Raw genomic sequence first — 70,501 nt, 5'->3', positions numbered from 1 at the left:
AATTCATTCTGAATCCTTAGCGGTCTGGTATTCAAGTGAAACCGTTTGGACATTTGTGCTGTTTATGAATTTAACCTTGGGCTGTATTAAATATTATGGCAGAGAGATATGATTTGGATGTCAGCTCACTTATAAGCATGTTGGTCAGCAAGCCATAGTAGACGCTAGTCCCGTGTTATGTGAAAGTTACTGAGAAAACATTGTGTAAGCACTAAGCAGCAGATTGATCTACACTGTTTCACTTAAACAGTCAGAGCATCTTTTGTAAGCCAGCAGAAGTCATTTTAAAAAAATCTTCAGAAATAATTAGTTACTCTTGTACAATCGAATAATTTATCTATATTGGATAAAGAATATTAACGATTTGGTGGGTAGAAAGCAAATCTTTTGATAACGAATACTTGGAATGTTAGTAATGACAGTTCTCTGATTCTCCCACTTGGTGAAGGAACTTCCCTTGGCATGACTTCATGAAAACTTGAATGAGGTGCTCCCACATGAGAACTGGACTAGATCAAGTAAAAATTGAGCCTTTCTGGCTGAATCAACATGTGGAAAGTGGAAACTATATTGATGCTTTTGCCTGCATTCACAACATAAGCAACATGTACTTGCACATGCATGCATGTGTTGATCCGAACATAAGTATGCAAATCGTCACGGACATGATATATTCCTTCTGTCATCTATTTGAAGGGTGTCTGCATCTATTCTGCTAGCTTCGTCAGTTTCTCAGTTTGCATTTCAAAATTCAAACTGGGAATTGTGCAATAGCATATTGTATTTTCTGTCTCTGAGACCCCTTGGTTGATTATGCTGGAAACTTACTGTGTTGTCATATTGTCCTACACATTGGAACTTTTCCTGTGCAAATTCTCTGTTTTGCAATCCATGCCTGTCGTTCTTACTTGCTGAATGGAATTTGTTATTTTCATTTTTGCTAACAGATAAGGATATAGCTCCAAAAACTGTTAATGATTTGAAGCTTATTAATGCTGGAAGGATATTGGAGAATAACCGGACACTTGCAGAGTCCCATGTTCCAGTAGGAGAGATTCCAGGAGGTGTAATTACAATGCATGTGGTAGTGCGACCTCCACAAGTTGACAAAAACAGTGGTATTGCCGACAATTTCAGCCCTTTGTTCATACCATTTTCTTAGTTCCTATGACAAATAACTTGAATTATATTTCCATTTATTTAATCGAAGTGTTCGCCATGATCAACTCTTGTGCTGGAAACATACTGTTCCCATTCTTGTGGCAGTGAATGCATCTAGGGATGGATCTCTGTTATCCAAATACCACAGCCTGAAAGATATTTCCAGTTACTCCATGGGAATTTAAACCTTTAGTTTCAGTAATTTTTTCACAATACATTGCAGGTCAAATACCTGTATTCGAGTTATGAGCTGAGCTGCTTATATACGGGAGTAGTTTTCTCATGTGTACCTACAATGTGTGTGTGTGTGCGCGCACTATCACCGCCACTAATGATGCCCAGAGATGCAAACTTTCGAACACGCAAACCATGACACAACCTTCTAATAGTTTTCAATGCAGCAAGTCTTGAGGTGCTTAGGTTTCTTAAGATAGAACTTGTGCCTACATGAGCATTTAGTTAATGTGGTGGAATGTCTGGGTGGTGATAGTGCGATACGTGGCCACAAGCATACTAAGTAACTTCTATTTGTGGTTTAATATGATTTTGACTATGATGCTGAAAGCTATTGTGATTTTCTTTTGGCACTTGTGAACGTACCTCTAACATGTCGTTCACCTATACTTTTCCAGAGAAGCAGCTTGCCAATTCCCCCAAGCAGAACAGATGTGGATGCACCATTCTCTGATAAGACGCCTGCTTGTTGCTGTACAATCTGTGTAGCCCTAGGATTTTGTATCTGCTTTGCTGTGTTCACACAAGCGTGAATTCATTTTGATATCCAATTCTTGAAGCCATTCGAATCCCAGAAACATACACACTGAAAATCCATCAAATACGAAGATTTCTGGAGGCTGAATTTGGATCGCCTTGTTCTAGAGTGGAGGATTGGATGCTTCCTGCTGTATAAATTGTGTTGTCAAAACTGAAAAAAGCTTTTTTTTTTCTTTTTTTTCTTTTCTGCTATGTTGACTTTATATCGATTCTTTTTAGCTCGGTTGCTTTGTCTCGTGTAACAGAAATATTGTACTCAGATATATGTAACTTGCAAAAGGAGTAATGTATGGTGTTGTGGTAAAGGGGAAACAAAGAGGTGAAAAGAGCATGGCTGTGCAATGGTTTTACATTTGATTATTTGGTGAACCTGAGCTGACCGTGCATGCAGTAGATGAAGGAGCAGTGATGACCGTGCATACACAATATGTAACTTGCATCTGCACACAATTTTTAGTGTTTGCTTGCCATATCTTATTAGTCTTTGCATAGCCGTGCTTCGACAAGCATATATCTTAATTACTTCTAATATTTATAGTAATTATGGCATTTTCAATGTTTCTACCTTAAAATAAAAGATACACACAAAATTAGGAAATTGTTGTAACTTTAGGGGAAAAGAATGTGCTAACTTAAAACAATATCTTTCAACTTAAGATGATTTTTTTCTTATAAATTTAAAACATGTTGTAGCTTCCTGAGGAAATATTCTAGTTTTATTGCCAAAGTGTTCCATATTTAGGAAATTTATTGCAACATCCTGAGAAATTATGTTCTAACATCACGAGACCAAAATTCCACCATTACATGAAAAGAAGTTATAAATTTGTGATAAAAATTCTATAACATATTTATGTGAAATAAAAAAATTATAAAATTAATTATAACACAAATTTAAAAAGACCAGTAAGAATTTTTGCCCTAGACCAGTGGCAAAAAATGAAAAAAAATGCTTCAGTAGTGGATCTGCAAAAGGTAGAAATGATTATTAATACATAAGATTAAGATACTCCCTCAAGCAGAAACAAATTGGAGGCCTCCCATTGCCTCTGTCACTGTTCACCATGACAACAAACATTGTATGTCATTGTAGCATACACTGTTCAACAATATTTAGTACTTGTTGTTAACGTGAAAAAAAAGGCACGGCAGAGCGCGCCACCCGTGCTAGGATACCTAGTCACTAATTGATATGTTGGTATTGCCTTACCGCCAAATAAACTGCCAGAACTATCTTTGACGTTTGAATCAACAATCGCTCTGTTCGTTTGGGCTGGTTTGGCTTATAAGCGATGACTGAAAGTACCGTTGGCTGATAAGCCATGGCTTATAAGCCAAATACGACTAAGTGAACAAGCTGAATGTTCGTATTGTGAAACGACGCCACCAACAGGCGTCCTTCTACAAACAATTTCATCCGTACGGCGTCCGTACAAGCAGTTAGGATTAGACATTAAATTAGTAGTTAACAGTGTCACCGAAGGAGCATGTCTCTTTGTGACGAGATATAATTTCTCCAACTAGTTGTGTCATTTGGACATACCCCTTCACATGTATATATTCTACGTGATCAATAAAACACAACAGTTGTTCTCAAATATTTGTTCATTTGCATTCACATTCAACAAGTTAGTAGACACGTTGCTCTCAGAAACGGGAGGAGAACGACAAAACGACAACAGAGGCACGTATGCCTCTGCACCACCATCGGTAAGCATGGCAAAGATCAACTTACCGTCACATCTTGTTCTTGGTTTGCTCTTCGCCCTTCGCCGTGTCGGTGGAATTCGGCATGGCCTGATCCGCCACCACGGCCACCATGGACAGCGCCGCAGCATCTTCGAGCGCCTTGGGCCTTGTGTTCACCGCAACGCTGGCAATGGAGGCCATGGTTCTTTCGGTTGCCTCTTCGACTCTACTGTTCGTGGCCTCCTTGCAGATGTTGTTCCTCGCCGTCAATAGAGTCCGATTCGTCGTGGCCGCCATGCTTCTCCGCGCATCCTCCGTCTGCAGAGCCAGCCACCGTCCCCTCGCCTTGGCGTGGACGGTGCTGGCCCAAGGAACGCTGCGCCACCAGTCGATGAAGGCCCGACGCTGTCCATTGATGAAGTGGTTGCTGAGCCCGTCGCTGTACCCGCGTACGTCCGCATGGAGCCAATGTTGCCAGCACCGGCACCGCCTCACTACTGGTGTGACTTCTGCAAAGAGTACACGCTGATGCCGCACACGCTGGAGTACAACTAATCACTGCCATCGCCCATGCCGGTCCCTGAGACTCAAGTGGCGGCTGGCAGAAGCATCCCCGGCAACGCCCTCGATCCCTGGTACTTCAACACCGTCGCCACGCCGATGCTCCAGCAAGTGAAGACCGAGGACGAGGACGAGGAGATGGTGGCTGCCCCTAGCGTCGACAGCCTCTTCAGTCCTGGCGGCACACTCGCAGCTAGGTCCGATGTCCCACCTACACCTTCCTCGACGTGGCTGGCCTTCGATGTCTCCTCCGACAGCGGCGCTGCCCCTTCCTGATGTAGACTAGGCCCGATCTTTCGAAAGGTATGATAGTGTCGATTGGTGGAGACTCGACGTTCACGATCTAGGCTTCGAACCAAGATTGATTCGGACCCCCGCAACCGTTACACCACTGCTCCATTGATTATCAACCACGCGAACGCGATTGACCTCGCCAATAAGACTTTCCTGCAAGCGAATCGAGAACACAAGCAAAAACGGGATGAACGCAATCTGAAATTGCAAATAAATATGAGGCTTATGAAATCAAGAAGGAGTTCAAGTCTTTATTCGAAAGGACTAATCGCCACAGGCGAACAAGATCAAGAACTGGGGCTCTGGTTCATAGCAAGCAGCCTTGGCGGCACAGTTGCAGCAAACGATGTCTGTTTCACGAGGAAATAAAAAACTAAACAAAATCCAAACCCTAAGGAGAGCGACGACTAGTATTTATATAGTCTTGGGCGTCACCCCCCTGGACGTGGCCCCTAATGGGTCCAAACACGATACACGGTCCAACGGACCAAAAGACGGTGTCGCAGCACCCTGATAGATTCTAGACACTAACTTGTTTCGACGATTCCCGTTAATTCAGAAGGCCTTTTGATGTGAAACCAATTGGGTTGGTTTTCTTATCCAATTAGCTTTCCATCCATATGTGGATCGTCGAAAACGGAGTCTGGATACGTCCTAGGTGGCCAGTTTAAGGCAGACTGGTCCTGGAGCCTGAACCAGACTCGAACTTGAGTTGGACTCGGCTTACACCACGAAAAAGATGAATTGGACGCCCATGCTGGACCTCCTCCTCTACTTGGCTTGTATGCGATGAAGTAGTGATGTCCTCATCATCCTCCCTTTCTTGAATTGAAGTCGTCCCCGACTAAAGTAGATCGTCTCCTCCATTGGATGACAGCAACGATGGTTCCGGAAGAAGACGTTTATCTTGGCGCCCCATCCTTTGCAAAGGCGGCTGCCATGGTGGCTTTCCTGTTGGGAATTCATCCTCCTTCTCCTGTAAAAGGTTAGTACCAACAAGAGGCATAGCACTAGGAGTAGGACTAAGTGGACATATCGGTGATGTACAAGTTAGAGCATAACATGGTTCATCATGATCAACAAGAACAGATTTAAGAGCAAATAAAACTTTTTTCATGTTACTTGATGGTTCATTTGTTGGTTTGCTAAAGTCTTTATCATGGCCTTTCTTTTTCTTTTCAGCAAGTTCCTTTTCATATTGCATAATTTCAGCAGGTGATAAAGGAAGTAAAGCAATGGTCTTTCCTTTAAATATAAAAGTATATCTATTTTGCCTACCATAATGTACAACATTATTATCATATTGCCAAGGGCGGCCTAACAAAAGTGAACAAGCTTGCATAGGCACGACATCAAAATCAGCATAATCATGGTATGACCCGATAGAAAATTGCACACGAGCAGATTATGTTACCTTTGCCTTACCACTATTGTTGAACCACTGAACATGGTATGAATGTGGAAGAGCACGTGTAGATAAACCAAGAGTCTTGACAAGCTCAGAACTTACTAAATTATTGCTGCTCCCTCCATCAATTATAGCACAAACACGGAAATTATTGACAATGAGGAACATTTGAAATAAATTATGGCGTTGTAGCTTGTCTACTAGCTCAACTTGTGTTCTCAAAACACGCTGAACAAGGATTGACTTGTAGTCTGCAGTGCATGCCACACTATCAATTACCTCATCAGGATCTTCAGCACTATCTGCAAATTTATCTGCATAAAGATCAGTTGCAAGCGCAAATTCATTCTCTTCATCACTAGCACTAGCATACCCACCATCATCAGTAGCAATATATGCGCGGTTGCTGGGACATTCTTTAGCAATATGTCCCATGCCCTTGCAACGGTGGCACACAATTTTAGAAGAGCTGCTAGAGGAAGGTGTAGCAGATTCACTGGAAGAAGATGTGATAGGAGAATTCTTCTTTACAGGCGCTGGTGGTGTCTGCACATTAAAAAATTTACTCACCTCGGTTGGATGTGAAGGAATGGATGGAGTCGCGGATGGAGTCGTGGATCACCTAGGTTGTCGTCCCCGTACTTCTCTTTTAGCTTTAATAGCATAATGATATAATTGGGAAAATCTAGTCCATTCTTTATAGTCAAGAACATCCTGTATTTCACGGTGTAAACCTCCAAAAAATCTAGAACACTTATCTATATCATCCTCTTGTATGTTACTACATGCTAGACCAATTAAAAGCTCTTGATAATATTCCTCAACAGTTTTACTACCTTGATTTAAATGTTGCAGTTTTAATCGCAGATCACACTGATAGTATGGAGGAACAAATCTTGATTTCATTCGTCGTTTAAGTACAGTCCAGGTTTGAGGTATTTGAGCATTAGCATTAGCATTATTGCAAATATCATTCCACTAGAAAAGAGCAAAACTAGTAAACTCACTAATAGCAAGTTTAACTCTATATTCTTCAGATACTTGATGGGAGCTAAATTTTTAATCTATAGCCATCTCCCAATCTAAATATGCTTCAGGATCAGCAGAACCAGAAAAAGGAGGTATCTTAAACTTGGTTTTAGAGAAAGGGTCATTATTATCTTGGTTGTTACCTCCCATACCGCGTCGGTTAAAGTTCAACCGATTACGGTTACGTGCATCCTCAGCATGTCGTTGAGCTTCGGCTTCAGCCTCCGTGTCGCCATCGTCCTCCTTAGAGAGATCATCATCATCTTCAGGACATGGTTTCGGATGTCGTTGTTCAACATCTTCAATCCTCTTGGCCAAATTGGTGATTTGTTGAAGGATCTCATTGAACTTGTCATCAAGAACGGCACGGAGCTCATTCTTAGAAACACAGTCATTGAAATCTATAGGTGCATCCTCGTTTCCTTGGCCGCTGCCTCTGGCTTTTCCTGACATGGTTAGTAGAAAGAAAAAAAAACAACACAAATAGTATTATCCCTACCAACTACTTAGGTTGTAGACAAGAAAAAATAAGGCACTCAACTCTCAAGCATCTTACCACGGTCTTACAAGTGTTCTTACCAAAGCAACAGGCGGTGCAATCGGTCGGTGACTGTGATACTGTTGTAGCTTGAGTGTAACAGTTGCAAGGCAAACCCGTACTTGGTTAGAAGAAAGTAGAGCTTGGACAGGCACAATATAGTAGCAAGGAATAACAAAATTTGCAACTGATTAGCAAAGCTGAATAAGTATCCCAAGTACTTGTCTTAGTTGCTGACCTACTCATGTTCCAAGTACCAGATGTATCAAGTGATGTGGACAGCAAGAATATGATTAGGAACAAGGTAGAAATCAGCACACGCAAATACAGCTTAAATGACGCTCTCTATGTGCTCCTCTAGATATTGTTCCACTTTTGCCCCTCTCTTTTTTCTCTATTTTTGGACTGTCGTTGTTTTTTGGGATTATTTGACTTTTTCTTTTTATTTTTTTGATATTTTTTCTTCACTTAGGAGCACAAAAGAAGTAACCACAGAAAATTTGAGCTTAAACAAGTGAAAGATATGGCCTGTGGAATTTTTAGAAGACGTGCTCGAAATCGACAAAGACCTTGTGACTATGAAAAGAGGGTCTTGTGACCACTTTTTGACCAATCTAAAATTTTCAAACCCATGGGATGGACGGATCCGAAATTTTTTTCTGATCGATTTGCATATATGGAACATCGAAAACGGAGTTCGTATATAAAAACTAGACCAGTTTTAAGAACAGACTCCGAATTAGAGGACAAAATAGGAACAATGTGCATAAAATTAGTCACGACAGCAAGGATTTGATGAAAATAGTAAAGACAAGTGTAACAAATAAGATGGCATGGACTAGGGTTGGATGAATACAAAGGAATCATAGCAATACTTGAAGGTGTTCACGGATTATGATGAAAAATAAAGGGAAAAACACAAACTGGACTTAAAAAACGATCTAAAACCAGCAACAAGAACTTGACCTAGGGCACAAACTCAACAACGCAAATCAGAGACGAACTTGCACGGCACAATGAGGCTATAGGACAGGGAATATGTGACGATGTATATTTTTTTAGCTTTTTGTGGACTGTAGGTAATGCAAAAACAGTAATAATCTAAAGGGGAAACAAAGTTATACCTAACGGGCAACAAGGGCTCTGATACCACTTGATGTAGACTAGGCCCGATCATCCGAAAGGTATGATAGCATCGATTGGTGGAGACTCGACATTCACGATCTAGGCTTCGAACCAAGATTGATTCGGACCCCCGCAACCGTTACACCACTGCTCCGTTGGTTATCAACCACGCGAAAGCGATTGACCTCACCGAGAAGGCTTTCCTGCAAGCGAATCGAGAACACAAGCAAGAACGGGATGAACGCAATCTAAAATTGCAAATAAATATGAGGCTTATAAAATTAAGAAGGAGTTCAAGTCCTTATTCGAAAGGACTAATCGCCACAGGCGAACAAGATCAAGAACTGAGGCCCTGGTTCACAGTAAGCAGCCTTGGCAGCACAGTTGCAGCAAACGATGTATGTTTCACGAGGAAATCAAGAACTAAACAAAACCCAAACCCTAAGAAGAGCAATGGCTGATATTTATAGAGTCTTGGGCATCACCCCCCTGGACGCGGCCCCTAATGGGCCCAAACACGATATACGGTCCAACGGACCAAAAGATGGTGTCGCAGCACCCTGATAGATTCTGGACAGTGACTTGTTTTAATGATTTCCGTTGATTCCGAAGGCCTTTTGATGTGAAACTAATTGGGTTGGTTTCCTTATCCAATTAGCTTTCCATCCATATATGGATCGTCGAAAATGGAATCCGGATGCGTCCTAAGTGACCAGTTTAAGGCAGACTGGTCCTAGAGCTCGAACCGGACTCGAACTTGAGTTGGACTCGGCTTTCACCACGAAAAAGATGAATTGGATGCCCATGCTGGACCTCCTCCTCTACTTGGCTTGTATGTGATGAAGTAGTGATGTCCTCATCACTTCCCCAGAGTATCTTCGATGCGCGCGTAGGCACGGCGACGACCATAGCACTGGCGGCTGTGTCTCCGGTCGCGACACGCGCTGAGGCCACCACCCACATGAAGGCATTGGCCCTTCCGACTCCTCCTCCGGCCGAGACGCTGCCAACCCTGACGCTTCGGTGCCTCCTTGGCTGTAGGACGGCGGCAGTGGACCGACGCCCCGGCCTCCGACTCACCGGTGCCTAGAACCCAATGGATCTTGGCCTTCCGAGAGCGGAGGCGCTCAACACAGTAGTGAACAGCAGCGGCTTCTACTCCCCCGATGAGGGGGAGTCCTCCTCGGACTAAAGACAGTGTGCAGCGGCAGCGTAGTGGCGAATGGCGGCGGCGGACTCAGGTAGGTGCAGTTATGGCTGAGAAACCCGAACTTCCACTCATCCATGTTTTATAGGCCCATGCCCATAAATGGGCCAGCCCATGGCTTGTGCCCTGCCATTCCCTTCCTGCTGTCCACTGTGCATGCCCAATTGGGCCTTCCTAGGACCGAATGTGATGGAGAGTATGTTTCTAATCCCAATTGCCCCAGCAGATTTGTTATTCTATCTTATATTTTCAGCATTATTAATTCGTTAAGACTCTATTAGTCCAGTAATTAACTCCTCCTATGGTGAGGTGTCTTTGGTGTCCTAGCATAGCAGGTCCTAAGCCCTGATAAAGGAGGAGAGTTGTGTTAGATGTGGTGAGCCAATGTAAAAACTTAGCCACTTTAATGGAGATGAAACCCAAAAGAATCCCATTAGGGCGTAACCCTCTTAGCAACGCGCCATGTCGGAACCCGGGTATGATGTTAAATGAGCAAGGGCCGGGTCATCACCCTCGTGACATGCTGTGTCACGATCTAGACACGGTATCAAGTGAGCAAGGATCGGGTCATCGCATCCTTAGTGGCGTGCCACATCGGCGCCCGGGTGTGGTGCAAAATGAGCAAGTGTCTTTCAAACCTACCTCAGCAGGTGCGAAGGGTAAGGAAGCTAGTCAAGCCAACTAGGATCCATTTAGGTAGCTGGAATATATGGTTCCTTATAGATAAGTTAAGAGAGTTGGTGGACACAATGGTTAGGAGGTGTGTAAATATCTTATGCGTCCAAGAGACTAAATAGAAGGGGCAGAAGGCGAAGGAGATGGACAGTACCAACTTCAAGCTCTGGTACACAGGGACAACTTAAAATAAAAATGGAATAGGAGTTTTGATTGATAAGAGCCTCAAGGATGGTGTGGTGGAGGTGAGAAGGCAAGGGGATAGAATCATCTTAGTTAAACTTGTTATTAGTGATATGGTCTTAAACATAATTAGTGCGTATGCCCCCCAAGTAGGCCATGATGAGAGTACTAAGCGGCTTTTATGGGAAGACTTAGATCGCTTGGTTAGAGCTGTCCTTAGTAGCGAGAAACTCTTTATAGGAGGTGATCTTAATGGCTATGTAGATACATCAAGTGTAGGTTTCAAGGCGGTTCATGGGGGTTTCGGATATAGTAGTAGAAACCAGGAGGGAGAGGAAGTCTTAGACTTCGCCATAACATTTGATCTGATGATAGCTAATACTTTCTTCCGTAAGAGACATTCCCATTTAATGACCTTTAGTAGCGGCCAGTACTCTAGTCAAATCGACTTTGTCCTTACAAGAAGGAGGGATAAACGAACATGCATGGACTGTAAGGTGATACCTCGAGACTGTGTGGTCGCTCAACACAAGCTGGTGGTGGCTAACTTTCACTTTCTGGTGCAAGCTCATGAGACCAAACAAGCTATAGTTGCTAGAACAAAGTGGTGGAAATTAGAAGATGAGGCATCAAAGGTCTTTAAGGAAAAGGTCATTGAGAAGGGCCCTTGGAATGATGAAGGCGATGCAAATAGTATGTGGGAGAAGATGGCAATATATGTTCAGAAGATTGCTTCAGAGGTGTTTGGAGTGACCAAAGAGAGCGGATGCGACTCGAAAGACACTTGGTGGTGGAATGAAGATGTGTAAAAGGCTATTAAGGAAAAGAAGGAGTGCTATAAGCGCTTGTATCATGACAGGTGTGCAAACAACATAGAGAAGTACAAGGTGGCAAAGAAGACTGTAAAATAAGCGGTGAGTGAGGCAAAGGGGTGGGCCTATGAGGACCTTTATCGACGTTTGAGTATGAAGGAAGGAGAGAAGGACATTTATAGGATGGCTAGGGCTCACGATAGGAAGACAAGGGACTTCAACCAAGTCAAGTGCATACAAAATGAAAGGGAGTAGCTCTTGGTGAAGGAGGATGAGATCAGACATAGACGGCAAGAGTATTTTGATAAATTGTTCAATGGTGAGAACGAGAACATCACCGTTTAGCTAGATGACTCGTTTGATAACACTAATAGGTGCTTTGTGCGAAGGATTCAAGAATCAAAGGTCAGAGAAGCCTTGAAAAGGATGAAAGGGGGCAACGCGATAGGCCCTGATGGTATCCCAATCAAGGTGTGGAGATGTCTCGGGGATATAGCTATAGTATCGCTAACCAAGATGTTCAACAATATCTTTCGATCGAACAAGATGCCTGAGGAGTGGAGAAGAAGCATATTAGTACCAATCTACAAGAACAAGGGAGATATCCAAAGTTGTACTAATTATCGAGGAATTAAGTTGATGAGCCACATTATGAAGTTATGGGAGAGAGTCATCGAGCAGCGCTTGTGAGGAACGATGTAGATATCAACAAACCAATTTGGTTTCATGCCCGAAAGGTCAACCACAGAAGCAATCTTCTTAATAAGACAGGTTATGGAGCGGTTTAGAGAGCAGAAGAAGGACATCCACTTGGTTTTCATTGACTTAGAGAAGGCTTATGACAAGATACCAAGAAATGCTATGTGATGGTCTTTGGACAAATATAAAGTCTCATCAAAGTACGTGACCCTCATGAAGGACATGTACAACAATGTTGTGACTAGTATTTGAACAAACAATTGTAACACAGATTACTTTCTGATTAAAATTGGACTTCATCAAGGGTTAGCCTTAAGCCCATATCTCTTTGCCTTGGTAATGGATAAGGTTACCAAGAACATACAAGGGGATATCCCCTTTGGTGTATGTTGTTCGCTGATGATGTAGTGTTAGTGGACGAAAGCCAGACGAGAGTAAATAGGAAACTAGAGTTATGGTGGCAGACCCTTGAGTCTAAAGGTTTTAGATTGAGCAAAACTAAAACCGAATACATGAAATATGACTTTGGTGGAGTTGTATAGGAGGAGAGAGATGTGAGTTTGGAAGGTCAAGTAGTGCCTAAGAAGGATACCTTTCGGTATCTAGGATCGATGCTATAGAGGGATGGAGATATTGATGCGGACGTTAGCCATAGAATCAAAGCAGGGTGGATCAAGTGGCGACAAGCTTCTGGCATTCTCTATGGCAAGAGTGTACCACAAAAGTTAAACGGCAAGTTCTATAGAATAGTGATTAGACCGGCTATGTTGTATGGAGTAGAATGTTGGCCTACAAAGATTCGACGTGTTCAACAACTAAGTGCTGCAGAAATACGTATGTTGCGATAGATTTGTGGTCACACAAGAATGGACCAAGTTTAGAACGATGATATATGTGATCGCCTAGAGGTAGCACCGATTGAAGAAAAGCTTGTCCAACATCAGTTGAGGTGGTTTGACCATGTTCAAAGGAGACCTCCAGAGGCATAGTGCATTGTGGAGTCCTAAGCCAAGCTAATAATATGAGAAGAGGTAGAGGAAGACCGAAATTGACGTGGAGGGAGTCAATAAAAAGAGATTTGAAAGCTTAGGATATACCTAGAGATCTATATTTAAATAGGAGTACTTGGAAAACAACTATTGAAGTGCCTGAACCGTGACTTAGGGCTCTTGGTGGATTTCAACTCTAGCCTACCCCAACTTGCTTGGGACTAAAAGGCTATGTTGTTGTTGTTGTCTGTTAGTCTAGTAATTATGTGCTATAAATATTGTATGACTATGTTTAGTTGCCGACTTTAACTAAAGTTGTACTTTTGATGTTTTACCATTGTAAAATATCCGTTTGTGATATTATTCAAAGCATTTGACATTGTATATACGACAAATCCAATAAATAATATCCTTGTTATTACGACCATTGATCTTGCAATATATTTATTTATTTATCTATTTCGCAATCGATCATTTTTATTTAAGCCCTTATACGCTTTTCAACTTTAAAGCACTGTGCGCTTAAATAATAGATGCAACATTTTATGTGTAATTTTCTCATCAATTGTATAACGCGCATGTTCTCTATTTGTTTGTTGGCCATATACAAGGTAGCACCATAGTTGCTACTGCAAGATCTACACTAAGTAAACACCTAGTGACTATCCTCAACGTGCGTACCCAACTTCACAAATTAGAACATTTGGTCTACATCTTTTCACAAAGATGACTACCAATAATTCGCATTCCTATTGGTCATACACAGGGTAGCACCATAGTTGCTACTGCGGGATCTACACTAAGTAAACACTTAGTGACTATCCTCAACGTGCGTACCCAATTCGTTTGCGAATTAACTAAGGTCTACATCAACCTTGATGACTACCTTAAGACCCATTCATACAACTTGCATAAATCACTTGGCATCTACTGTTAACATAGTTTATGCCCTATTTGAGGTCTACACCTTATGGTGACTACCTCCATTTTATAATTTATGCACATGAGATCTTTACACCATTAATAATACAAGATTATTTATCTTGTCTCTATTTTGCATCCTATAATTACAACACACCATAACATTTTAATAACTTAAAATATTGCGATGGTTTACCTCGTGTAGGATCAATGACCGTCAAAGAGTTTGAATTATTAGCTCTAGACGGGCACAATTATCCCACATGGGCTGTGGACGTAAAAGTTAGTCTTGCGTCCCATGGACTTTATCGAGCCATGTTACCACCCGAAGAGGGTGTTGCACCACTTGATGATCAAAATGTATACACGACCCTATATCTCATTAGGAGCCATATTTATCCTAACCTTAAGGCTAAATATTTAATAGAAGAAAATCCACGAAATCTACAGAACTATCTTAAGCAATGCTATGAACAACAAAAGGCACTTGTCCTGCCCGTGGCCAACTATGAGTGAAAGCAACTTCGCTTACAGGATTTCAAAACTATGAGTGATTACAACCATGCTATTCATAGGATTTGCTCAAAGTTGCAATTCTGCGAGAAAGAATCTACAGACGCGGATAAGATTGAAAAGACTCTATCTGCTATGCTTTTCTCTAAAAGGATTCTTCAACAACAATACTGTGAAAGGCGTTTCCAGGTTTATTCTAAGCTTATATAAACTTTACTTAAGGCTGAAAAACATTCTGAACTTATAGTTTGGAATAATCAGCAGTGCCCCATAGGGTCTGTTCCATTGCCTGAAGTACATGCCTACACTCAGAATAAACCCAAATTAAATGATGGGCTTTCGAAGACCCATCATCAGGGAAATTCCAAGAAGGGTAAAAACAAATGAAGACGCAACAAGAAATTCCAAAATCATGTTTCCAATAATGGTAAGAACATTTTCAAACATTGGAATAACAAACCTATATGTCAGAAGTGTTGTTGTTATAGCCATGCTACAAAGAAATGTCATACCCCAAGTCATCTTGTTGATCTCTACTTAAAGTCTATGGGTCGCGGATGTGCTGCATCAGGACAGAAGTATGAAGCCCACTTTAACATTCAACCTGACACCACCATGAATGAGGCTAGTTGTTTGCAACAAGTTCCAATGGAACCAAGCAACAACAACATACGAGGAGACGAGGATCTTACTGATACAGGAATATGATCGTGGAATATGCATCCAACGATATATTTGGAGACTTTGAATAGGCTCCCAATCTCTTATATTCTAATGTCTTTATGTCCTAGTGATTGTAATAATAAACACAATTTATGTCCTATGTGTTGTAAATATTTAATTATAGCATCACTATTTAGTTTGGATATCCAATAAATGTATTGTCCACATTTGATATTCAATAAATAAAGTGTGTATTCTATATATCATCAAAGAGTTTCATATTAAATTCTTTATTTATATATAGTTTCTACGGGGTCGATTTCATGGAGGAGAAATTATGCCTAGCAGCAGTGGCACCACTAATTCTATACTTAGAGAAACAAAGTATTTCCAAACTCTTACAAAAAAACAAGGAAATGTTTTGATAATCACCGGACGCGATGCTATGATAGTTGGCTCTGGTCGTGCCACTATTGTACTCCCTATGGGTACCAAAATTACAATTGAGGATGCATTATTGTATCCCAATTCAAAGCGTATCTTGTTAAGTTATAGAGATATTCGTCAAAATGGTTTTCATATAAAACCCCGTGATGACAATAAAGAGGAAATTCTCCTTGTTACTAAAAATAGCGGATATAGCAAATGAATTGTTGAAAAAATTCCCTCTTTTCCATCCAGATTATACTACACATACAGCAAACCCGTACCGCATGTTGCGTACAAGGTAATTTTTTAGAATATTGATGCATTCAAAACTTGGCTTGAATGCCTAGTGCTAAAGGCTCCCACATGAGTGGGGTCTAGAGATGATGCAAAAAATTATTAGCAATTCTAATGGTCATGAGTTAAAAGCTGCTAAATTTCCAAAATCTTTAGATTTTATGTGCACTTCATGTACCACAGGGAAATTGATTTTACATCCCTCGCATGTTAAAATCCAAAATGAGCCACTCAAATTTCTTGAACGTATTCAAGGAGATATTTGCGGTCCTATACAACCATCGTCTGGACCGTTCAGGTACTTCATGGTTCTAATAGGTGCATCTACTAGATAGTCTTATATGTGTCTTTTGTCCACACATAATCATGCATTTACAAAAATTATTGTTCAAGTTATTAAACTTAGAGCACATAATTCTGAACATCAAATTCAATCAATTCGAATGGACAATACTGCTGAATTTTTCTCAAAGGCTTTCAACGATTATTGTATAGCTTTGAGAATTTAAGTTCAGCACTTTGTCCCATATATCTATACACAAAATGGTTTAGCAGAATCTCTTATTAAGAGAATTAAACTCATTGCAAGACCGTTATTACAAAATTGCAACCTATCAACTTCATGTTGGGGTCATGCAGTCTTACACGCTGCTGACTTAATTCAATTGCGACCAACTACATATCACGTTGTCTCCCCAATGCAATTAGTACGTGGGAATATATCAAATATTTCCCATCTATGAAAATTTGGTTGCGCTGTATACGTACCGATCTCACTGCCTAAGCGTACATTTATGGGCCCATATAGGAAACTTGGTATTTATGTGGGATATCAATCTCTATCGATTATCAAATACCTCAAGCCTCTTACAGGGAACTTATTCATGGTTCGGTATGCTAACTGCATATTTAATGAGGACCATTTTCTAGCATTAGGAGAAGATTTCAAGTACCAAAGTGAATGCCAGGAAATCAACTAGAATGCCCAAGGCATTTCCTCCTCAGATCCACGTACTCAAGAGACTGAACAACAAGTTCAGAAAATCATAAACTTGCAACATATTGTAAATAACCTGTCAGAAGCATTTACTGATTATAAGGGTGTCACTAAATTCTCTTATTCTGCTCGTAATGGCCTGAAAGAGAAGAGGTACCAATAAAAACTATTCAACTCCTACTTCCAAAGAAGAGGGAGAGAAGTACGGCCGCTCCTAAGGATAATGCTCTAAGTAAGCGTCCGAGGATATCGAGGGCTAAATCCTTCAAATCAGTAAATCCAAGCCAACCTCAAGTTGTAGAGACCCAATAGTGGATAAAAATCTAAAACCAGGACCAAATCCACAACCCGGATCAACGGTGCATCTAAATTCTGATCCTGGGATATTAGAACACCCTGACTCCATAATTTTGGAAAATGATGAGTCAATTAATGGGGTGAAAGAAATTTCCATCAATTATATCGATTCTGGAAAATCATATGATCGTAAGACTACTGTTGTCGACATGTACTTCTCTGCAGTAATTGCAGAATTTTTTCTCAATGATCTAGATCCCAAGACCATGGTAGAATGCAAAAAGCGCTCGGACTGAGCTCAATAGAAAGAAGCAATTTAAGCTGAGATAGCCTCGCTCACTAGAAGAGGGGTATTCACATCTGCAATACCTACACCTTCCAAAGTCTTTCCTATAGGCTTTAAATGAGTTTTCTTCCAAAAATAGAATAAGAACAATGAGATGGTGAGATATAAAGCGAGGCTAGTAGCACAAGAGTTCACGTAGAGACCCTGCATTGATTACAATGAAACCTATTCTCCGGTAATGAGTGAAATTACTTTCCGATACTTAATATCATTGGTAGTTCAAAATCATCTATCTATGCAGTTGATGGATGTGGTGACGACATATCTATATGGCTCACTTGATTCGGACATATACATGAAGGTTTCTGATGGAATCCAAATTCTAAATCCAAACATAAATCGCAACATGTATTGTGTAAAACTACAAAAGTCATTATATAGCTTGAACCAGCTGGGACGAATGTGGTACAACCGACTGAGTGAATTCCTTCTAAAGAAATGATACACTAATAATGATGATTGCCCATGTGTTTTCATTAAGAAATCTCAAATGGGATTTTACATTATATCTATATATGTTGATGATTTAAATATCATTGGTAGTCCAAAGAATATAAAGGAAGCATGCAATCACCTAAAGATGGAATTCGAGATGAAGGATTTGGGTAAGACCAAATATTGCCTAGGCTTACAACTTGAGCACTGTCCTTCAGGGATTTTAGTGCATCAATCAGCCTATATCCAGAAAATATTAGAGAAATTCAATATGGATAAATCATACCCTAATAAAACCCCGATGATTGTTCGTTCCTTATAAATAGAAAAAAAATCCATTTAGACCATGGGATATTGGAGAAAAGATATTGGGACCAGAAATCCCATATCTCAGTGTCATTGGCACACTTATGTATCTTGCAAATTACATCAGGCCTGATATCGTATTTATAGTGAACTTACTAGCTAGGCATAGTGCGAACCCAACTTGTCGTCATTGGACGGGAGCGAAGTGTATCCTTAGATACCTTAATGACACAAAGGATCTTGGTTTATTCTTCAAAAAAATCTTGATCCCAGTATGATTGGTTATACTGATGCTGGTTACTTATATGATCCTCATAAAGGAAAATCTCAAATAGAATTTGTATTCCTGCATGAAGGTACAACTATTTCATAAAAATCTTCTAAGAAGACTCTAACGTCGACCTCTACTAATCATTCTGAAATTATTGCTCTATACGAGGCATTTTAAGAATGTGTATGGCTTCGCAGAATGGTTAACCACATACAACAGTCATGTGGTATTGGTTAAATTGAATCACCTACAATTATCTATGAAAATAATTCTGCTTGTGTTAGACATATGCAAACATGTTACATAAAGAGCAATATCACTAAGCACATTGCTCCTAAGTTGTTTTATCCCCATGAATTACAAGAAAGCGGGGAAATAAACATCTTGCAAATCAAGTCATGTGATAATCTCGCTGACCTATTTACTAAGTCCTTACCAACTTTTATGTTTTAAAAATTGGTACATGAAATTGGTATGCAGCGACTTTGAGATTTGTCAGAATCAGGAAGAGACATCTCCTAAATATTGACCTGTACCAGCATCATATTATACTCTTTTCTTTTACAAGTTTTACTCACAAGGTTTCTTGTTAAAGTTTTTAATGAGGTAATATTAACATAAATATGTGTCATATTTTCTATTTTTTCCATCGGGGGTTTTGTGGGAAATATCAAAGACACGTATTGCCCTCACAACTCATCCATGGTTTTTCCTTGAAAAAGGTTTTTCATGTGAGTTATCCTAGAGGTAATACCAATAATATGTCGTCATATTTTCTCCTAATTTTTTCACTAGGTTTTTACAGGAGTTTTAGCGGCATATCACCTTATATTGTTCCTCATATTTTTTTCCTGGAAAGGTTTTTAGGGGAGTTATCTATATGTCGTATCTCCAATATTTTTCTCCACTAGGGTTTTTAATGAGATATCAATGACATAGCAGTTTATTTAAATCACACATACATATGCTATTTTCTCCTTATATCCTATAAGGTTTAAAGGAGTTTTTATAGCATATCTATACATATATATTCCTCAGATTTTCTTCACAGGGTTTTTCGAGGAATCTCAGCTTACAGCTGCATTGATCTCAAGGAAGATTCAATCAAAGGGGGAGTGTTGTAAAACGACGCCAATACACCAATAGGCATCCTTGTACAGATGATATCATCCGTCCGTACGGATCTGTATGGTGTCCGTACAAGCAATTAGGATTAGAGTTTATATTAGTAGTTAACTGTGTCACCGAAGGGGCATATCTCTCGGTGACGAGATGTAACGTCTCCCATCGGTTGTGTCCTTTGGACATACCCCTTCACATATATATATTCTATGAGATCAATGAAACACAACGGTTGTTCCCAAATCTTTATTCATTTACATTCACATTCAACAGTTCAGGCAACATAAGTTAAAAAAACATAACCTTTTTTATACATGAGTTTTAGATGAAGATAATTTTTATATAAAAATTATATAGCTCGACGAGATTTACAACTCCATAGTTCATAACTTTGCTGTCTAAAGCTATCTTGATGCTAAAATAGTCGATACAATACTCGGATCTACCAATATACATTTGAAACTTGTATTGATTATGTCGGCACTAATATGACTTTTTTACATATAAAAATAAAATTTATATGACAATTGTAGAGGCCAATGAAATCTACAAAAATTTAGTTCATTATGTTTTCATTTGGAGTTATCTTATTCCGAAATATTCGATGCAGGTTTCTATCTGAGCATTGTACTGTATCAATTATTTAGACATCAAAATGGTTTCAAATGGAAAACATATGAACTACAAAATTATAGATCTCCAAGCTCGAAATTTTCATATAAAATTTATCCCCATCTAAGCTCATATAAAGAAAATGTTTTTTTTAGACATGTTAAAAGATTTCCGCCGTTTGAATATGCGGTAAACGTAATTCTGCCGATTCACTTGGCGATAATAAGTTAATAATAATCGGCGACGGGTGTACAAATATACAATTCTTTGTAGGATATTTTTTTTGAAAAATACATCTATAAATTATATTAAAATAAAAAAAATTCCATGCGCGTGCTGTCTGCAGGGGAAAAAAATTGTCGGAGCGGTTGGTCAGCTGAGCAGGGGCTCAGGCCGCCCGCGGTTCGGGAGACTTCTCCGTGTATTAAAAAAAATTGTCGGCCAATTAGCCAGGGAAAATTGCACTCCCGTTTACGCACTTCCCCTGCTCACCTGCCTTAGATAGCTATAGGCTCGTCGTACGTTCGATTCGGCCGTTTTCTGCATCAACGGGCCGAACACGCCCTTGCCGACCGCCGCCGCCGCCGCCCTACTCCCCGCTGCCCAGGTCTTCGTCGGACTCTTTGCCGGCGACGAGCACTCGCCACGCTGGTATGCCAGCCCCTCTCTCTTCCCTTCCTTCTGTGCAAAACGGAGTTCCCGAACCCTGATTTATGCTATTTGGCTATTTGTATTCGGATCTGATCTAATCACAAGTGTAAGTGTATGCATGTATTATGCCACTAACTTTGTTTTTGTTTTTGACAAAAATTATCGGGTGTACACCCATGCCCTTTATTGGGTCCGCCCCTGACCCGTCTAGTTAGGGCATGTTTGGCATGGCTCCACTCCTAAACTCCAGCAACTCCATAAAAAAATCCAGCCAAACACCTCAACTCCGAAACTCTATGGAGCTGCCGACTCCATGGAGCTGTAGTACAAATGAAGGTGGAGTTTTGGAGCACCTCTTTTGCAGCTCCAAAACCACTCAATATGAACCTCCTCATGGAGTTGGTGGGAAATTACCCACCACTGCCACTGATTACGTAGAAAAACGGTTCGATTCTATTTCTCCCGAGCCCCCGCGCAGTGACAACCTCCCTCCCGCGCCGTCGTCTTCCTCCCCCGCTGCCATGGGTGGCCGCCGAGCTCCTCGCCTGCAAATCACAAGCGCCAAAACCGAATCACAAGCGCCAAACCGAATCAGCCACGAACCATGGCAGCCTCGCGCGCTCCTCCCCAGCCCGCAGGCGAGCGCGAGCCCCGCTCGGGCGCGGGCCTGCCTGGCCGTGCCGTCCTCGCTCATCATGCTCGCGGCGCGCGGCGGGGCCAAGGCCAACAGCACGCGACTCCGCGTCCGGTGTGCGGTCTTGTCGTCGCCTACACCCGTGGCGCCCTCGGAGTCGAAGCCGGCGCACCGGATCTCGCGGTCCGGTTCCGACGGCGCGCTGCGGCCCAAGCCGGCGGTGCTGGTGGCCAAGAAGCTGAGCGAGGCCGGCCTGGCCGTGCTGCGGGAGTTCGCGGACGTGGAGTGCGCCTACGGCATGTCCCCGGCCGAGCTCCTCGCGAAGGTGTCCCAGTTCGACGCGCTCATCGTGCGCAGCGGCACCAAGGTGACGCGGGAGGTGCTGGAGGCGGGGAGGGGCCAGCAGCGGGTGGTGGGCGGCGCGGGCGTCGGGATCGACAACGTTCTAGAGTTCTAGAGTGGGATAGGGAGGAGGTCGGGTGCCTCGTCGTCAACGCGCCCACGGCCAACTATCTAGGCGAAGAAGAAGATGGGATAGGGAGGATGACAAGTGGGGCCTGAATCGAAGGGCAATAATGACAATCCACACTGAAATCGGTCTTTTTTGGAGCTGAGAGCACCTATCTAGCCAAACACCCCATTTTCGTTCTAGAGTTCTAGAGTGGAGCTGGCTCCACTTGGAGTTCTGGAGTGGAGCAGCTCTCCCCGGAGTTGGAGCCATGCCAAACAGGGCCTTAATCTCCATTAACTTGATTTCTTGAAGCTCAGCGTATGACTGTTTGAGGTGGACCATTGAAATACTAAATGACTGAAATTTGTATTCTGAAACTGTGGTCACTTGACAGATAATTGAGGGCATTGAGAATGGAAATATTGTATTACTTTTTCAGACTATGTTTATCTTAGAACTATTTATATTGTAATTTATGCAGGTTTTGAACTCAGTTTGTTGAATTCAGATATTATGAGACCTTCTAAATATATATGTGTATCATGCTTTTGATTAATTATTTGTATACTGGTTTCTTTGTCAAATATTGTATCTAATACTGAAATGTGAATATGGATTATACTGAATTGCATATGTTAGTGCTGGCTAGGACTAACAATAATCTAGGTTAAATCCTGGTTCTGTCACTACCATTGTTGAACCAAGCTAATCTGCTTTAGTTTCATCTCTTTATCAAGTCAGAGTTGTTGTCAACCACCTGCGTGGCTAATTCATATCTCCTCTGGCATAGGGCTTGCATGATACTAGTATTTTCGAGGACAACAGCAAGAAGCCTTCATAAAGCCATACCCGCTTCTCATTCACATTCTTCAATCTTTTGGATCAAAGAATTCTTTAGCTGTAAGCCAACATTTCAACATCTTAGCACTAACAACCTAATGAGCCCAAATGATCTGTTGGAGGCTCAGGATATGGTTCCTGCTGAGGGAAACCACAGTTGCTCCTCAAGTGTTCAGTCCACCCCAGAAATTGAGAAAAAGTATGTGCATCGTGTCTATGATGCCATAGCTCCCCATTTCAGTGCAACAAGATTTGCTAAATGGCCCAAGGTTGCAGGATTCTTGAATTCCTTGAGGCCTGGGTCGATTGTAGTGGATGCTGGCTGTGGTAATGGCAAGTATTTGGGCTTCAACCCTGATTGTTTATTCATAGGATGTGATATAAGCCCACCGCTTATTGAGATATGTGCTGGGAGAGGGCATGAGGTGTTGGTTGCTGATGCTGTCAACCTCTCATACAGGAATGATTTTGGTGATGCAGCAATTTCGATTGCCGTGTTGCATCATTTGAGTACTGATGATAGACGGAGGAAGGCCATAGAAGAGCTAATACGTGTTGTTCGGAGAGGTGGTCTGGTGCTCATAACAGTCTGGGCTAGGGAGCAGGAAGACAAGTCATTGCTTAACAAGTGGACTCCCCTCTGTGAGAAGTATAATGAAGAGTGGGTTGAACAGAGCAGTCCTCCAGTACGTAGTCAATCTGGAACTCTTCTGGGAAGCATTGCAGAAACTGATGAAGACACTGGTGTAATGAAGCAAACAGATGATCGATTAAAAAAATTTCATGATGGGGTGGAGGATAAGATCATTGACTTTAGTAATTCAAAGACTGATGAAAATGAGAAAAACCAGCAGGAGTACTTTGTTCCATGGCATCTACCATTTCACCGAGCTGAGATTGGTGCTGCATCTGCTGCTCTGGAGAATGGATTTGCAAAGAAAGATGAGAAGAAGGGTACAGTGGTCTACAATCGTTATTATCATGTTTTTGTTGAAGGAGAACTTCAAAGGTGGAGTATTCTTACTCAGCAACTCTACATTCACACAAAAAAGCTTACTTCCTTCCCCTTTTGTTTCTACCTGTATACCTATATAAAGTCAAATTCTACATTTGACCAATAAGCCATAGTATTGATGCCTCATAGAAGCTTCCTGTTTCATGGGTTTATTCTGATTTTTTTCTGTCTTGGTCAATGTTAATATGTTTGTTTAGTCGCGAAAGATCAGAAAAAAATGGAATAACTAAAGATGGTAACTAGCTGTAGAAGGCAGTTTGATGCAGTTGACATTCTAGCGGCTATATTTACTCCTTCACCCAATCTTTCTTGATTAGAGGTTCACCAGAAATATTGCCTTTATACTTATAGATATCGCTACTTGTCACCTGATTGCCTTATACAGGTTATAGTTGCAAAAATCTGGTAACAATAATTATAGAGAAAGAAGAATATATTCTGCTGCTTGCACTTCATAAGCATGTATTACTTTCTTTTTGCTGAATGCCAACTCTTTTGATTCGGAATATCTCATATCATTAACTGTCTTAATTTCAGATTGGTTTCTGGCATAAAGAATGCTACTATTGTTGACCAGTTCTATGACAAATCCAACTGGTGCATTGTTCTCGAGAAGCTTTGAGCTGCAGGCAAAGGGATGTCACAAGAAGCCATGTGAAGCTGATATTTGGGAGGATTCAGTGGTAGGCAAGCCAAATGTTTTGATCCCGAAATGTATGATGCATTGTTAAGGCTTATGCGTCAGGTTGCCTGATATTTTGTGGGCCATCTGGACTTGTAGAAATATTTGCTGTCAATCTGGTCAACATTGTATATTAGATGATTGCTAGTACTGTTTTTTATATAAGTATGAGCTTTCATTTTTTTTAACGCAAAATGAAGGTGTCCGTTACCCTTTGTTTGATCTATCACATCATGGACATACTAATCCTGCTTGGATCTGTTAGTGGCAGCGATTAGTTTGGGGGCTCCAACAATAGTTCATTAGCTGGTGGAGGGATGCTTATAGTTCATTTGCACCTCTAGCCAATTATTCAACCACCCTATTAGCTGGTCGGGCAGACTCTTGCTAATAGTAGCTAGCTAATAGTTAGCAGCTATTAGCTAGTTAGCTAGCTAACTAATCGATTCAAACATGGCCCTATGCTGCTTTGTGTTTCACAAAAGCAAACTTTTTTTGAAACAATGTGCAGCACGCATGCCATTCCAGTTCCCAGTTTTATGTATTGGGAGATGCTCAGGAAACAGAGATGACAGACCTGTCATAACAATCGAAGAGTACAGAGAGCCGGAACTTTTGTGATGCCCAACGATGACTAGAAACAAAAATACCTACTACTAATAACAGAGTACATGTACAAGCAGATTTTGCCGAAGCACAAAAGGTCTCAGCATTCTTCAGTAGGGAAAGGAGCATCCTGTTGGGAGCAGAGGAACTCCTGTAGCGCCAAGTACACTATATTAACGGCTCTGGTGCAGATCAAATGTATTCTTCCTGATGTCAGGTAATTTGACGAGCTTGTTCAAACCAACAGCCTTATGTAGCAGCTACTTGCCAAACGCTTACCTCTGGCTTGTTAGAAGTACCTGATTCTGAATCACCAGCAGAATCTGCACTTGGTTTGCTTGCAGAGTTTATGGCTGGTGATGTCCTGGGTTTCCTCTCAGAGGTGCCAAATGCTTCCAAAGCGTCCAGGAAGAACTTTTTATTCGGGACAATCCCCTGTTTATTCATTCTCTTGAGCAACTTCTGCACTAGTACCTTATCGTTCGCCTTGGTGTAGGCCTTGTAGAGCGGCTTGTAGGTGGAACCATTGGGCACAACACATTTCTTCAGTGCAGTATCCAACAGCTGATCTGCTTCTGTGTGCAAGCCGTTCATGCAGTAGGCATCAAGCATCGAGTTCAAGGAAGAGAGGTGCACTTTGTTTTGTGAGCTCACAAGCTCATCAAACACTTGCCGGGCCTTTGAGACACAATCACAATGAGCATACATCACGACGAGGCATTCTTGTGTCACATAGTCTGGTTTGAATCCCAATTCTTCCATCTTCTCAACCACAGACTCTGCTTTCTCTCTGAGCCTTGCTTTCCCATAATTTGTTATCATGGAATTAAACGTTGGGTGTGTAGGCCTCTCCTTTGATCGCAGTAGGCTCTTGAACACCTGCTCCATCTTATCAAATGTCTGCTTTCGCCCATATGAATCTATGAGTATGTTGAATGTGATCACATTTGGACGGCATTCCTTGCTTTTCATCCGCAGCAACACAGATTCCATCTCTTTGATCATGCCATTCTTCCCGTATGCGTCAAGCACTCCATTGTAAGTATATATGTCAGGGGAGACTTCACTTTCATCCAGATCCTTGAACAAGATGTCTACCTGCTTTGTGTCACCAGCCTGCGCAAAAGCCCTTAGCAGAATGTTGTATGTCACAATAGTCGGTTGGCATCTCTCTATACACTTCATCTTCTCAAAATAGCCAAGAGCTTTGGCCAAAGCCTTACTCTTGTCCCGTGAATGCACATGTGCACCGATAAGAGAGTTATATACAGAAGTGTCCGGCTTGCACCCGCTGTTCTGCATCTGAGAGAACAGCCACATTGCCATCTGTATCTGGCCTTTCCTTCCCATCACAGATATTAACTTGGAGTAGATGCCGTTGTCAGCAACATACCACAGTTGTTTCTGCATCCATCTGAATACCTAGCAGAACATGAAGACATGTAATGAACAGAAAAATAAAACTATCCAACATGCTGAAATTTAGTGGGCCTCCTGTTTGGGTGCTGACATTTGCTGTATGTTGGAGTAAACTTTGCTTAGCTATGCTTTGTGAGATGGACATGTCTGAGCATTCTGGTGTGTGCTAGACACAAAAGTTGCCCTGAGATCTCGAAGTACCACGGCTACAGGGCCGTTTGGATCCTTGGAATTGAATTCATTCTAATAATTATAATTTATGCACAAATTAATTAAGCTAATATGGTTCTATATAGAATATATTTGTATATTATTGTTAGCCATGCAAGGAAGATACTTATATGTTGCATTTCTACTGTAGGGAAGCGAGTTGAAGAACGTGCTATAAGTTTGAGAGTAGAAACATAGCATGGTGATCTATAGAATCAATTTTTCCATCTCCCATCCTATGAATTTGAGATAAGCTTATACGTGAACTTAGGAAAGTTGTGGAATGTCAAATTCCAAGCCAAACTTAATCCATTAAGCAGATTCCAATTCCTCCTAAATGAAAGGATCCAAACGGCCCCAGAATGAAATGTGGTTGTACCTTTTTCCACAGAGAAGCTGCTGAAGATATAGAAAATGCAATGCATGATAAGATTCAATAATCAGTGTCAGTAGCTAGATTTTGTGTATCACTATTCACTGTTTTGGACGACGAAAACATTGGACTCAACTAGCACCAGTACTAAGGTATCTACCACACATGCAGGGAAACAAACAATGGCTCATAATTTACGTATATATACCAATCCTAATAAGTTCTTAACCCAAAGGTTTGTAATGCGCAAAGGATGCAGTCTCCATAGTCCACTCCACACCAATCCTAAGTCTACTGGGAATCAGGAGCGCACCTCAAGACACTGGAGCCAGGCGTCGCGGCGGCCGAGCTTCACGAGAGGAGGAAGCAGTGCTCGGTGCGGACCACCCGCACGTGGCGGTCCAGCACCGGCACCAGCCGCTCCTTGCCGCCGGCCGTCCTCCGCAGCAGCGAGCGCACCAGCTCCGCCGCCTCGTCCACCCCCTCCTCCGCCGCGGCGCCCGCACCCCGCCGCTTGCTCCTGGCCGCGAGCGCCACATGGCGCGGGGCGGCGCCGCCCGCGCTCGGGCACGGGGACGGCGGGTGCCGCTGAGGCCATGGAGTTGATGTGCTTGAGCAGGCAAGCATCGGGTTGGACCAAAGGAAGGCTAGGGTCTAGTGCTGCATTGGACTGCGCTGTGGATGGCAATGGAGAATTGCGATGGCAGCGCTGGGACGGAGGGAGGCGCTTTGCCGCTCTGCGTCTGGCCGCGGGTAGGGGAGAGGAAGGGGGGATAGGGGTGGAGCCGTGGATATTAGACGAATTGCAAAAAAAAAATTAGCAGAAAAAAGACGAACTGCAGAAATTTTAGCAAAAAAGAGGATCAGCTGTTGGGAATGTTTTTTATAGTGGTAGATGAGCGGTGGAGATTAGACGAATTACAAAAATTTTGGCAAAAAAAGAAATCCGTTTGGATGGGGAAATAGTTTTAGCAAAAAAAAGAAATCCGTTTGGATCGGGGATTTGAACCCGACGTGAATCGAACACGCAACCTTCTGATCTGGAGTCAGACGCGCTACCATTGCGCCACGGATCCTTGGTAGAAAGAACCCACAACAATATTATAAATCTAATATACCAGTAAGGCCTTAATGCAGCCAAAGATGCCCTAAGCGATGACGCCCATGGATTTGTGCTATGTAAATCTAAAAAAAAGGATTTGTGCTATGTAATCTCATTGTGGTCCTCGTCGGCAAGGATCAGGTACGCATCACTCAAGCGGTTCGTCGGCAGCTCAGGGTTGTGGCAAAACGATGACACCCGGACCACGGGGCGAAACAAGACAGCAAGAGCAACGCTAATGACCGGAGAAGCGGCATGCGTCAGCTCAAAAGCTCGGTAATTTCAAACGAACATAAGCTGATAAGCAGCAGAGGGCACGAGTGAACTACACCCGATGTACTTTTCGTCAAAGTTAAGGGAACGCAAGCAGAATGCGACATGATCTTACTTCCCGGTGGACAACTGGACATCGTCCTATACAGATCTCCGCGACTCTATCAGCGGGGATATGATTGAGAGAAGAGGTGGAAACTCCGCTATAGATGATTGTTTTGAACATATTACAGTGTGTGTCAACCACAGCAAAAAGGAGAACGAATTACACAGGTTCCCGCCAAAAAATGGAAAACAGAAACGCAGAAACGAATGTCCGTTCATATGTAATTGGAGCCACCACCATTGATCTGCAGGTCTGAAGGGGACAGGACCGACATTCCCGCTTGATTCATGCCATTCGTTGAGACAGTAGCAGCTGCAAAGATGAAAAACCATTTCAGATCAGATTAATCAAATTGGCAATTCTGCAGCCCAAGAGAAGTTTGTAAATTTTGATAGCAAGCCTGGAATGTCCAAGAAAGAGAATCTTGGGTGTTTTGGCTGATATGGGTTGGATTACATGTGTGACCAATTCTGTTATCTGTTTTCTGAACATTCTGCAGCCTCCTTTGAAATGCAGGATTTTTTTGTTGCCTATGTTTTTTCTATAAAAATTGAATCGATTCCCATGAAATTCCTACACGATGAATGTGAAATTTCTGCGTTTCAAAGGAACGCTGGGGTTAATGAGGTCATAGACTATTTATGTTCAGAATTGGACACCAGTCTCTCTGCTTGAAATTATGTTGCGGGATTATACAAAATGATCGTGTTTTCCTCATTTCCACCACTTTCCCAACTTGAAACCAATTTCAAGCAATTTCTTTCTTGGACGCTCCAGGCCTCCAGCGAAGTCTCAACTTCAACTTCAAAGAACCTTGAACCTCTATCAACAGTGGGAATGACATGAAACTAAGCTATATACTTGTCTTCAAATTATGAACATTCCTCAGAAGCCACGACAAGCACATAATACGAATTCTGGACTCCAGGTATGCTGTATGCAGTATTCACCATTCATTCAAATATTCAATAAGAGAATGATACAAATGAAGAGCAGGGAGAGAGGCAGCAGAAAGCACCTAAGTTTCAGGGGCGAGGATGGACGCCTCAAGCCGGTCAGACTTCGAGCGGGACGTCGGGCAACTCGAACTCGGACGCGATCTCCTCGATCTGCTTCCGGACGCTCATGTCGATTAAGCTGGAGCCGTCGCGGCCGTACTGCACGGTGAAGCCGGCGATGAGCTCCGGGTCGAGCTGTGTCTTGAGGCGGACGTTCTTGGCGCCGGTCATCTTCTGGACGTGCTGCGCGATCTGCGCGAGGTCCTGCGACTCGAGCTGCACGACGGAGGTGACGGTGGCGACCTCGGTGCCCGTGAGCGAGTTGTAGACGTTCTCGAACTCGGCGACGATCTGCGGCACGATCGTCGCGCGGAAGTTGTCGACGACGACGTTGAGGAAGTTGACGACGTGCTGCTGCAGCTCGTATGACTTGGCGATCTCGTCGATGAGCTGGGTCTTCTCCTCGCGCGGGACGGTGGGGTTGTCGAAGAACTCGGCGACGGTCTCGTCGGCGAAGATCTTCTCCAGCTTCTCCAGGTCGGAGACCGTCTGCTCGAGGGTGCCGTTCTCGACGGCCACCTCCGACAGCGCGGACGCGTAGCTCTCTGCCGCGGCCTCGGCCGCACGGGGCCTGGTGAGGTCCCCGCGGCGGCGGGGCGGGGCCAGGCGGAGGGAGGGGAGCCCCCGCGCCGGGCGGGCGAAGGAGGCGGACCGGGGCACCGCGGGGGTCGCGCCGGAGGAGGCGGAGGCCGCGGCAGCGGCGGGGCGGAGGGTGAAGGAGGCGAGGCGGAGCGCGGCCATCGCGTCGCGGAGCGTGCGGTCGGAGTGGACTCGGGGGGGAGTGCGGCCTCGCTCTGGTTTGGAACTTGGGAGGTCTGGTCCGGGGGAAGAGGAAGAGGACAGAGGAGGGGTTTGGGGTGGGGAGCGGACGGACGGGATCGGGTGGCCACCGGATCGCACGGCGGTGGGGCTGGAGGGCGTCGCGTGGCCGGAGACGTGTGGCCGGTGGTGGGATGAGGTGGATAAGAAACGGATGACTGTGCGTGTGCGTCTGATGGCGACACGATAGATGGCGGCCACGCTGCGCTGCGGGCCTGGGGATTGGCTGTGGTGGAAGTGAATGCGGAGAAAGTGTGAAGCAACTGTCTCTGTTTCAACTTTCAACTGTCTCTCTGTTTCACTTTCACGTTCACGTTGACGTCGGCCAAACTTCTGCAGCCTGAACCCGCTCCTGATTCAAATTGGGAAAATGCACGGCTCTGACCTGCAGGGTTAACACTGAGCAACTACAAGTTTCTGCTAACAAATGGAGAAGAAACGCAGAAATTCAGATGTCAAACGGGCCCTTGATCCAAAGTTCGTATCTGCCATTGCTGAGACAGCAGTATCAATATCAACAACATAACTTCAATTCGAATTCTCGTGTTTTGTTTCTTCGTATTATGATCAAACAGAGATTAGGACCACATCTGCCTAGGGTTTCTATGTCCATGGCAGATTGGTGTGTGTTAAATTCAGCTTAGCATGGGTTCCCAGCACATCAGTTTGGTGCAGGTACTTGCGTCTTCTCTTCTTGTCCTTCATAAACAGATCAATTTGAATCAGTAATATTTTATATTTTTATTATGTAATTGTGCACTTAACGTACAGTGCTGCGTCCAGGAAAAAAGAAGATCAAGTAATACCTCTGTAACTGTAGCGTATGGTTTGCATGAGAAACCTCGATTATGGGAGAAAACAACTGAAGTAATTCCCTTTTTTCGTAATGGAAACATTAAAAACAAATGATAACATTTTTCAGTTGTGTTTCAGCAGCTTCTAGGTTGTGTTTTAGCTTCCCATCTTCCCTAAAGCAATATGCTAGATATTCATTTGCTATGTTATTCCTATCAGATTGTTCAGACATCTTTGTTGGACATTATTTAATTTAGAGTTGCTTTATGGAGGCCTAAAAGCCATTCGTTTCTGCTAGATTAATTTGCACAGCAATCATAGATGATGGATTGAGCGATCTTTACATTACGGTCTGTGCAATAAAAGGTGATGGATTGGGACATCTTTGCTTAATAAAAATAGTTAGCCTTTGCTATCTTTTGTTTGTTAATAACAACTTCTGAATTTTATCTTTGGGAACTGCCTTTATCATATTCTAGGTGCTAATGCAAGCTCTTAACTACAGAGCGGAATTTTCATGCAGACTATCGCTGCTTCCTGAACAGCCAAAGGTAAAAATCCCTTTGCTATCTTTTGTTTGTTAATAGCAAATTCTAAATTTAATCTTTGTCAACTGCATTTATCATATTCTTTTGAGGTGCTAATGCAAGCTCTTAACTAAAGAGCGGAATTTTCATGCAGGCTATCGCTGCTTCGTGAACCGCTAGAGGTAAAAATCCCTCTTTGGGCTGTTTTCCCTTGTCAGCCAGTGCATTTCAGTTTGCTCCTATTTAATCTGATAGATTGTATGTACAGGTACCAATTCCCAAATGTTTGTGACATGAGGTTATGTTACTACAGAAGATACCATCACGATTCCTTGATTGCTATTATGCATCTGCCTATTTATAAAGTTGTGGTTTGGTCGCCTATGTAGGTGTGCTTATGAATGCTCTGTTCCTTGTGAAAGTAAACTTATATGTACTGAAAAAGTGATATTCTATAGTTCAATGTGCTGAACCATGCATATCAGTTGATGAAGGTGGGAATCACATTTTTATCTTTGACAGTAACCAGCATAGGATCATCATTAGCAACAGCCATGGGATAATTCTAGATTATGCAACCATAGCTTCCTGTTACCTTGAGTTATGATTTTATTTATATGACCACAAGGTTTACATCCATGCATAATGATGAATTGCCATTTTCCTCCGCTTTGCAGATTGGATCTTCCGTGAACTTTGAGGATTAAGAGTTTGAGTCAGTCAAATTCTTGCACCCACCTTCAGCATTTTAGCATGCTACCGAAGGTTGTCTATTTATTGTGGATTCAGAGGTATTATCCTTAGTAGATTGTATTCTCCTGTTATTTTTTTACTGTTTAAATTTCCATGATATTTTCCGATCCAATTATGATATGTCTATATTTTCTAGGTTGGGCTCTCTTGCTGATCTAGGAGAAGTATTTTCTCAATCCTGTAGAGAACACCTTCCAAGTTCAGTTCATCGTTTGGGTGAGTTATCCTCTTCCTCTGCCTTTCTTACATGTTATTCTAGGAATGACAATGATTTCTGCTAGACACAACACTGATCATGTTCCTTGATCATTGATATGTTCACATCCTTCTTCTTTCTCAGTCCTCCCTATTTTTCAAGACATTTGTAAATGTTAGGTTCTGCGAAGGTGTTTCTTGTCTAAAATGATACAACGTATTTCACATATTAGACAATGTGCATTTGTTGTCCGAAAAGAAGATTGTGAACAAATTTACAAGCAGTTAGTTCTTTGATCTATCATGTGTCCTAAAAAAAGAACATAGTGAAATCAGATGAGATTTATTGCTCCATGATATTTTTCGATCCAATTATGATATATATGTCCGTATTTTCTAGGTTGGGCTCCCTTGCTTATCTAGGGGCAACACTTTCTCAATCCGTAGAGAACACCTTCCAAGCTCAGTTCATCGTTTTGGTGAGTTATCCTCTTTCTCTGCCTTTCTTACATGTTATCCTAGAAATGGTAATGATTTCTGCTAGACACAGCAGTGCCTCTACATTGTTCCAGTTAACCGGTCACCACATGTCAAAATCTTCCTGCCTCTTTTAACTTCAGGCATGTATGAACCCTGTTATGGATTCAGTGCTACACATCTCTACAGAGTGTACAACATAATAAGTGTTGTCCACCTGCATTTTTTCCAACTTAGGTACTTCCTCTCAAATCACTAATTTAGTCTCCAGTTATGCTTTGTTTCACTGCATTTTATTGAAACACAAGCCACATGGAATCGCAGCTGAACCTGCATCTCAGCAAAACAAAAAAAACACGCTCCACTCTCTTGTTCTAATATATGTTGGTCGTAGGTTCCATAGCGTGCTATGTCAGGAAATCTAACATTCAACGTATGAATTTGGTGTCAGCTTTTCAGGTTTGCCTTCCTAGGTCTTAAGATCAGAAATACAGTCAAGATACCCAACGCTTCTTGCTTGACTGTAGCAGCATGAAAAATAAATAGCCTTCAGATTATTTTCTGTACATTGTTTCTATCTATGCCTTTAACTGACGATGACGTAATATTATTATATGCTACATAAAATTCCTATTTCAAATATATCTTTTCCAGCTGCTCCAAAAAAAAGGCCACGTATTGGTTGCTGTCATAATGGGCATGTATTAGCTGCTGTTGTGATAGTTCTCCAAAAGATACAGACCTCTTAATTGTTGACAAAAAGTTAAGTACACACATCTATCTTCGTATGACAAGTTAATTAAAACTGTGGCTGCTCTATAGCTAATGCTCTCATGTTCAAACCGGCATATTTGTAGGGTTTTGAATCATATATATATGCTAGTGAATATAGCAAGTTCTACTTTTTGTTACTGCCCTTGCATAGGATACGTGTACCTGCATAGGATATTCTTTCCTGATTTTTTAAAATAAATAGTTATACACCTGCATAGGATATATGCACCTGCTTCTAACCTAAAGTGATTTTTCTGGTTTGCTATGTACTTAATCTATTCTGATTGGTTAGGGACTATGATTCATATTGCATTGCTACAATACATCATTCAGAAGGTACATCCTGATCAATGTCTACTTGCTACAGTTGCCTCGGCGATTCTTATGCAAAGTCCACAGTCATGAACAAAATGAGAGTGGTAAATGTTTTTGTGATTATTTGGCGTCACAGTTATGGTTTAACCTATGCAGCACTTCTAATTGTCCATCTCATCTTTTTCAGGTGTCCAAGAAATAAAAAGCACAGATGCGAACTCTGCCGAAGACGGACTCATCTGACCATAGGTCAAGGTTTAAAATAACGGGCTATTGCAAATAGCGGCATCTTTTTTTTCAGAAGCTATAAAGCTATAGCGAAGCTACAGCGGAGCTATGACAGATAGCGGTTTTTAAGAAAACCATAAAAATCAAGTAATTATTTCATAAAAACACAAGAATCGTGAAAATTACTGAACACAAATATGTTTTCAAGGCTTTAGGAGTCTAGGAAATATTATTTAATATGGCATTATAGCACAATTTGTGAGACTCAAGTGTTCAATTTTCTAAAAGATCAACTTAACAGCAAAAGGTAAATATATAATAAGTAGATTGTCACTCTAAAAGCTAAAATTGAAATAGCAGCGCTATTTTAAAGTCACAGCTAATCAATTTAGCGACGTTAAAGCATAATATAGTGGTTATAAATGACATAGCGAAAAATAGAAATAGCGTAACGGGAGCTCTCTCCAGAGGCTATAGCGGCGCTATAGCATTGCTATAGCCCGCTATTTAAATCCATGCCATAGGTACTTGCATTTAGTTTACTTATGTTGTGCTTCCTACAACCTTACAAAATGGGCAGTCTCAGCTTCCTTCTAAGTTTCACTCTGTACTTCGTTATCTGCAGTCCAAAGTTAGGCGAAAGAAAGGCTTAGGTTCCTATATGTATCATCATTTTTTCCATTCACTCAAATTATGAATATTCATAAGTACTTCATGGTATATCTCAAACCAATGGCTTAGGTTCCTATATGTATTGTCATTTTTTCCATTCACTCAGGTTATGAATATCCATAACTACTTCATGATATATCTCAAACCAATTCAGTCTCTGTATTTGTAACTACACGTGCGCGCGATGGCGCGCGCCCTTTCACCAGTCTACATTAAACTCCTAATATTGTTTCCATCCAAAGATTAAACATATTTTTTGCCTGCACCTTAACTAGGTGATTTGCCAGCGCGCGCGAGGGCGCACGTCATGGACTAGTATTCTTAACTGGGGATAGCTCTATTCTTATGTCCATAAACCAAACACTAGAGAAACTAGTAGTGTGTCAATCCTAATGTTACGGGACAGGGACATTCAAACATGCAAATTAAAACCACCAAAAGACAGTCTGCTCTTTGCTGCATAAGACTTGGCATTTACAACTTAGCTGGTTACCATTTAGCACTCAACAGGCACGATGCAAATTGACATATGATCAGAAATTCCTTTTTAGTGAAATTGACATAAACATATGTTTGTTGCACCTGAAACTTTCTGTCTCCATTCTCTTCATGAAACAAAGGTTTTTGGCAGGTAGCACAAGTTAGCATTACCCATTTACACAAAACAGAGGCTATCAATACAGTTGGCTACGTCATTTCATCAGTAGATATCATTTTCTGAAATATGATAATATAGGCAACCTGTTTGAATGGATCAGTTCCTTGGGCTAAATAGCCATAGTCCCTGTCTTCCCAGGTGATTCATTGATATTATGTAAAATGCAGATGAATGAATATTAGTGCAGTTGAGAATAAGCAACGAGAAAAAATTGTTGGGAGGTCACTGATTTCTTTTTATATACTAAAGGAAAAAAATTGTTGTGAGAGCTTTGCTACTGAAGAAGCTCACTCTGTATAGTGCCGTAGTATTGATCAAATCTGCAGGCGCCAAGGCCCTGACTGCAGCTAAGGTTTGAACCGATACTCCTGCTTGTAGTCTGGCTAGCAAAGAAACTCTTAGAAACAACTTGTTCCAGAAAATAAGACCATGGCTCGGAATATGAAGACAACTATCCAAGTAGAAATTTGTTGTTTGCAACATAGATCACTTTCACTGTGAAAATATAATCTCTATGAACAGATTAAACATGTTTGATGACCATAGTACTGAAAGAGTTGATACTGACTATTAGCAACTTTATGCATGCTGATGTTCATTCAAGGTCTTCGATCTGTGCACTACCCATATTGCAGATCCCTCAGCATCACTTGTGGGCCATACATGTTCATGCTGCCGTGCCAGATCCAGTGCCATTGCTTAGCAGCTTACTGCATGATGACGTCTAGCATTAGCAAAGCTTAAGTTTGGAGGGAGATATGATATGCAGCATCTGATTTAACATTTTATATTCCGGCATCCTTGCGATTGCGAATCACTTAAACAGGCTTTATGCTTATGGTGATATGGTCCATGAGACAACTTTTCCGAAATAGGAATGTCCACTCTAAAGTAATCTTAATGTTACAATTTTTTATCTAGAATAACCAAACTTTGTGAAGCCAATATAACTTAAGTAGTCCTTTAAATTGGTTTCATGAATCATATTTATAATATATCATCACTTGGAGCGGTTGTTCAGCATATATACATAGGACATAAAATGTTTCAGAAACATCCAAATTTTAGCAAACGAAATTTCGGTCCTGTAGGAACAATATTTACATATCTGCTTTGGTGGTAATCTGTCTACAACAGCCATTGGTTCTACTCATGGCCGTACTATTTCATAGCAACAAATTGTCGGGAGTTGTTCAAGGGAAAAAAACTGGGGAACTCACCTTCTATTTTTGAAGTTGCAATTCTCAGAAACGTCTGCAAAACCAAAGCATACTGTCAGCCTCTACTTTGCAAGCAAAAGTCTGTATCATACAACAACAACAACAACAACAACAACAACAACAAAGCCTTTAAGTCCCAAACAAGTTGGGGTAGGCTAGAGTTGAAACCCAACAGAAGCAATCAAGGTTCAGGCACGTGAATAGCTGTCTTCCAAGCACTCCTATCTAAGGCTAAGTCTTTGGGTATATTCCATCCTTTTAAGTCTCCTTTTATTGCCTCTACCCAAGTCAACTTCGGTCTTCCTCTGCCTCTCTTCACGTTACTATCCTGACTTAGGATTCCACTACGCACCGGTGCATCTGGAGGTCTCCGTTACACATGTCCAAACCATCTCAACCGGTGTTGGACAAGCTTTTCTTCAATTGGCGCTACCCCTAATCTCTCACGTATATCATCGTTCTGAACTCGATCCCTTCTTGTATGACCGCAAATCCAACGCAACATACGCATTTCCGCGACACTTAGCTGTTGAATATGTCGTCTTTTCGTAGGCCAACATTCTGCACCATACAACATAGCAGGTCTAATCGCCGTCCTATAAAACTTGCCTTTTAGCTTCTATGGTGCACCATACAACATAGCAGGTCTAATCGCCGTCCTATAAAAAGTCTGTATCATAAGGGAAAGAATATTACCCCACTGAAGATGAGCAACAGGCGAATCGAGTAGAAAACGTCATCAAGAAAGACACCATGCAAAGGAAACACCAAAGATCCCATGTACCAGATCCAGATGTGTTAGCCTGTTAAAACTAAAGAAATTAGTCCTGATTTTCATGCTTGGTCTGTAAAGTTCCCAAATCATCAAAACTTCTTCTGAAGCCCATCTACAGCCTCTTTAGCTATTCATGTCTTTAAAATTGGCCTCCTTTCCAGGTTTTGAATGTTTAAAGACAGTTGTTCTACTAAACCAATATTCTAAACCGAAATTGATAACAAAATTCCCATTCACTTGTACACACGTATTGTGGTATTAAATAAATAAATAACAGCCCGTGGCAGTATACATGTATCTGTATCACGTATTGGTTCCATCTTCCACTGTACCCAAGCAACTAATCTAAAACATTTCAGTTGCTAAGGTTCTATCCTTACTTGCATAAGTGTAAGCTTACAGAAAGAAACAAAATGCTGTAATGATTGATTGGTAAAGAGCACAGAGATAATTCTTTTACAGGGGACTACCTCTGGTTAATAAGTGTCCGCAACCTAGAATTCTTCAGGTCTGGAAAATGTAGCTTGTCACGGAACAAGGGGTTAGCTTCAATCAGCTTCTTCAGCTCAACAAGCATTATTGCTCTTGCAGATTTTCTATCTCCCGTTTTCACTAATATATAACAAGGCAAAAGTAGAAATCACTTGATGAGCAATCCAGAAACAGCTAAAAGCCATGATAATAATGACAGCAGATCAATGCATACAAAAGAAAATAAAGGTTGGCCAGTTAACTCTTAACCTAATGTTCTCCAAGATCAGAAGCTGAGCGATCTCCTTAAACAACTCCTTGAATATTGACAGCAATATCATAGTGTTTCTCAAGCTTCTTAAGTACCTCACAGCAGCGTTCAGATCCTATGTTATCAAGCAAAACCAACACATTACTGTTTTACCACATAAATGAAAAGATAATATAACTACAAAACAACACAATCAGTACCATTTTTGCAAGATTCTGACGTCATTATAACATCAGCTCCAAATCCTCGACAACATTTTGCAATTCTCTCATCATCCATTGCCACAACTAAGAGGGGAAAGGCACAAATGTGAACATGACAAACAAATGAAACCAATCAATGATTAATATTAGCAATCTTGGGCTTACCATCATGGTCCAAAGAAGAAGCTAGCATAACTCTTTCTCATGTTCTCTGTAAGTGCGAAACACACAATTTTTTAACTGGGGATAGCTCTATTCTTATGTCCATAAACCAAACACTATAGAAACTAGGATGGAATGGCTCCTCTTCCTCTTCCTTGGCGACTCCGTGCCGGGATGCTCTTCGAGCCATGGCCAACGGATTCTTTTGGCAACAGGACTATGATTGTGTAATTTAAAATAAACTCAGGGTTGTTTGGAACCCAAGAATTTCACAGGAATCACAGTAATTTCAATTTCACATGAAAAAACCCAGAAATAGATTTTTTTCCCCCGTGTTCTGAACAGGCCCTAGAGTCTCATAATTGCACGTTGGCATTCTATTTCTAGCACAAAATGCCAAACACTTTGGATAAAATTCGATTAACATGACACAAAACAACCTTTTTCTTGGATAATCTTATAATAATATATGGTGGAAACCATCATGAGCTGTTTTTGCATTGAGAAAGCGATCAAATGCATGCAACATATAGTTAGAGGAAAGGCAGCACTTGATGCAGTGACTTGTGATTACATCCATAACTTAAAAACCTGATAACTGATACTCGATGTTCACCTAGCTGAGAAAATGCTCATATATTCATAGTTCATTGAAGCTCACCATAAAAACAGGACCATGACAGAAACTGAGATAAATTTCTAAACAGAACAATCATTCTGCATACCAGAACTCCAGAAGCATGAGTTGAAACATGATAAAATTCATCATCAGAATCCAAAACAAGGTATATGAAAATGACAGCATCATGCTTTGGTCATCATAATTTCCTAAGCTTAGCGTTCTGAGTTTCTGCAATTTTGAAGCTATGAGCCAAGTACAGAGCTGCAGTCTTGAAGAGTACACATCAGGGCATCTGAATGTGTTAAGAATGAAATGCAACTGCAGTTGCTGCCCATATATAGCCAGTTTGCTGCAATCATTTCATTGCATACCTCAGGTGGCTATTTTCCCATTGCAAGCAGATGCATATGCATCGGCAAGGCTAGGAAGAACATCCTTATGAGGATGTACAAACTTAGAGCAGAACACGCTATCACTAAGCGTGACCATGGAGTAGAAGCTCTGATCTTTTCGGATCAATCCTTTCTCCAGGAGCACCTTCATCACGTAATGCCGGGGCACCAGCCGGCGTTCCAAACTGTACATCAGGATTGTGGGCCTGTCCTGAATGTACTTGGTATCGACGCCAACCACATTGGTCAGGAACTCACAGGCGCGCTGAATCCTCTCCCTGGAGCGTGTCAGCACCAACGGGTTCCTTTGCACCATTCTGGCAACCTCAGCGTCTGAGCACCTGAGAATCTTGGCCATCATCTTGAGCTTAGAGGCCATGGTCTCCGGGCGGAGGCTCGCCACAGCGGTCACAGCCTGCCTGAACAAAAACGTGTTGCGGGGCACGCCCATCTCATCAGCACGCACGAGGATGGCCCGGGTGGTGCCCGGATTGCCGGTGAGCAGCCTCGGGTTGGCAACGCACATGGTGGAGCACTCCTGGACAGATAGACCGCACTCCTGGAGCAGCCGGATGTTGGTCTTCACCACCTTGTCGAGGTCGGAGGTGACGAGGTACAAGTTACGCCTGACGATGCGGAGGAACTTGTCGGGCGAGCCGAGTAAGGGCATCCAGAAGCCGAGCTTCTGGTCGATGTTGAAGGTGCGGAAGGAGCAGGGGGCCACGCGGACGAAGCTGATGATCTGCGCGGCGGAGAAGCCGTAGCTGTGGAAGCGGTCCACGCGGATCCGCAGGGTGTTGTCGACGCTGCAGCTGAGGATGCGCGGGTCTTTGGCCACGAGCAGCCTGATATCGGCCTTGGAGAGGCCGAGCGCCGGGCCGGTGAGGAAGGAGAGCACTGCGTCGGCGTGGGAGGACGATTTCCAGTGGGAGATCCACTTGGCGGCTTTCGCGGCTTGCTCCCGGGTGAGGCCGCAGGTGGAGACGAGGTAGTCATCGGCGGCGAAGTGGCCCGGAGAGGAGTAGGTCGCGGCGGCGGTGGAGAGGAGAGCGCGCTCGAGGGAGAGCTGTATGAGGGATGCGGAGCGGTGGACGGGAAGGAGATCTTGCAGGTGAAGGGAGAGATGTTTTTGGAGGCGGAGCATGGCGGCGGCGGCAGTAGTGCCAGGCTCCGACCTCAGCCCCTCAGGCTCTCACGCATCCCTTACCCCTCAGCGAGTCACAAAACCTCCACCAGCGCGACCGGAGATCTGTTGGGCTGAAAAGCATTATTTGAGCCCACAAGTGTCGGGCCGAATCCAACAAGAAAACTATTGTTTTTTTGAAACACTGTTGAATTTACTAACGCAGTATATTTCCCTTAAAAAAAACTAACGCAGTATATGCGAGCAAATGCCGGATCCCATGGCAAAACTTTAGCCCTGCACTTTTAGTCCTTTTTTTTTGTTATGGAGATCCAAACAGGGGGTCTAAAAGTGAGCAAATGGCTAAAAACTAGGCTAAAATCTTTTGCTCCCAAAGAGACCCTAAACTGGGCTAAACTCCCTCGGGGCGGACGTTGGATGCCCCATACCCCTTGCCGCTCGCATGCATGATTGTGCATGAATAATTAAATGAGGATAAATCAGTCATTGTAGATTAGAGGACTAAAGTTTAGCCCATGGATCCAAACAGTCCAGCAGGACTAAAGTTTAGGGGCTAAACTTTAGTCCTTGGACTAGTGATCCAAACACCACCAAAATCAATGAGTTTTTAACCTAATCCGGCGAGTAATCATCAAATATATTTTTCAAGAAAGAAGTTTCCAAAATTAGGACTTTCAGAGTCGCCTCTTCATGCACAAGTTGTGTTATCTGCTTGCTAGTATTTCCTTTGTCCACAAATAATAAGTATATATTTAGAAGTACTTACTCCCTCGAAAAAAGATACATTTCTAGGATAGTGCTAAGTCAAACGATCAAGTTTGATAACATTATTATAAAGATAATTATATTTATCATATAAAATAAGTATATAGTTACATTCTTGTATAGCTACTTGGATCATGCATGTTGATACTATATTTTTATAAACTTAGTTAAACTTAAAAATAGTTTGACTTTAAGTAGATCTATAATTGCTTATTTTTTGGATGATGTTAAAACATATTCCCAAAGTTTGACACGTGCCTAACTGAAGAAACCGAGTCCTTTCTTCAAAGTTACCTAACCTCCCCTCTGTTGCATTCTGGTGATACAAAGTTTCAGATGGGTTTCTTTGCTGAAGTACAACAATGTTTCTAATCCCTGTTATTTAACCCTGAAGGAACAAAACTGATTACTGACAAATGTTTTATATTTTGAACCAGTATTCAGTTAAGCACTTGCCAGAACTTTTGGTGCAGTGTAGCTGATGTAAGGAAAAGATCTCCATCAGACCATCTTTTTGCCAAACAAAAGGTCATATAAACAGAATACAGGATGAAGTTCTATTTAAATCACTTCAGTTTGGCACACGTCATGATGTATGCCACATTCGACTGGCTGACAGTGTCAAGTTTATGTTAGCGACAAGCTGACCACAGAAGGAAATACATTGCTCCTACATCAAGAGTCAAGACTGTTGTTAATCAGCAATGTTCATTTTCTTAGTTACAAACATCAGTTTCGCTGTCAACAGTAAGAGACTTACAATAAACGATCACGAATCTGCTTGGTCTGTTTAGTTTATTAGTAGAATGAGCTTGCAAACTGGAGACGCACCCACACCTCCATTCCTCCAAGGTCCAATCTCTCCTTGCAGTCCAGTCAATGTTGAGATCCCTCCGGCACCTTCCCAGCATATCTTCTATTACCTCTCACAGAATCATCTATGAGAAAACTCTCAAAAAGGAAATTTTCCCATTCAGGACTGGGGTTGCACACAACGGTCACAGACTCGGTCTATTAGCATGTCCAACTGGAGTCGCCTCTCAGATTCTACTGACGAGACCGGCATTCCTTCCATGGTTCCATCCAAATTCCAAACCTTGCTGTGTTACCTGTATTATGGTATCTTCAGTGTGGACCAGCTTCCTACATCTCTTTGATGAAATATTTGTCGGTGAATGATTAGGACCCTAGGTAAAACTTGAGCATTGTACAGAGCTTGGCTCAGATTGTTCACATCTTCAAAAAGCACTGTTTTTGTACTTCCCTAGCTCAAAGTTAATTGGATAACGCCGGGGGCTGGGCGGTAACGACGTTGCACGGGCCCATATCTGCCATTAAGCATTAAGTAACAATGCCGATTACTTAAGACTTAAGAGTGATTTACCTGCCATTAAGCATTAAGTTTTCAGCGGTCTGGTCTCACCTGTGTTTGGTTTTTTATTAGTCCAAACCTTTTATGTTCCCAGCCCACCTCATAGCTCAGCCTGGAATGAGGTGTTCTTATTTGTAAGGGGCTGTTTTCTCTCTTAATACAAAGATATGCAGCTTTCCTGCATATTCGATAAAAAAAGACTTAAGAGTGATTTACATAAGAACCATGGCTACATTTTGAAATAGCTTTCAAAGCACTCGGCAGGCCTTTTCCTACAGTCTCTCGTGTTAGGAAAAAAATCTATCTACATTTTCATTCACTTGAATTCGTAGATCAATGGTTTACGGTTACCAACTCGCCCCGGGTGGGTTCTAGGAGTGAGAGCACTTATGTATCGAGGGGCTTTAGCACAAAATGAAGTAGCTAGCTAGCTAACTAAGCTATGATGGAAGGACGGGGCTAGGGCAATAAAATCATTGAAATACCACTAAGGCCGGAAAAAGCAAGTGCAAGTCTCGATAACTGGAAGAAATGCCTACCGTGCGTAGTACCGATGTACAACCAAGACTAAAATTGGACTAGACCCTTTATCTTGGGCTCGTTCCGAGTAAGGATTCTTTTGCCTACCTCGATTCAAGTTCCGACAAAGACAGGGAGGGAGCTAGTTCTTCCAAGGATGGATAAGCACTTTCTTTTTTTTTATGTTGAGATCAATAGTTGCCATAGAGAGTCAGTCCATTTCGTCTGGGTGGAATTCATGTACTGCTATTATGCCGGATGAGGATCACTGTGTCTTGTAGAGTGTATACATAAACTGATAAACGGGCACAAGCACAATACAAGATGAGGCTCTGTTAAAACATCAGTATGGGTCTATGGGACACAACTAGGAGACATTATAAAAGATGATGATCTCATCATATGTTAACTAAAATCTGATAGTACAAGGAAATATTGCTTGCACTTTCATATGAAAACCATCATTCAGTTATAACTTAGAAGTGAACATTTTCATGGCTATAACATGAATTTATGCTGTCACTTGTATGGACCTAAGTTAGATGTCCATGAAGCTGTTTCGTCTGCTGTAGTTCATCGGTGGAATGATTTTTTGTTGAAGCAAGATCAGTAGAATGAGGTATTGAGGTTACACAAGTACACAATGGAGGGAACACACACCTTCAAAATTCTCCTCGCGTTCCAGTCATAGACCCCGGGTCACTTTCCCCATACAAGCAGACTCATAAGCATCAGCAAGACCAGGGATGGATTCCTCATAGGGAGCAACGAATTTCTCCAAGAATTTCTCTTCTGTTGGCGCCACCACGTTGAAGAAGCACCGGTCTTGCTCAACCAACCCCTTGTCTTTGAGAACCGTCAGCACGAGGTGCCGGGGCACTATCCGCCTCTCGAGGCTGTACATGAGAAGCACCGAACGGCGGGCGATGTACTGCGGCGGCAGCCCGACCTCGTTGAGCAGGAACTCCGCGTTCCGGCGCAGCCTCTCCTCGGACGCAACGAGGATCCGCGGTGCCTTACTGATGGCCAGGTTCACCTCCTCCTGCGACCACCCGAGCGTCTCCTTGAGGACGGCGACCTTGGAGTCGACCTTCTCCTGGCCGATACATCCCGCAGTGGAGAGCGCGTGGCGGAACATCTGGGAGCCCGGCGCCACGCCGAGCTGCGTGGCGCGCCGCACGGCGTCCTGGACGTACTCCGGGGGCATGGTGACGAGCCGCGGCGCGGCCACGAGCAGCTTGGCGATGTCGCCCGCGCTGAGGCCGCACTTCTTGAGGAAGGCGACATTGGGCTCGACCACCTTCTCGAGGTCGGAGCTGAGGAGCCAGTAGTTCCAGTCGCTGGCCTGGAGCAGCCGCTCGGGGGAGCCGAAGAGCGGGAGCCAGAACCGTACCTTGGAGACGAAGCTGCGGCAGAGGAAGTAGCGGCCAGCGATCTGCGCGAGGCGCGCGATCTGGGACGGGGAGAGGCCGAGCGCGCGGAGCTCCCCGGAGATAGGAGCCAGGGAGCGGTCGATGCGAGCGCAGAGGACGCGGGGATTGGACGCCACGACGGCGGCCACCTCCTTGGGGGAGAGCCCGAGGTCGGCGAGGAAGGCGAGCACGGCGTCCGCGTTGGAGGCGGACTTGAGGTGCGCGAGGCTCTTGGACGCCTTGAGCGCCTGCGGTGGGGTGAGGTGGCAGCTGGCGACGAGGTAGCCCTCGACGGCGAAGGTACTCGCGGGAGCGGGACCCGGGGTGGCGGTTGTGCTCGTGGCGGACGCGCGGGTGACGGTGAGGCGGAGGCAGGAGCGGGTGGGGAGCAGGGAGACGACGGCGACGGGAGCGGCGGCGGAGAAGATGATGAGAGGCATGGCTGGGAGCGGGTGGTCATTTTTCACTTGGGTCGTGTATAATCCGCACGCTGCAGACGACAACGACAACGACAACCGCAGAGGTGCCGCTGCCACAGACGACAACCGCACGCTGCAGTCTGCGCAGCGGGGCTGCGCCGTCCCCGTCCTCACTCCTCACCGGGCTCACCCAAACAAAGGTACAGCGAATATGGAATTGATCCTGTTCAACTGAATATTCGAACTCGTTCGGCAATAACGATCTTCAGGTTCAGAGTTTGCACCTGGCCAGAGATAACGTTAGCGAATTGCCTGACATCAGCTTGATATTGCAGTTAACAGTAGTTGATTGAATTATCAGGCAAGCTAAAGAATTGCAAAGGAGTCGGCTTTGCCATCTTGCCGTGAACAGCTACACATGGAGAATGCTAAGAACAAGGGCGCGTTTGGTTCATGCCGTCACCTTGCCACAACTCGCCACGCCTGACTTCCGCTCGTGTTTGGTTCATGCCGAACCTGCGCCGAACTTGCGGCACGCCGCAACTGCCTAGGCGCTCTCTAGTAGGGATGAAAACGGTATGGATATTTTCCGACCGTATTCGAAACTGAATCCGTTTAAGGGGTTGAGATCTGTCCGTATCCGAGTCCGGATATCCAATATCCGATACCGTATCCGTATCCGAATACTCAAATCGCATATTTATGATGTCGATATCCAATCGTATCCTATCCGACATAGTTGACACTATCCGTATTCGAATCCGAATCCGGACAAAAATATGAAAACAAATGTAATATCGGTGATATCCGTCCGTATCCGATCCGTTTTCATCCCTACTCTCTAGTTCATTTGGGATGCCAACACACGCCGCAGTTCGGGCGGCCGATTTCAGCGCCGCAGTTGCGGCACGGCCAAACGTTCGGTGCGGCAGTTTCTGGACACTGTCCAAACGCGCCCCAAATCTTTGTTCTTCAGTTCGTCGGGGTAAAATGCAAACCATTCTGGTGGGATGTGGAGTACTAATAATGATAATTAAAGAGAAAAGCTTTGCAGGAATGCAGGTCATTGAACAAAAAAACACAACGGAAAGATGAGGAAATCAGATAAATTTAGTACAATGCTATCAGAAAAAAATAGGAGATGAGAATCAATGACAAATTGGCTATACTGGTACGCTACAATTTGATCAAGTCACGGTTATACTTTGCATTTCTCTTATATTTTGGGTGTCTGTTTTTCATTTCATACGACAATATAATTTTATCATTATTTGACTATATAAAAAGATTATACATTATCTCTTGCAAAAAAGTTTTTTAATTGTACTATAATTAGCTATGTAACATTGTTGTCCGAAAAATGAAATATAGCAACTTCTTTTACCTTGTTCAGCTGTTCAAGTTATTCAAGTCCTGAATCGTATCTCTTTGTCTCATTGAAAGTTTGAAGCATGTAGCTCACACAGAACAACGTAGAACATGCACGTACTCTAACACCTATGAACACACGTACGTAAACTCTAACCCTATAAGCATCTCCGAAGAACTAGACATATTTATTAAGGCGTCTTAGACTCGAATCCGGATGAGCAGGTTCCACCATAAGGAACCCAACCAACCAATCTATGATCAGTTCGTTGAGAAATTTTGATATTTAACCCTGAGTTCACACGCCCCTCAACATTTGACTCCGATTCGCATGCCTTTTGAAAATTAACCCTACACACGCGAATTGTTTCGATATAAGGGATTTCTCAGATTTTCTCTCATTTTCTATTTCTAATTATTGTTTCCCACTCCTCTGGAAACGGGAAAAGACCGAAATACCCCCACTCGTATCCTATCCTCAAACCCGCTCGCATCGTCTCCTTTTTTTCTTCGTCGTGACCGCAAATGGGAGCCGCCTGACGCCACCGGACGCCGCCGCCCCCGCTCAAGACCGCTCGTTGCCAGTGGCCACCCGCCCTGGTCGCTGGCCCGCCGCAGCCCGCCACTCACCGCTGGTGCCCGCCCGGCCATGGGTTCGCCCTTCCCGGCGGCCACCCTTCACGCCGCAGAGGAGGATGTAGAGAATGATGCCCTTCACGCTGGCGCTCCACACGTCCACCTTAGTGGCCATGTAGTACGCGCTCCCCACCACCTACGTGCCATAGCCGCACGACTTCGACGATGATGCCGAAGAAGCCCGCCGCGGCACGCTCCGAGTAGTGCCCACGCGCGACGATGCGATCGAATAGCTCACCACCCACGCAGAGCTCCATGACGAGGTGCACGGCGCTACCGGTGTCCTCGCAACAGGCCTCGTGGCGCTGTACCATGGCGGTGTTGGTTTGATCTCCCAACCACAGTGGCCCAACAGCCACTTGGGCCTTGACCTCACGCCCTGATCGGGGGCGCCCAGTCCATCTATAGCTGGCAGGCCCCCGTCACACTGCGCATTAAATAGAGGTGGGGTCGGCGGCTCTCAGTACGAGGTTCGCCTGAGCCGTACGTCCCACCTAGAAACCCTACTCCGATCTAACAGAGGGGCGTAGCCAGTGACGGGAAGCACCGCCGCCGCCACTGCACTACGCCACCACGGTCTTCACCGCTACTCCGACCGTCGCTGCCGTGTGCAGATCTTCATCGACGAACCAGCGAAGGCAGGGAGCTCCTCCGACGGTCAGATGTTCCTACATTTCCCTTTCTCTCTCTCTGTCTCCTACTCTCTCTGAATCCCTAAGTCACCGATTATCCCAAAGAGAAAAGAAATCACCCACTGGATCCACACCTAGACGATCTAAAGAACCTAACAATGGTATCAGAGCCAGGTTTACCTAGGCGTGGATCTTGTCAGGGGCGAGAAAACGATTAGAAAAGAAAAGATAGGTTAGATCCGGTTCGGATCGAAAGAAAAGAATTACAGAGGGTTCATCGAACCCTAAACCCTAATCAGGTGATAGAAAGAAAAAGAAAGAAGGGGATTCGAATTCGATTCGGATTACCCTAAAGAACCCTAACCCTAAAGAAATTGGACGGTCCGGGGGGAAGTCTTACCAGAGCTTCCCCGCCGCCGTCACCACCGCCTCACGCGGGATGGAGCACCTGCCACCGGCTTGCTGACGCGCGGGAAGAGAATCAAAAGAATAGAAAAGATAAGAATGGTTTAAATCCGTTCGGATCTAGACAAAGAAAGAGGGTTTTCACTAACCCTAACCCTAACTGGGTGAAGATGGAAACAGAGGGCTCGGATTCAAGAAACGATAAGATCCGAACCCTAACCCGCTGCAGACTCAGGGACGAAGAAGAAAAGGGTGAATCCCTAACCCGAAACCCTAACCCTAGAATCCCCAAATCTCAGCAAAGATGAGAACGAACACAGGGTCCTACCTGGGCCTTCATCCCGCCGCCGGCATCGCCACCGTGCGGGAAAAAGAGACTTCTCGTCGGCGTGCGGGAAGACGGCCGAGCTACGCCACCGCGCGGGCTCGGTCTGCAAAGGGCACCACCGTGGCTCTCCTCGACGGTGCCGCGCGTGGCTCTAGCCGCACGCGCGCACCGACGAGAGGGGCCGTGGCGGCGCCGCCACCTCCACTTCCTCCTCTAGACGCCGTGCGCGGCTGCTGGATACACTCGGCGCGGATGAGAGAGAAAGGGAGGGAAAGAATGAGGCTAGGGTTGAGGGAGCCACGGCCGGTGGGGGTTTTTGATCCTCCGAGATCAATTCCTGGCCGTTGGATTCAGATAGACGGCCAGTGTTGTTTCAGGCCGAATAGAGCCCAGGCGGGATGCCACTTTCCCGGCCTAGGCCCAGGTTGCGGCCTGGGCACGAGTGCGCGCTGCGCGAGCGGCTGCTGGGCCGAACAAGAGATCAGGCCTTTGGGCCAAGCAGGCCTTCGGGCCAAATGAACAAGGAGAGTTTTCAGTTTATTATTTCATTTTAATTTTCAGAAGCATATTTGAATGAATTTTGATCAATTTGAAGATGTAAATTTCTGGTAAAATTGCACCAACGTGTTAGATTTTCCAGAGAGTAGAAAAATACAGTAAAATGCTTCTAAAAAGTAGGAAATGAAATTTTGTTAATTTTCCGCTGCAAAGTTAAAGGTTTATTGTCTTCTAATTTGAAGAGCAGTTATAGTTATTCAGTAAATGATGAAAAGTTTATCCTCCAGTTAAAATTAGAATCAGCTGGAAAATTTTAATTGGAGGAATAGTCGGTTGATAGTTAAGATAAATTATAATATTGTTATTTTCTGACCAACGTTGATGATAACAATATTATAAGTTTATTTATGAGTTTAAGTTTAAAGTTAAATTATGGTATTGTTATTTTCTGACCAACGTTGATGATAACAATATTATAATTCTATGAGTTTTATGTTTAAAGTTTAAATCTCTAATGAATTTTGCATCAAAGTGACCAATTTTCAGAGAATAGATAAAGTTCAAGGAATGCTCTTAAACTAGATAAATGTATTTTCATGTTTCCGCTGCAATGAAGTTGATTGTCTTCTAATTAAATTCAAACCAACGGGAGAATTTAATTTTGAGGAGCAGTTCTATGTTTACAAGATTATTGAATTTCTATACGTTAATTCCATTTCTGCCCAACGGTGATGTGGAATTAATGTAGAAGAATGATGTTTTATTCTATTTCTGCCCAACGGTGATATAGAATAGAACATAAAGTTTTCAAAGTTTAATGAGCATTATTGTTGAATATTTTTCAGACAAAAGACCTGCATGCTTTCATTCTTGAAGGCAGAAAGAGAAATGAGCTGGGTACTTGTGACTCAGATGATGAAATGCCTAAGGGCAAGTTATGTATGAAAGAATGCCATTGGTTAAGGGACTGTGTTCTCTTTAAAGAATGGCTTCAAAAGAAAAGAATTCTAGGATATTGATCCAAGAAAAAAGATAGATCAATGAGAGTCTTCATTGAGAAATGTCTTTTATGTACTCTCTGTGGAGAAGAATTTATTTTTAGTTTCACTTATGAGAGTTGTAAAAGTCATATACATTAAACATGTGTGTTAAAAGAATATTCGGATTTATTTCTGAATTTGATGATTGAACACGAGCCAATCCTGACAATTATGTCCGTTCAAAGGAATATCTCGCATGGCGGGAAAAAGTTTGTGATAGTACCCGCATGGCGGGAAAAAGTTTGAAAAAATACCCGCATGATGGGGTAAAGTTGACATAGTACATATGTTAACCAATCCTGCATGGCGGGAGAGTTTGGCATAGTACTTATCCCGCATGGCGGGAGGAGGATGTGATGATTCATATGCTCTAAAAAAATATCCCACACATGGAGAGAAGTTTGGGATAGCTCTTATGCTATTCTAGTATTTACCGTACACTCTGATTGTGTCATGGTCATAAGTACTCAATGAGTTTGAGAACAAAAGAAAGTTGCATGTGAACCAAGAGATAAGAATGATATGCAAGTGTGACTTGCAGAAGTATTGATAATAATAGACTATGTTGAGTTTTGAAGTGTAATGAGGAAAATGTACTCCCATACGAATTTGTTTGCATGCTGTAATCATGTGGATGAAGTAAGTAATCAAAGTTTCATCATTCACAAGAGTTCTGAATGTTTTGAAATTATGGTAGAAAAGTTCATACCACATTTCGAGGGGGGAGAAATATAAGATTAAGAAAGATACTTCCCCATACTTCAGATAAGCAAAAGATGAATGTGATCGTTGAGGGAGTAAGACGGTCATAATAATGATACCCCTAAAGTAAAGAAATAGCTAAATTCCTGGACCTTTTACAGTTCCGATAGGAAGATAGCATAGTCAGCTAGTATTTATACTGGATAACGCCATATGAGTTTTTAGCTGATTAAACCCAAAATAAGAAATTTGAAGATACACCATCTTTACTGAAGATGGAGTAATCTGGGAGAGCATGGTATGTAGATACCTAAGGCTTGAATAGAAATGGGATTACATATCCACTATAGTGTTTATTAGAGCAACAAATTGCTTTATACATGCTGATGTTGTATGACATATACAACACCAGATGTTAGCTCTTAAAGAGGATGAATAAGTAAACAAGGATCTTGTGATACAGGAGGCTATAGAACAATTGCCTTTTGGCAATGAAGAGTAACAATAGCCCCATATGAAAGAAGTGCCACGAGGCCCTAGAAGGTCTCAAAGAATAAGAAAATCAGATATTTATGGTGACTAAGAAGTAAAAGTTAAGAAAGAAATTCAAATAGAGAGTGATTCCACCTCATTTGAAGAAGCCATGATAGGCGTTCACTCGTCTAAATGGCAAGAAGCAAAGGAACATGAAATAAAATCGATAAATACCAACGATGTTTGGGACTTAGAAGAAATTTCTAATGGAGCCAAAATAGTAGGCTATAATGGGTCTATAAGACAAAGGTGACTCTAAAGGGAATATAGAAAGATATCGAAAGGGAATATAGAAAGATATAAAGCGCCACTTGTGGTGAAATGATTTACATAAAGAAAAGGAATAGTTTATAATGAGCATGCAAGGATTCTTTTAGAATCATAATGGTATTAGTGGCACATTACGATTTACAGTTACATCAGAAGGATGTAAAGACACATTCCTCAACAGGGATTTGTATGGAAAAGTTTACATGGCATAACTCAAAAGGTTTTATCGTAGAAGGAAAAGAACGTAAAGGGATGTTGCCTAAAGAAATCCAATTATGGATTAAAGCAAGCTTCAAGACAGTGGTTCTTAAAGTTTGACAGCACAATAAGAAAGTTTGGGTTTTAAAGAGAATGTAGAGGACAATTGTATTTATGCAAAGTTTAAACATGAGAAATTTATTTTCCTAATCCTGCATGTGGGTAGCACCTTACTCGCTAGTAGTGGTGTTAATCTACTGTTGGAGAAGAAGCAGTTCTTGTCCTCAAGTTTAAATAAGAATGATCTTGGTAAAGCGTCATTCGTTCCAGAAATTGAAACTTATCAAGATAAAAGGAAAAAAAGGGGTATTAGAACTATCTCAAGTGTATACTTAGAGAAAATTCTAAAGAAATAAAGTATATATGTGAATAAACCTGCGCCTGTTCCTATAGTCAGGGGTAATAGTTTTTGGAACTTTCAGTGTTCCAAGAATAAATATGAGATCGATCAAATGGACGTCCTATATGCTTCAGTTGTTGGAAGCTTACTGAATGCTTATAAGCAAGAACTTACCCTTACATAGTTTATGTATCCGGGATGTTTTTAGCAGAAGTCCAGTCCAGATATAGATCACTGGAATGGAGCTGAGAATATTTTGCAATTGTGCAAAGATTTATAGGCCTCATGGTGAGTAAGAAAGAATAAGTACTCTCAAATAGTTGTGGGTACAAAAGTTAAATTTTGGCGAGATGTTTAGTGAAACCCACATAGTAGCTAACACTCGCAGTTGGAGTTTTATTGTGGAAAAGCTCCAAAGAAACAGTTGTGGTGTCATCAAAGATGCATAACCATGGTATAGCTTGTTATGAGGCTTAAGGACAGGCGAAATGGTTAAAAGAACTTACACCCGGAATTGATAATGGTATTCAACAGCAATAACCATTTAAGTAGTTCGCTCCTATAACAACGGTCAAGTGTGCTGCCAAACACATTGACGTTAAAGTTATACGTTGTGAAGGAGAAAGTCCGAAATTATACTAAAAGTATTGAATATATAAGTAACAAGCAAGTGCTTACGGATCCGCGTACAAAAGGCTTACCACCCAGTGTGTTTGGAGAACACATAGTCGACATGGGTTTATGGTATAGCCTATGATTTCCGGACAACAAAGGGCCCAAAGTTAAAGAATCTGTTTCAGAACAGAGATATGTATTGTAGCTGTTAAGTCTATCGGCGATTGACCGTGACGATAAAGCATGCTCTATGCACTAATCTGTGATAGAACAAATAAAAGTGAAAATGATTCAAGTCAAAGTTTAAAGTTAAAGTATGAGTTGAGATCAAGGGGGAGAATGTTGGTTTGATCTCCCAACCACAGTGGCCCAATGGCCACTTGGGCTTTGACCTCGCGCCCTGATCGGGGGCGCCCAGTCCATCTATGGCTGGCGGGCCCCCATCACACTACGCATTAAATAGAGGTGGGGTCGGCGGCTCTCAGTACGAGGTTCGCCTGAGCCGTATGCCCCACCTAGAAACCCTACTCCGATCTAACAGAGGGGCGCAGCCAGTGACGGGAAGCACCGCCGCCGCCACTGCACTGCGCCACCACGGCCTTCACCGCTACTCTGACCGTCGCTGCCGTGTGCAGATCTTCATCGACGAACCAGCGAAGGCAGGGAGCTCCTCCGACGGTCAGATGTTCCTACATTTCCCTTTCTCTCTCTCTGTCTCCTACTCTCTCTGAATCCCTAAGTCACTGATTATCCCAAAGAGAAAAGAAATCACCCACTGGATCCACACCTAGACGATCTAAAGAACCTAACAGGCGGCGCCGCCAAGGGATGACTACTTTATCATAGAGCTCGATCGAGGGCCCGTCCATAGAACATCTCTTCGAGCGAGGTGGCATCTTCTGTACATTCAATGTGACCGCCACGATCTTCATGGGCGCCACGGTTGGCGGCGGCTCGACGGTGGACTGGTCAGCGAGCATCCACACGGCAAAGCGCAACACCGACACGACGTGGCTCGTGGACGCCATCGTGCGTGGCGCGGTCATAGTAAAAATAGCCGGCTCGAATTAGAAAATGAGTGAAATCCTCCAAAATCCCTCGTATATGAAAAAAAAATCACGTACGTAGGGTTAAATTTCAAAATACCTACGAATTGGAAACGTTCTCCAGATAAGCTGGTGTTTGATGATTATTTTTGTTAAAAAAATACTAATGAGTGACAAGATCAGTTACATGACTATACATTTGGCACGTATTATTCTGAGGCCGTGTACATTTTTATAAGATTCATCGTGGTTGAGCTTATGATTTATATGAGCCCCATCGTTCGAATATTTCTATTCTAGGAGATTAAAATAAGTGGAATATTTGATTTTAAGTTGTTGGAACGTATTTTTGGGGATTCTGAGAAATTAATAATTACTAAAATAATTATGCCAAGAAAAACATCGTGATCTCTATGCGCACGATATTCACCATGTTCGCTTGATCGTTTCTGTGGCTTATAAGCGGGCTGATGTTGTTTTATTGAGAGAGAAAAACATTGTATCATGGCTGAAAAGCATGACTGATATGATCAAGTGAACAAGGTGATTACTTCGGCCAGGCCCGTCCTATGGGGAGGGGCAGCCTGTGCGATGCCCATGGGCCCATGAGGCTAGGGGCCCATGAGGGTACCCATGTGTATACTGTATAGTAGATGCTATCAGCCCATACGCCGGTAAGGCAACAGTGCGTACCAACAGGCCTGCGTATCAATTGGCGGCGGCCGCTCGTATTCTCGTTCTCGATCGTGAGTGCGTGTTTGCGGACTGCGTGACGGTGTTGGCGTGCTGGGATTAGGCGCGAGCGCGAGCACGGACGTCCCTCCGGCGTGGCGGCGTGGCACTGCGGTGCGGCGTCCCTCTTCACGACAATTGATCTTGAAAGTGTTCTCGAAGATTTTGCATCAAGAAATGCCCAAAGACGTTTTTTTAAAAAGCACTGAAGCACCATAGTTTTATTTGAGATAACCATCATAGTTATTTTGCCGTTTTTTATCTTCTTTGATGTATTGTTACCTTTTCAAGAAGAATTAAATATATGCTACAAGTTATATACTTTAATCGTCCTATTCAAATATTACATTGTCGGACTCTTAGTGTCTTACTGGTCTAAGGGCCCATAAAATTTGTGGGACGGCCCTGCTTTCGGCTAGTTAGTTAGCTGCACGGAATGCTAAACAAATTTGGATATCTAAGGAAGTGATTAGAGAGAGGAAGGTTTTGCAAATCAAAGGATGAGGCCCATGGTTCAGTACGTGACTCAAGTGCACGCATGCCGGCCGAGACACGGATATGTGCGTATGCTACCTGGATTTCGGTGATATTTGTTGGGCAGATTCGTTCCAATCTGCGTACGTTCCTTGCTTGGCCAAGGAGTTGATCCCGACTCCTTAGTTTTGCCCCTTATATAAACCGACCCTGGCCAACAGGGGAGGTCTCTTCGGCTATACGCATCGACGCAACACGCCAACGCCCTACTGCCCATCTCGCCGAGAAGAAGTCACACGCGGGCTCCTGCCTCTCTCCAGCACTGCAGCTTCCAGACGCTAATCCTCTTCAACTGAGCCATGTCCTCCGGTTCACCTGCCACGTTTCCTGGTGAGCAATCAATCTAGAAGTGATAACAGATTCACGTGAATATTACAATATGGCAAGGGTCATCGGCTCTTTCGATCTACTACCGTGAGAAGGAGAAGGCCAGCAACTTGACGACATCAGAACCCTCGCCGCGCGAGGTCGAGTTACTGATGATGAAGCCAAGTCTCGTCGCAGCACGCGAGACAAAAACCTCCGCTCGACGCGATGACAAAAATGAAGACCGCGCGAGACGGGAAAACACCGCTTGTCGCAGCGCACGAGACAGGAAACCCCCGCTCGTCACGATGACAAAAATTATGATGCGCGAGACGGGAAAACTCTGCTCGTCGCAGCGCGCGAGACTACAAAACCCCGCTCATCGCAATCAAGATGCCCGAGACGGGAAAACCCTGTTCGTCGCAGCGCGCGAGACGGAAAACCTTCGCTCGTCGCGATGACAAAAAGGCAAGACGTGCGTGACGGAAAACCCTGCTCGTCGTGACGTTGAAAACAAAATCAGGACGCGCGACGAACGTGCGAGACGGAAACACCCCGCTCATCGCGACGAAGATGATCACGATGTATGAGTCAGGAACTATGCGCTCGTCTGCTCCTATGATTTGATTGGTTCATGTTAGTTGATCTCTACCAATAGGCCCAACGGCTTATTGGGCCCTTGCCTCTGCTCTCTGATCGGGGAAGCCCAACCCTAACTAGTTGGTGGGCTCCTGTCGCATAGCACATATATATAGAGGAGTGGGGAACTGGGCTCGGGTCGAACGGAGCCGCCATCCCACCTACAGAAAACCCAGCTCCGATACCATTGTTAGAATCGATGATTACCTCTCTGTGTGTAACCGTAGATCCGGTAAGTCTCCTCACCGGCCGCGCCGAGCACCGGCGTCCGCGAGGACTACACCGAGCCGGAGCTGTCTCGCCGCGGCACCGGCGTCTACGCGTCGCAACAGAGAAAGGCGAGGAGGCTTACCGGATCTACGGTTACACACAGAGAGGTAATCATCGATTCTAACAATTTTTGCCACAAGTCACGCTTTATATGTTTCTATATTCTTCTATTCATTTTTGGCCTAGCCTGTAGGAATGGTGCACAGCCTATCAGCTACGGTACACTGCCCCGGCCTGCTAAATAGCCTGCCCCAGCTCTGTGCGCGGCGCCCGGCCGCACCCAAGCCGCAACCTGGGCCTGGGCCGGCAAAGTGCCGCGCGGTGCGCTCGCCTGCCTGGGCCGAGTTTGGCCCAATAGCGCTTCGCCGTCGGATCACATCCGATAGTCGCCCGAAAAAGGTTTTATTTAATTTCAGAAGCTGACTTGAATGAATTCCAATGGTTTAAAATTTCTGGTAAAATTACACCAACGTGTTATTTTTCCAGAAAATAGATATGAACCAGAAAAGCTTCTGAAAAATAGATAATGAATTTTTCATGCTTTTTCTTTTTTTCGGTAAATGTTTATTTCCTAAAAAATTAAAAATGCAAATTGACTCAAAAGAAAAATAGAAAAAGTAATTTTTCCCTGTGGGTAAAATTCAAGAAATTGAGCATACGTTTTCCGCTGCTAAAGAAAAAGTATATTCTCCGGTGATTTTGAACCGACGTGTTATTTAACTGGAGAAAAAGAAAGTTTTTCAAGTAAATGTTTATTTTCTGGAAATTGATTAATAGATTAAAGAAAATAGGAAAGCAATTTTCCCTGTGGGTAAAATTCAAGGAAAAGAGAATTTTTCCACAGCCAAAGAAATTGTTTAGTCTCCAGTTATTTTGAATCAATGTGATATTTAATTAGAGAAAAAGAGATTTTTTCTGCTGCTAAAGAAAATGTTATTCTCTAGTTATTTTTGAACCAATGTGGTATTTAATTGGAGAAAAAGAGATTTAATATGATTATGATGTTGTTATTTTCTGACCAACGTTGTTAATAACAATATCATAATTTTAATGATTTATGCATTAATTCTACTTCTGACCAACGGTGATGTAGAATTAGTGTATAAGAAGAGTTGTAAATTTTAATGATTTATGCATTAATTCTACTTCTGTCCAACGGTGATATAGAATTAGTGTGTAAGAACAGTTGTCAAAGTTAATGATTTATGCATCAATTCTATTTCTGTCCAACAGGAATGTAGAATTAGTGTGTAAGAACAATTGTGAAAGTTAATGAGTTATACATTAATTCTATTTCTGCCCAACGGTGATGTAGAATTAGTGTATAAGAATAATTATAGGAAAAAGTCTACTTCACTCCCCACCTTTTATACTTGGTCTACTTCACCCCTCAACTATGAAACCGTCTATTTTACCCCCTCAACTTTAAAAAACCGTCTATTTTACCCCCTGGGAGGTTTTTCAGCGGCGGTTTTGCTACAGTAACAGCGGGTTTTGCTACAGTACATTGGTTTGCTACAGTGTCAGCAGTTTTGAATTTCCTTTTTTTATTTATTTTTGATGAATTTTTGAAAAATCATAGTAAATCATAGAAAAATCATAAAATGAAAAATCTAATTTTATTGGACTTCACATGAGTAGATCTACACAATGAATATATAATACAGTATGCTTTAGTACAATTTTTTTTTAGCTTTAGATTAATTGGAAAATCCAATTTTGTGGTGAAATTAATTAGAATAATTCATAGCTGCAGCTTCTATGATCCAATTATGGTGAAATTTTTATGCTACGCTAATTATTGTATGCTTGAACTATAGTAAAAATTTCGTACTCATTGGACCATGTATAACTTAGTTATAGATAAATTCTAATTAATTTCACCATAAAATTGGATTTTCCAATTAATCTAAAGCTACAAAAAAAAATTGTACTAAAACATACTGTATTATATATTCATTGTGTAGATCTACTCATGTGGAGTCCAATAAAATTAGATTTTTTATTTTATGATTTTTCTATGATTTACTATGATTTTTCAAAAAATTCAACGAAAAAAAAAAAAAGAAAATTCAAAACTACCGACACTGTAGCAAACCACCGTTACTAAAGCATACTGTATTATATATTCATTGTGTAGATCTACTCATGTGGAGTCCAATAAAATTAGATTTTTCATTTTATGATTTTTCTATGATTTACTATGATTTTTCAAAAAATTCACCAAAAATAAATAAAAAAAAGAAAATTCAAAACCGGCGACACTGTAGCAAACCCGCTGTTACTGTAGCAAAACCGCCGCTGAAAACCGCCCAGGGGGTAAAATAGACGGTTTTAGTAAGTTGAGGGAGTAAAACAGACGGTTTCATAGTTGAGGGGGTGAAGTAGACCAAGTATGAAAGATGGGAGGGTGAAGTAGACTTTTTCCAATAATTATATGTTTTGATTTTGACCAACGTTGGAATCAAGACATGCAAATGGTGTTAATTTTATGTTAAGAAAAGTTTTGACCTGGTTTTTATCTTATCTAAGGTGGACTGGGTAGTCATCTCACCATGTTCCACTGAGTTTGTGGCACCGGTGAGGGAGACAAAAGAGAATAATGCCTTTTGGGCAACTAAAGAAAGGGATTTTACATCCCAAAAGATATCCTATGGCTTTTGAGCATAGGAAGTGGGTCACTGCAATAAGAAATATTTACATGGCACAACCGAAAGGTTTTGTCATAGAAAAAAAGAACGAATGGGATGTCGCCTAAAGAAATCCATTTATATATTAAAACAAGCTTCAAAACAGTGGTACTTGAAGTTTGATCAGACAATAAAAAATTTTGGATTTAAAGAGAATATAGAGGACAATTGTGTCAATACAAAGTTTAAGAATGGGAAGTTTATCTTCCTTGTCCTATATGTAGATGATATCTTACTTGCTAGTAGTGATGTCAGTTTACTACTAGAGACAAAGAAATTTGATATGAAAGATCTTGACGAAGCCTCGTTCATTCTAGGGATCAAGATTCACCGAGATAGAAGAAAAAGGGTATAAGGACTATCACAAAAGGCATACATGGAAAAGATCTTAAAGAAATTCAGTATGCATAAATGTAGTCCCTCACCTGCTCCTATAGTCAAGGGCGATAGATATAGAGATTTTCAATGCCCCAGAAACCAATATGAGCTCAATCCATAAAGTGAAAGTTGTTCCATATGCTTTAGCTATCGGAAGCTTGCAACATGCTCAAGTATGTACGCGCCCTGACTTGACATTTGTTACCGGGTTTTACTTGGCAGATTCTAGAGTAATTCTGGAATAGAACACTGAAATTAGTAAAGAAAGTCTTGCATTATTTGCAAGGAACGAAAGGCCTCATGATGACATATAGAAGATCTGATTCACTCCATATGGTGGGATATTCAGATTCTGATTATACGAGAGTGAATGTATATCCAGATATGGATTTTCTATCATCTCGCAAAGGGAGGCTATTTCATGGAAAAGCTCAAAGCAAACTGTCACTATATCGTCCACAATGTATGACAGTTTGTAGCGTGTTATGAGGCAATGGGCAGGTGAACTAACTAACGAAGTTCATACTCGGTTTGAAGATGGCTGACGACATCTATAGACCACTAAAGCAATACTGTGATTATAATCTGGTAGTACAAGATGCTCACAACATAAGTCAAATGGTGCTGCCAAACACATTGATATAGAGTATTATGTTGTGAAAGATAAAGTCTGAAATCAAGTCATAAGTCTTGAACATATAAGTACAGAAAGGATGCTCACGGATCCGTATACAAAAGGCTTACCACCCAACATGTTCAGAGAACATGCCCAATATATTCAGAGAACATGGTGTTCAGAGAACATATAGCTAGCATGAGTTTAAGGGAAAACCTAAAATTCTTGAACAAAAGAAGATCCAAAGATTAGTATCTATTTCAGAACAGAGTAGTATGTTGTTGCTGTTAAATCTATCGGCAACGGATCGGGATGATGAGACATACTCTATGCGTTAATCTGTAATGGAATGAACAAAAGTAAATGATATGAAATTGAAAGATGGAATGAGATAAGGGGGAGAATGTTAGTTGATCTCCACCAATAGGCCCAACGGCCTATTGGGCCCTTGCCTTTGCTCCCTGATCGGGGGAGCCTAACCCTAACTGGTTGGTGGGCCCCTGTCGCACAACACATATATATAGAGGAGTGGAAAACTAGGCTCAGGTCATGAGGTTGAACGGAGCCGCCATCCCACCTATAGAAAACCCAGCTCCGATACCATTATTAGAATCGATGATTACCTCTCTGTGTGTAACCGTAGATCCGGTAAGTCTCCTCACCGGCCGCGTCGAGCACTGGCGTCCGCGAGGACTACACCGAGCCGGAGCTGTCTCTACACTGGACGCCTACTACACCGCGGCACCGGCGTCTACGCGTCACAACAGAGAAAGGCGAGGAGGCTTACCGGATCTACGGTTACATACAGAGAGGTAATCATCGATTCTAATAGTTCCTTCCCATTAATGACAAGCTATGTGTTGCGGACATTATATAAACTCCTGAAATCTCTAAAAAGGTCTCACGGGTATATATGTGTGCGCCCTATACTTCAGCTAATTTTCATGCATGGCCGTGACATCCGGCCGACATACTCATTACTTTATTAATGGCGAGCTTCAGTACTTCATGTATTCTGGTTTTCGTTTTCAATATTGTGCAATGCTGGAAGGCTATTGGTCTTATCAGACCAGCCAGCCGGCTGATCCCCTCTCAATATACTATTTATCAAATTAGTCAAACAATATCTTTCTCTCACAACAAACCAGCCAGAACAGTATTTTCAGTCAAGTTTCAGATCAACAAACGGGGCTAGCAAACATAGTCTAAATGCTATTTCATGCTGCAAGTCACGACATATAATTTATCATTTGTCTAGTACCGCCGAGGCTAGAGGAATCATGGTCAAGTACCAACGAGGCAAGGTCACTGCTTCATATACACGTCCTAATTAACGAGATCGGACATCTTGTTACCGGGCATTAACGAGGCACACACGTTCATATTAACGAAGGACGGCGTACATGGTTAGACACCGACGAGGTAAAAGTCATCCCCTTCATCAACAACATATTCCATTTTACTCCGATGTGACGATGACGATGTCACGACCGAGCTTGAGCGACGTAAAGCCACCCATAATTACTACGCCATATATCGCATAAGGTTGATGACGAGCAATCAGATATATGATGACCATAAAGCGCAGCTTAATCGGAGGTTTTCCGCGAGTTTGTCTTGCGGATGTAATTAACCGCATGTGCCTAATAGGCCTCGGGAATCAGCGAACTACACAATTTTCTACAAGTCAGACCTCTCCTCAAGCATGACGCTGAAGACGGAAGAAGATATTTTTTTCGTTGATCATGTATTTTGTATATTCAAGAAAGAATTAATGAAATATGTGATTCTCGAATATGTGTGCATGTGTCTCCTTTGCATTACATTTATTTTATTCATGTCATTGTTCGGTTTTCGACCAAATAGCTAGACAAATAAAGTAGAAGTGACGGTTAAAACAAGCTGATCTGATCCAGCTTCTGCTTTTTAGCACAAATAAAAGTTGTAAGAATAAGCGTGACCAGAATAAGCTATAGAAAAAAAATAACATTTTGGCTATTGATTTCAGCTAATTTTGGTGGTAATCAGCTTATAAGCCGTCGAAGGACGTGCAAACACAGGGTTGAATATCGAAATTTCTCCACACACAACAAAACTCTCCAACCAGGTCGGGGTCGCCCGTCTTCGTCGCCGCCAGCCACGATGCTCCGCTTCCGAATCCACCTCCTTGCCGCCGTCCGCGCCGCCTCACCTCTCCACGCTGGCTCCTCCCACCACTACCTCCTCTACAGCACCACCACCACCACGCCCGCCTCTCAGTTCGTCGTCGAGGACTACCTCACCAGCAGCTGTGGCCTGACGCCAGCGAAGGGCCGCAAGGCCTCCAGACTCTTGTCCCGCCTCAAGTCCCCCGCAAATCCAGACGCTGTCCGGGCCTTCCTCGCCGGTATCGGCGTCTCCAAAGCCGACCTCACCGCCGGAATGGCCCGGGACCCGCGGTTCCTCTGCTCCAATGTGGACAAAACCCTAACCCCCTGCATTGCCCAGCTCCGCGACATCGGCCTCTCCCCGCCCCAGATCTCCAGTCTCATCTCCGTCGCCCCCCGTGTCTTACTGTGTCCGGGTATGGTCAACCGCCTCGCATTCTACCTCTCTTTCTTGGGCTCCTACGACAAGTTACACACCACCCTCAGGAGGACCATGTACCTGCTCAGTCAAAATCTCGAGCGTGTTGTCAAACCTAATATGGCGTTACTGCGACAGTCCGGCCTAGCTGATTCTGAAATTGCTAAGCTCGTTTTGCGCGCCCCACGCTTATTTGCATTGGAGACAGGCCGTGTCAAGGAAATTGTGGTGTGTGCAGACATGCTTGGTGTGCCACGCAGTTCAGGAATATTCAAGTATGCCCTTGCTTCCATCTCCAGCATAAGTCCTGGGAAATTAAATGATAGGTCAGATTTCTTGAAGAAGACTCTTGGATGCTCTCAGGCTGAGTTGGGCGCTGCTGTGCGGAAGTTCCCAAACGTTCTGAATTTTTCAGAGGGCAGGCTGAGTCGTGTGGTAGATTTCCTGAAGACGGAGGTTGGTCTGGATTCCAAGTACATAGTGCGTAGGCCAGCAGTCCTCGGCTATAGCTTGCCAAGGCGTCTTATGCCCCGGCATTATGTGCTAAAAGCTCTTAAGGCGAAGGGCTTGGTGGCGAAAGATGTTGACTTCTATGGAACAATTTCTCCAAATGAGAAAATATTCTCCAAGAGGTTTCTTGATCCTTACAAGGACAGTTTTCCAGGGCTTGCAGATGCTTATGCTGCCGCTTGTGCAGGCCAAGTTCCTCCTGTAATCCAACCATGATAGACTGAAATGGAAACATCCTGACACTAAATCGTTCTCATTTCAATTTTATTTCTAGTGACTTTATTATTCATGACATGATTAAGCTTGTACCCTGGTGGCATTACAAGCATTTACCCAAAGTTTGCTTATCTGCTGCATGGCTTGCTCATCTTGTTTGGATAAATAGTGTTTCTTCCCGTCTTCTTATAGGCATGCTTCTGAATTCTTTTCTTTTAGCTGGCGAATCTTTAGACTCGACTGGTTTCTAGTGCGTAGTTATGATTTATGTAATATATCCAATTGATTTCGAGATACTAGACTGCTTGCTAATATTTTCTCTCCCTGGTTGTGATGTCCTACTTCTATATGTTTGCTGGTCTCAATGCTTTGTTGGAACATATTTTTCACCATAATTCCAAAACTGTGATTGTTCTCTCTTTGTAGTTGTTTTTAAAGAACTTACTCATTTATCCCAGGAACAACTTGTCATCTGGCACAGTGAGATTCTATGAACTGCAGCTGGTGCATGATATGAAGTTCTTTTTTATGCTGCTTCTTTTCTACCTTTTTATTGTGCATTTGTGTGAAATACTTAAGTCCTCACTTATTGATATGTTAAGTTTTAGTTCTGCAATGGAATGACTACTTGGCACTATTTGTATATTGTCTTTGAGAAGCTGATTGATAGTCCGATAACTAAGCACCTGGTTTTTTTAGTATGTACTATTTTTCATTCCTCACCTTCTGTGTAGAGTATGGATTACTAGCCACAACCATAATTGCAAGAGTGATCCTGTAAGTCATTGAATTAAAACCAACTAGTCATTGAATTAAAGCCAACTGAAGCAAGTCAAGTTCAGTGCAATTAGAACAGTATAGCATGACAGAAGAGTTGAAGCAGACAACTCTGGCAACATGACAATACCTCAGTTAATGGTACCACACCACCAATAGCGGTATCATGTTCAATAGTTGTTCGTGACATTGCTCCAGCAATTTCATTCTAGTTGTACGTTGTACCACACCTAACACTGTATTGGAGAAACTTATGCTTGTGTTGAGGCCTGATCTTAATTTCCTGCTCCATAATCCAAAGAATTCTAATATGATGGAGCTGATCCTTAAGCTGCTTCTTCAATACTCTGTTGGTACTTAATTGCGTGTGTGTGAGCATATTTTGTTTTTTGTTTTTCTCTATCCACATATTTAGTTTTAAAAAGTTGATCTCTCTCTCTCTCTCCCACCTCTCATATTGTTTCTGTTGGAGATGACTGAAGATTGGATAATGCTGGAAGGATATCATCTTTCATGATCATGTGGCTTGTTGCACACTTCCATGCTTAGCGTATAGTTTCCATTTATTTGGTCCTTTATTTCTTGAATTGCAGTGTATTCAAGCTAAGAATGTGCTGTGTATCTCTAGAGTAATGCTATAGTGAAACCACTTTTGCTACAGTTGCAACATGAGCAAGAGTTAGGACTGCTAAAAGGGCTAAAAGTTATCCATGCCTTGATTGCCCGTATAGCTTTGGTCGCATCATCGAGGTATTTAGGACTTAGGTGACCTAACTTGGGCTGTCTGCTGCTTATACTTTTCCTGCTTTGCTCTGTTTACCCATTATGTTGGCTGCTGCCGTTTTTTTTTTAACTGAGGCTGCTTGTTTTGATAATGGGTGTTTCTTCCAGTCTTGTTAGAAGCGCGCTGCCAAATTATTTTGCATGGTATGAATCCCTCATATTATACCTTATCAGTTTTTAGTTAAAGGAATGATTATTAATTTATCACCCAATGGTAGAAATATCATGTGCTGCATGTGCTACTTTAATTTCTCTGTTGGAACCTACGTTTCACCGTCTGAAAGTTCCCTTTTATTTGTTTAGTTAGAAGTTGTTAAACTGTACTTTTGTCATCGGGCACTGAAAGTTCCCCGTGCACGCTGGATTGAAAAATATCAGTTATTTGTGCTTCTAGTATTCTGCCTCTGTTTGGGCAGTTGTATGAAGTGTTCAATTCCTCACCTTCTGATACTGCAGTAGAAATGATTACTTGACACATGCACTGATCCACTGAAGATATGCTTTTCTTTATGATCAAACCATTAACAACCTGCCCCATAAGGCCATAAGCCTTTTGGGAGTTGCCTGGTGCCTCTAAGCCAAAAAACTAAGCTAGACAGTCTTAACATTATCTGACGATTCCATTATATATTGCTTTATATTTTGCTCATAGTTAATATAGGGTGTTCTAGCATATTTCATTTTATGTTTTAAATTAGCTAGTCAACTGTATAACCTCTTGGGGGTTGACACAAAAGTTCCCATTGTTTCTGTTGGAGTTGGACACAAGAAACTTCGCTTTCCTTGTTTTACTTTCACCATCACGTGACTTGACTTGTTTTTGCTGAAATTCACTTCTATGTTCTAGCAATTGCGTTTCCATTAATTTTGATGTTGTTTCTTGAATCACAGTGCCTTCAAGGTTGGCATGCTTTTTTATCACGGCTTTTCTCATGTTAAACGTTCTGACGAAGTGAACGCTGGAGCTCATAAGACTTCTCCTTGTGCCCTGGTCCGTAGCCAATTTCATTCAGTCTCAATGAATACGGAGTTATGAATCGGAGCTGCAAATTTCATTTCATTCTGTCCTAAATAGGCCCCTACTCGAAGGGTTGAGTCTTTTTACTGGGCCGGCCCACTAACGAAACCCCAGCTTTGCTCAGGGTCTCGGCCGCACGCGAGCTAGCGCACAGCGGGCGTCGCGGCTGGCGGCGAATGGCGATGCTGCGCCTCCGAATCCGAAGCCTCCTCTCCGCCGTCCATGCCCGTGCACCCTCCTCGCTCCACCCCTTTCACCTCCTCTCCACCGCGACCGCGCCCCCTGGCCGCTTTGTCGCCGAAGACTTCCTCGTCACCAGCTGCGGTCTTGCGCCCGCCCTAGCCCTCAGAGCCTCCAGACACATCGCCCACCTCAAGTGTTCCTCAAACCCCAAGGCTGTCATCGCCTTCTTCGCGGATAGCGGCCTCACAAAACCCGAGGTCGCCGCTGCAATAGCCAGGGAGCCGCGCCTCCTCTGCTGCATGGAGAAAACCTTAAGGCCACGCCTTGCCCAGCTCCGCGACATCGGTCTTTCCCCGCCTTCTACCTATCTTTCTTGGGCTCCTGAGTGCCGGCCCTAGGGTTAGGGTACGAGATGCGACGTCCGAGAGCCTAAGCGGAGGAGAGGCCCAAACCCAGGTATATAAACCCTCAGGTCCTATAGTTCATTAGGCATTAGCAAACTAATGAGAAGAGAGACATATAATTGGGAAGTCATCCAAAAAGGCAATATTCAGTTTCCTTTCCTCACGGCCCTCGGGCAGAGAGAAGACGAGGAGTCACGCTGCACATAGCACACTCTGATCGTGAGTTCGCGACGTGCGCCTTACACACGCGGAGCTGACGAGTCGCGCCGCCGTGAAGAGCTAGACTACCGGAGACATGGATACGGTGCACGAGGACGGCGACCAGGTAGGGCTCCATGACGACAACATCTTGATTCTTGGCTTCTTACGAATTGCGATCACCGATCAGTTGTTTGGGTCAAAGGTATTTTTTTATTTTTATTTTTAATCCAATTTAATTATTTGTATAATATTTCAGATTTCTAGTACTTTGTACCCATATAGTCATATTTTTCTTCTAATTTAGGTGTTAGAATTTTAGAATGTTACATAAGAAATATTTGTCATGGGTGAGAAAAGAAAACGAATATATTGCTTTTTTAATCTACATGGTTCCTCGATAATTATCATACATCTACAAATATATTGTCTAATCTACATTGTTCCTCGATAATTATCAGACATGTTAAATTAAAAATATGTTATTGAATTTGCTTTCGTTTTGCAAGTAAAATTAGTGTATATATATTATAAGATTTTATACATGATCAAGCGGGACTGTTACGACGAGATCGCCAGAGGGCCCTTAAAATCCTAGGACTGGCATTGCTCCTGACAGAATCCCGATCACAGCAAGAGCAAAAGAGAGTGGATGAACGCACGCGAACGCAGGTGGAACACAAGTGATTTTGGTACTGCAAAGCAGCAGCTTTTCTGTTGATTGAACTCGCATTAAGAAGTCATTACATGCAGGTTTACATGGCCAGCAATGGCCGAGTCAGTTGGGGCACGCTCGTGCTCAGTCACCGCCATCCCGATGGCCTAGGACGTGCCGCAGGTAGGGATGAAAAACGGATCGGATATGGACGGATATCACCGATATTATATTTATTTTTATATTTCTGTTCGGATTTGGATTTGAATACGGATAGTGTCAACTATGTCGGATAGGATACGATTGGATATCGACATCATAAATATGCGATTTGAGTATTCAGATACGGATACGGTATCGGATGTTGGATATCCGGACTCGGATACAGACAGATCTCAACCCTTTAAACGGATTCGGTTTCGAATACGGTCGAAAAATATCCGTACCGTTTTTATCCCTAGCCGCAGGACATGCACAGCTTGGTCACCGTGCGCACTAGCCACGCAACTAGCACAGCCACAGCGCTAGTCAGCTTGATCTCTATCCTAGCTAAGATTAGCCAATAGCTAAGTATAGACTATGTGTTCAGGAATTATTCAAACAATCTCCTCCTAAATCCTGAACACCTACGCTAACTTTACCATGCCAATCCTGTGACGGAGTTCCTGGAAGCGAACATGGCCAAGCCCCTTGGTGAGGATGTCGCTGAGCTACAGCTCGGTGCCGATGAACTCGACGTCGATGAGCTTGTTGTCGCAGCACTCCCGGATGAAATGGAACTTAATATCAATGTGCTTACTCCGATCGTGATGCACATGATTCTTCATCAGTGCGAGGGTGGATTTGTTGTCCACCATGACCTTGGCCACGAGGATTTTGCCGCCAATGAGCTCAGCCAGCAGGCGAGCCGGCCAAACCCCCTCGCACGCAGCTCCCGCGGCCGCTATGTACTCTGCCTCGCATGAGGACAGCACGACCACCCTTTGCTTTGCTGACTGCCATGCAATTGGCCCACCGGCAAGGAAGAACATGAGCCCGCTGGTGCTCTTCCGATCGTTGATGTCACCTGCAAGGTCGCTGTCGGAGTAGCCCAGCAGTGTTGGCGAGGCTTCTTTCTTCCCTCCGGGGTGATAATGCACTCCCTAGTGCATCATGCCTGCCACATAGCGGAGGACACGCTTGACGGCCGCCATGTGCTCTTAACACGGCGCCTCCATGAACCGGCTCAGGTAGCCCACCACGAACGCCAGATCAAATCTGGAGTTACATAGATACCTGAGGCTCCCGATTACGCTGCGGTACTCGGTGGCGTCCACGTTCGACGTTGTGCCCTCCTTGAGTAGCTTCAGCTTAAGCTCCATGGGAGTGGCGCTAGGATTGCAAGCAGCCATCCCTGCCTTTTCTAGTATCTTGGCGGCGTAAGCACCTTGCCGAAGCGTGATCCCGTCAGCTCCCTACGAGACCTCCAGGCTGAGGTAGTAGGAGAGTGGCCCAAGGTCACTCATGCGGAAGGTGCTCCTCATCTGCGCCTTGAACTTGGACACAACACCTGCATCGCCACCGGTTATGATTAAGTCATCGACGTACACTCCTATGATCAGGCGCCCTCCTCCTTTTCCACGGGTGTGCATCCCGTTCTCGTTGATGCAGCAACTGAAGCCGAGCGCCATGAGAGAGGCGTCGAGCTTCTGGTTCCATGCTCGTGGAGCTTGACGTAGACCGTACAACACCTTGTGGAGTCGGAGCACCTTGTGCTTGTGCTTGTCATCGATGAACTCGGGCGGCTGCTGAACGTATACCTCCTCCTAGAGTTCACCATTCAAGAATGCTGATTTCATGTCCATGTGATGGATGGACCACTCGTAGTGCACGGTGATGGCGAGGAGCAGCCGCACCGACTCCAGACGGGCGACGAGGGTGAACACCTCCTCGAAGTCGATGCCGGGGCGCTGTACGTAGCCCTTGGCGATGAGACGGGCTTTGTACTTGACGATGCCGCTGTTCTCGTCACGCTTGACTTTGTATACCCACTTCAAACCGATGACGCGATGTCCGCGCGGGAGCTCCACCAGTGGCCAAGTGTCGTTGTCGTGGATGGACTTCATCTCCTCCTCCATCGCAGCAGGCCAATTTGGGTCAACGTCCGCTTCCTTCAACGATTTGGGCTCTTCCACGCTGACACCGTGTAGCTCGGTCTCCACAGCATCACGGTGCGCCAGCCCGGGCACTGCATCCGTGCCAAGGATGTTGTCCAGCGTTCGGTACCGGTGCTCCTCCTCCTCCTCATCATCAGCATCAAGGTTTGGGTCAGTGCTGAGCGGCGTCGCGAACTCGACCTGCATCCCCGTGGGGGCGATTGGAGAGGCGGGTGACGGTGAGGCCGGTACGAGTGGTTTCGGTGATGGTGTGGGCACAGGCGATGTCGAGCTTGGGGGCGGTGCCGCAGCGGGTTGACGCCAGACCTTGTACTCGCACTCCACGGTGAAGGGCTCCTTGTCGGCGCCGGTTGAGGCGTCTCCCTAGTCCCAGCGCGCGCTCTCGTCGAAGACTACATCGCGGGAGATGTGGACGCGCTCCGTGGTGGGGTCGTAGAAGTGGTACGCCTTCGACCTGCCCTCGTAGCCG

General features: G+C 43.3%; 6 protein-coding genes, 1 long non-coding RNA gene, 1 other non-coding gene and 1 pseudogene across 11 annotated transcripts in view; 3 read left to right on the top strand and 6 right to left on the bottom strand.

The window, feature by feature from the left end:
- The window catches only part of LOC136464470 (membrane-anchored ubiquitin-fold protein 3-like), a 3,573-nt gene extending 1,322 nt beyond the window's left edge, over positions 1 to 2,251 (top strand). The window contains exons 2-3 of one of the 2 annotated variants that reach the window (XM_066463417.1): positions 948 to 1,115; positions 1,794 to 2,251. In XM_066463417.1, coding sequence (XP_066319514.1) covers positions 948 to 1,115; positions 1,794 to 1,849 — 224 coding nt within the window. In that variant the 3' untranslated portion in view covers positions 1,850 to 2,251. Of the gene's footprint in view, positions 1 to 947; positions 1,119 to 1,793 lie in introns of both variants that reach the window. The other variant, XM_066463416.1, reaches the window with a different exon arrangement.
- An 18,550-nt stretch (positions 2,252 to 20,801) lies between these two features.
- On the top strand, positions 20,802 to 24,818 carry LOC136464469 (tRNA (carboxymethyluridine(34)-5-O)-methyltransferase-like). Its single transcript, XM_066463415.1, has 3 exons — positions 20,802 to 21,001; positions 22,877 to 23,935; positions 24,479 to 24,818. Exons 2-3 carry the CDS (start codon positions 22,884 to 22,886, stop codon positions 24,561 to 24,563), a joined length of 1,137 nt encoding a protein of 378 aa, XP_066319512.1. The 5' UTR covers positions 20,802 to 21,001; positions 22,877 to 22,883; the 3' UTR covers positions 24,564 to 24,818.
- A 321-nt stretch (positions 24,819 to 25,139) lies between these two features.
- On the bottom strand, positions 25,140 to 27,985 carry LOC136464468 (pentatricopeptide repeat-containing protein PPR5, chloroplastic-like; annotated as a pseudogene).
- A 250-nt stretch (positions 27,986 to 28,235) lies between these two features.
- Positions 28,236 to 28,307, bottom strand: TRNAW-CCA (transfer RNA tryptophan (anticodon CCA)). The gene has a single exon. It is a non-coding gene; the product is annotated as a tRNA-Trp (tRNA).
- Positions 28,308 to 28,785: 478 nt separating this feature from the next.
- LOC136464467 (ATP synthase delta chain, chloroplastic-like) lies at positions 28,786 to 30,585 on the bottom strand. Its single transcript, XM_066463414.1, has 2 exons — positions 29,731 to 30,585; positions 28,786 to 29,024 (listed from the first exon to the last, which is right to left on the bottom strand). The coding sequence occupies exon 1, from the start codon at positions 30,509 to 30,511 to the stop codon at positions 29,768 to 29,770; it is 744 nt and encodes a 247-aa protein (XP_066319511.1). The 5' UTR covers positions 30,512 to 30,585; the 3' UTR covers positions 28,786 to 29,024; positions 29,731 to 29,767.
- A 5,330-nt stretch (positions 30,586 to 35,915) lies between these two features.
- On the bottom strand, positions 35,916 to 38,903 carry LOC136464466 (uncharacterized). The gene is made up of 5 exons (XR_010761191.1): positions 38,720 to 38,903; positions 38,449 to 38,590; positions 37,900 to 38,006; positions 37,204 to 37,237; positions 35,916 to 36,693 (listed from the first exon to the last, which is right to left on the bottom strand). It is a non-coding gene; the product is annotated as an uncharacterized lncRNA (long non-coding RNA).
- An 803-nt stretch (positions 38,904 to 39,706) lies between these two features.
- LOC136464465 (transcription termination factor MTERF2, chloroplastic-like) lies at positions 39,707 to 41,312 on the bottom strand. The gene has a single exon (XM_066463413.1). It carries the CDS (start codon positions 41,241 to 41,243, stop codon positions 40,080 to 40,082), a length of 1,164 nt encoding a protein of 387 aa, XP_066319510.1. The 5' UTR covers positions 41,244 to 41,312; the 3' UTR covers positions 39,707 to 40,079.
- An 883-nt stretch (positions 41,313 to 42,195) lies between these two features.
- On the bottom strand, positions 42,196 to 45,770 carry LOC136464464 (transcription termination factor MTEF1, chloroplastic-like). 3 transcript variants are annotated; one of them, XR_010761190.1, is made up of 3 exons: positions 44,560 to 45,770; positions 42,769 to 42,924; positions 42,196 to 42,678 (listed from the first exon to the last, which is right to left on the bottom strand). XR_010761190.1 is itself a non-coding variant. In XM_066463412.1 (2 exons), the coding sequence occupies exon 1, from the start codon at positions 45,749 to 45,751 to the stop codon at positions 44,585 to 44,587; it is 1,167 nt and encodes a 388-aa protein (XP_066319509.1). In that variant the 5' UTR covers positions 45,752 to 45,770; the 3' UTR covers positions 43,124 to 43,558; positions 44,560 to 44,584. The 3 variants fall into 3 exon arrangements, 1 of the variants encoding a protein (XP_066319509.1); XR_010761189.1 differs by lacking the exons at positions 42,196 to 42,678; positions 42,769 to 42,924 and adding exons at positions 43,128 to 43,336; positions 43,432 to 43,558; XM_066463412.1 differs by lacking the exons at positions 42,196 to 42,678; positions 42,769 to 42,924 and adding an exon at positions 43,124 to 43,558.
- A 16,873-nt stretch (positions 45,771 to 62,643) lies between these two features.
- LOC136464463 (transcription termination factor MTERF15, mitochondrial-like) lies at positions 62,644 to 64,007 on the top strand. The gene has a single exon (XM_066463411.1). The coding sequence runs from the start codon at positions 62,710 to 62,712 to the stop codon at positions 63,856 to 63,858; it is 1,149 nt and encodes a 382-aa protein (XP_066319508.1). The 5' UTR covers positions 62,644 to 62,709; the 3' UTR covers positions 63,859 to 64,007.
- Positions 64,008 to 70,501: the final 6,494 nt, after the last annotated feature.

Source organism: Miscanthus floridulus, chromosome 7, assembly GCF_019320115.1.
Source record: "Miscanthus floridulus cultivar M001 chromosome 7, ASM1932011v1, whole genome shotgun sequence".
NCBI lineage: Eukaryota > Viridiplantae > Streptophyta > Magnoliopsida > Poales > Poaceae > Miscanthus > Miscanthus floridulus.
This window is presented reverse-complemented; position numbering and strand designations above follow the sequence as displayed.

Coding starts and splice junctions, on each gene's coding strand:
- LOC136464469 (XM_066463415.1), top strand. CDS start 22,884: ATGATACTAGTATTTTCGAGGACAACAGCAAGAAGCCTTCATAAAGCC. Junction 23,936..24,478: donor GTTGAAGGAGAACTTCAAAG/GTGGAGTATTCT, acceptor TCTTAATTTCAG/ATTGGTTTCTGGCATAAAGA.
- LOC136464467 (XM_066463414.1), bottom strand. CDS start 30,511: ATGGCCGCGCTCCGCCTCGCCTCCTTCACCCTCCGCCCCGCCGCTGCC.
- LOC136464465 (XM_066463413.1), bottom strand. CDS start 41,243: ATGCTCCGCCTCCAAAAACATCTCTCCCTTCACCTGCAAGATCTCCTT.
- LOC136464464 (XM_066463412.1), bottom strand. CDS start 45,751: ATGCCTCTCATCATCTTCTCCGCCGCCGCTCCCGTCGCCGTCGTCTCC.
- LOC136464463 (XM_066463411.1), top strand. CDS start 62,710: ATGCTCCGCTTCCGAATCCACCTCCTTGCCGCCGTCCGCGCCGCCTCA.